Source organism: Engraulis encrasicolus, chromosome 5 (assembly GCF_034702125.1).
Source record: "Engraulis encrasicolus isolate BLACKSEA-1 chromosome 5, IST_EnEncr_1.0, whole genome shotgun sequence".
Classification (NCBI taxonomy): domain Eukaryota; kingdom Metazoa; phylum Chordata; class Actinopteri; order Clupeiformes; family Engraulidae; genus Engraulis; species Engraulis encrasicolus.
Window position 1 is genome coordinate 39,228,294 of NC_085861.1, and position 67,680 is coordinate 39,295,973.

Sequence of the window (67,680 nt, forward strand, 5' to 3'; positions counted from 1 at the left end):
ATGGACTGCATTTATATAGCGCCTTTCCAATTCTTCGAGCACTCAAAGCGCTTTACATTGTATGCCTCACATTCACCCATTCGCACTCACATTCACACACCGGAAGCAGTGGCTACCACGCAGGGTACAAGCCTGCCACCAGGAGCAATTTTGGGTTAAGTATCTTGCTCAAGGACACATCGATGGGGTCAGGCAGAGCGGGGCTCGAACCTGCAACCTTCTGGTTGCCGAACGGCTCCTCTACCACCTGAGCCACCACCGCCAGTATTCAGTGTTCAGTGTTAATTAATTTGCATTGTGTACATTTGAAGAGCACCTTACTTGTTAATTTGTGATGTAACCAATGCATTCTGTCAGTAACTCTGACTTATCGTCCCCCTTCTCCTCCTCTGATTGCTCCTGTAGCTATGAAGAGCCGGCCCACTGTGCCCAAAGACGTGGTCGTGGACTCCAAAGGTCCCGTCATGCTTCCTTGCCCTGTACGCTCCTACCACGCGACCTATCGCTGGGAGAAGGACGACAGCAACAAGCACTATCCCTGCACTCTCTCGGGCACCTCCTGTGTGCTGGCGCCCACGCCCGACACACCCATGAAGGAGGGCGTGTTCCGCTGCATGGCTGTGGAGGACGGCTTCAAACAGGAAGTGGTGTCCTATCGCCTGGTCTTCAACGCTAGTCCACTTCCTGCCTCCTTGGCTTCCTCGGTCGGTCTTTGCTCTGTTCTCTTGGCTGCAGCCAGCCTCTGGCTTTTGTAGATCTTGTTTTCTGCCTCTCTACTCTTCTCCTCTCCTTTCCTTTTTTTCTCTCCTCTCCCCCTCCTCCTCCTCCTGCCCACTTTGCTGAGTGATGGATGAGGCGATCTCGATGTTAGCTTCGCAGAGCAGAGCAGAGCAGAGCAGGTGGAGTAGGTTCTGGGTGAATGGAAATGGAGAATCACTGCTGTTGTCCCTCTCCTCTCCGTGTCCTCTTGTGTGTGGGGCTGTGACCTGCTTAAACGTTAGGGTTGTAGTACTTGAGAGTCTCGAATCTCGAGACAGCTAATTTATGGCCTTGGTCCTCACACTGTTCCCCAACCTGATTTTTTATTACATGTAAACTTTTCCTTCTGACATCGGTTAGGCACCTCAAGCTGATGCTCAAGCCCATTTTAACCCCCGTTATTTGCAAAGGAAACTCCCTATCCTACTCTGCATGCACCTCTCAGTCAACCGAAGCACAAAGTCAAGATTACAAATTAGTTAGCAATAATCTGTTTGATTTATTCAAAATGACATCTCTGCTATACAAAAAACAATAGGTATCTCTGAAAGGAAGCTAAACTGGCTACTATTTTGTGCATAAACAAAAAAGAAGAAATAGGCCTACTTGACAGCAGAGTCAGGTAATTTAATTTTGATATTCAGTAGATAACATCAGGTAGCTCTGTCAACAAGTTCCTTATTATGTTTGTAAGGATCCTATCTCCGAGGTGGATTAGAAGTTCGGAATATCATTTGAAAGATCGGAATACAATTTGTTTTGTTCTATCAAACGAAGGGCTTTTGCTCATCATGTCTTTGTATTGAAAAGTAAAGCGTGTGCCCCAGCTGAACAGGCATAGCCGAAAACGTATGACTCAGCCCTGCTTTCTGCAATGCACTCGCAGATGTTACTGGGAAATGATCTTGCTGCAAAATGTTACTCTGTTAGAGAATATTCTGCAAAAGGAGTTTCCCAAATGAGTGAAATTAAGCATTTAATAAGCAAGGAGCAGATGCTTATAGATTTATTTGATGTTACTTTTGTCAGTATTAGCTGTTTTCCTTTGATGAGATATGAAATTGGACACCTTGTATATGTATATTGGTATCATGAACATATGAAACCTGAGTTATTAAGTTGACTCTGGGCAGACTGTCATCATGCAAAGGCGTATTTATTTCACACAAGTGCATTCTGTGTTGAGGTGCGACACCTTTGCAAGTTAAATCATGCTCCTCAACGCTGCGAGAAGGCACTTTTGTCACATGACGAGGTTTGCAGCGTTTTCTTGCCATGTCTGTGAATTTCTGTTGCTGTGGCGAATTTCTGTTGCAAAATGTGAAGCTGATCTGCTGTGCCCTAACCAAAATCATGCCTAACCTGTCAGTAAAGCAACATTTCTTCAGCTTTACTTGTGCCAAGAACAGCAAAACAAGCAAGGAATGGTGAAATTGAGGCAAAATTGTGCCCTGACCCACAACCATGCCTAAACCTAACCTGTCACAGGGTGTTGTGGAGCACGAGTCAACATGCAAAGGCGTGATGCACACACGCAATAGACGGTTCAAGTCTGCGTGTCATCTTAATGCTCTGGTATGATGACATGTTGCTTTAGGGGTTGTGTCATGCAGCTCTTGTTCATTTGCTGGTCTATCTTACTTCTTTGTTTATTGGCGAAAAACCTTATTCTTTTTTAAATTCATAAAATGCTTGGTGCTGTAGAGGCTTGTTTCTATTGGCTGCAGAGGACATGATTTGAAAACGTTTGAGCTGCATTTGTACATTCAATTAACTTGTGTTCTTCCGATCCCTTTGCCCTGATTGTGCTTTCTGAAAGTCCTTCTTGACGAGTACCTGGGTCACCAAGGTCTGACTCTGTTCTCTTTCAAACTTTATCTCCCTTGTTGATCTCGTTGGTTTTATCTTGAACTTGGATATTATTTTTTTGACTCAAAACACATACGTAACTAGTAGAATGCTATACTTTTGGTTATTTCACCAACAAAGTCTAGAGTTTATCTGAGGTTAATACATTTACTTATGTTAGGTTACCTTTGTATTAAATTAAACAATAGTGTGCTGTACAACAGCTAAAGTTATCGCATCACAGTATGCATTTAAGAATACAAAACATGTATCACAAATAGATGATAGGACTTATTTTATACTTATACAATTTATGTCTTGTCTTGCCAAAACATAAAAGTTTTTGTATAATTTTCTAAAACTAATTGGAGTGCTTTGCGAACCTATCTTGGGATGACGCTACAGAAGGCTTGATTTCCCTTTGGCTTTGAATGGTTTGTATTTGGAGTGCAGACTTCTTTAATCAATTCTTAAACCTGGAAGACTTCCGTAATGAATGATGACACCTAACGGATCCTCAACTGAGTAATTGTGGAATCTAGAGGAGAGACTGGAACAAAAAGCCTTAACATACTGGGGTGCTCTCCCTAAGCACAATTCACAATAAGAGCAAGCTTGCCTCCTGATCCATTCGAGACATGGCTTTGTGCTTGCCTTAGGGCCTTTCTTTCATTTATGGTATTGCAAAGTACGGTGAAATCCAGAGGAGCTTATAGGTATCGTACCTATGTCTGTCACTGTGTCTAGGATATAGTCTGCCAACCTTGGCTTGGTAGACCGTGCCATTTGTCACATAGCTGTCATGCTTTGGCTTTTTTACCCAGTTGAGGTCATATTAAGTGAAGGTTGCGTTGGCTTGAGTAAATGTAGACTTGCATTTGTTTTTTGTTTTTGTTTTTTTGCTGTGAACGATGCTTGTGGTTATATAGACATCGATATATTACATACATATATATCATTACATTAAGTATTGTGTATTTTTCTGCTCTGCAAATGACTAATTTCCACCAGTGCTGCCTACAGTATGTGCATTTTCCCAAAAAGAGAACATACAAACAAACCCAACAGACATTAACTGTGTACTAAGGAGCCATGCATAAAATCACTAACATTTCTCTCCAAATGAATAATAACCACAATGGACCGAAAATGGGGTTATCTTCATAAGCGCTTAGCCACTGAAAGTACATTAGCCGTGAGGGGTTAAAATGGAGCATCGGAGAGCAGTGATGCCCAGTAGAGATGTTTTTTCATAAGTGTGCTAATGGGTTGTGCTGTAAAAATGGAGCAAGTCCTGTTATTTCTGTAACTATGTCTCCCATTACAGCTGACCCCAAATTACCAGTGTGGTTGTTTTTTAAATATATTTCATTTGATTCTCCATTCATTCCACCATGAGAGTATTATTAACCCGTCAGTAGTACTACGAATATCGGTGTGAAATAAACAAACAGATGTGTTTTTTGAATGTAACAATGACGATCGATGGACTTTTTTAAAACCTGTTTGTTCTTGTGGCTGTGTGAAGTGGAGCCAGCCCGCTTTCTCGTTTGTCAGTTTTGTTGTGCTATTAAATGCCAAAATGGTGATCATACTAAAGTGCCATAATGAAGTACAACTCTGTCTGGACGGCTGAGCTGTAGACTACTGGTCTTTGGGCCCAGACACTATAAAGCTCCATAGCAGAGCAGCTGCTTGTGCCTGCAGGAAGCTACTTAGCAGCCATAGGGACACTGTTAGCGGACCCAGGCTAATGGAGACAAAGTGCTAAGCACAGAAGAACATATGTGCTCTACTTGGCTAAGACATTTCAGAAACTGTGCCAAACTATTTACTTTTGCCTTCTTTTGTGCTTTGCCAGTTCAAGTATCCATTTATCAGTGTCCATTCACATTTGATTTAGTACCTGTCATACAAACATTTCCAGTAACAAACTTGGATATACACAATGCATTACACTAGATATATTGATCCTTCCTTCCAAATGTACATTTTCAGACCTCATTTGTCCATAAGATATTACACGAGGTTTATTGTTGCCCAGTGAAGAGAAATCAATGTAAGCAGTATGGAGTTAGTTCATTCAAGACAAGCTGTGTTTTATTAATATCATAAAATGCATACAATAGGTCCTACAAACTACACACGCAACACATTCATAACAATTTGGTCAAAGGTGCTTTTCTAATAGGGGAGTATGACTATGAGATGCTCCCTCACGTTACTGAACATGGAACAGTGCTAACTACAGCGGAAACTTGAACCATTCCGCAGTCAGTTCTGGGAATAGCAAAGAGAGAAATTTCACCATCAGACTGCTGTTATGTTTCTTCTTTTTGTAACGCCAAAAATTCTGATTCTGTTTTATTAGTTTTGATCTTTTAGTATGACAATTGCTTTCATTTTCATCTATATAATGATTGTAAAGGTCTGTGGTGATACTTTGTGGCCTCGTGATTTGTCATGCCATATGCCAAATAACATACCAGCATTTATTTATTTTTAACAGGACATATGTCTGTATTAAATGCAATACATCTACATATATTTGTAAACCATCAGCATTTGTTTCCCTAAACTGAAAATGTACAGTGGAAGAATAAAATGTGGAATAAAAAGGAATGGAATTCTCATTCATTTCCCTTATTTCCTAAGCTGTTTTGTACTTTTGATTGCATATTTTATGGTGTGTGTGTGCCTTACATTTAAAGCACGGTGTAATATTTTAGTAGTTAATTTCCAGAATTTGTGCTGCCCATTCACAGATGATACCTTTTTCATGGAAACTTATCACCACCATCAAATTTTAAGTATTCATTAAGACAGGGAAAATGGCGCTATTTATACTTGAAAAGGGGGATCTTCTTCATTGTTCACCACTTTATATATCCAGAAATAGACATTTGTAGCTACAAAAATGTACTGTACTTTGGTCATACTAGAAAGCAATAGGTCAGTATTTAGTAAATATTCATGAAAAGATCAAATTTGGCAGTAGGCATTTAAACAAAGAAGCTGCCAGAATACTCCTCAATCCTCACTGCTATTTGATCTGTTGCATTATGCATTGCACATCATGCAGGTGCAGTGTGCGTTTGGACTTGGCAGTTTGTAAAAGTCAGCCGGCAAACTAGAAAACTTCACAACAATGGATGATTCTCATCTAAGAGGCCTTGCTCATATACTGTACATACTAAGGAGTATGTTGGTCAGTCTATTGGAGACCCTGACTTGAGATTAAAAAAAAACAAAGGCTGGAAAGTACCTGAGAAAGTTTATAAGTTAGTTTTACTCCTGATATAACAGATACTGTAAGCAGCACCAGTAAAACTCACTATTCATCACAACTACACCAATGGTGTTTATCCAAAAACCTGTCCAAACAACATCCGCAGCCCCATAATGAACGCCGTTCCACCAGTGGAGTGCTGTAATAGTTATAGAAATGTTAACTACCATAGTACTGCACTACTATAACATAACACATGACTTTTAGTAATGCACTACGTCTTGGTCATTGCCATGCTGGTAATAGCAAATTCATATCGCTGTGTCCTAACGGGTTGAAAATGTGAATGTGAAGGCATATTTATTCAACTCATTTAAAACACTGAATTCTCATAGTCATCATCCCATAGTTGTTTTAATGACATATTCTACTGTAGTGTGTTGGAGACTGTTATACTGCATGAGGAAACACTTTCATCCACAGTGACTTATAAATGAGGGGTGATACTGTCTGCTCTACTACCACAGGAATAAGTGCTCGAGTACTTAAGTCATAAAACAGTCTCCAATAATCATAAAAGTTGTAACGGCCTGCTACAGTGTGTACTTACTAGGTCCCTTAATAGTGGTATGTCTTGGTGGCCTTATTTTAACATTACTGGGACAGCTGTGGCCTAATACATATACAGCAGGTAGAGAGTTGTTCTGATCATCGAAGAGTTCAAACCCCATGATCGTTAAGTGTGATGTGAAGAAGAAATCACTGTGGTTAGTGTGGTTGGTCTTGGTTGGATTCCAACAATCAGTAGGAAGATTAGTGCTGAGGGGGAATACAGTGTATAACCTGTGGTCTTCAGCATTCTCAGCCATGGTTGAAGTGTAATTGGGTCTAACCCTATCCTATGTACACTCGCTGCACCCAAAGAAGTCCACGTCACTTTGGATAAAAGCTAAGTTTAGCTCTGCTAAGTGTAATGTATTACGGTGGCTACAATAAATTGAATTAATAATAGGCACACAGCACTATGTATACTACACTGGGCTATCGGCCCAGAAATTTCAAATACAGGGTCTAAGGGAGTACAGATCCTGATGTGCATATAAACTGCATAGACCACCTATAGCCTTATGTTCAGGACCTCAGAAACCGGGTTATTGATGCAATAGCCTACTTATGTATGTGACCTTATCTGGCATTTACGCACAGTAGCAGGGACGGATCCAAGCACATCTCCTTATCCACACTGTCCATCAGCGCCAGTGGTCATCACGGATGCAGACAGTGACCTTGGCCGTCTGAAAAATTGTCACTTGCTCACTTGGTGGTGCCGGTGTCAGCTCAACTGCTAGGCCTACACACGTCACAGCTTGGCAGTCTCACAAGACCTTTATCTGGCCAGAAATTCTAATCCGAGAAGAGAAAGAAATCTGGCCGGATGCCAACAATCACTACACCACACTGTTCCCACTCATCTTGGCTCTGGACCACCAGCACCAGACTTTGCAGCTTTTACAACAAGAGGAGGGGGAAAAAGGAAGTAAATAACTCTGTATAGTCCTCCCTCCCATCACTGCCTGAAAATGAAGATTTTTATGGAATACAATTATGTGCGCACTGCAGTATTTGTGTGCATAACCCACCCCCCAACCAGTGACTGGACTGTTCTCATATAATTGGAGCAGGAGGGGGGATAGCAAAACGTACGGCACTATTGCACTACGTATGATTGTATTGCCTTCCCTTAGTTCAGATGACAACAATTGTGTTTCTAGTCTTTGGTTATGATTGCTTTTAGAAATGGTGTTGATGCGCAGGAACTGCATCCATTTGTCTGTTTACGAGTTTCGTCCTGATTTGTGCAGCAAATAACCAGAAATGGGTTTAGCATTTAACACACTGACATTCCATGTAGGATTTCTTGCATAACTCACACTCCAAGCTGTTTTCTTTAATGAGCACTGTTTATTTTCCATTTCATGGCTTTCTGCACTGAAAATCCCTCAAAGGCAAACTGGCCCGAGGAGACAGGCTTCTTCAATGCAGCCCTGCTTGCTTGCCCATTTCCATGAGTCAGCATCTACTGTATAACGTGGTTAATGTGTGGGAGTATCGCTGCCTAGTGGCTACTGACTGATACTTCCCTAAACACCACAGACAAATGCAGCCAGGGAAGCAGGACAGGGGTGTGGGGGACAAAAAAGGGGTCAGTTATCCCGGGCCCAGGGGGGTGCAGAATCAGGTCCCCCCATTGCATTGTACATATTGAATTAGGGAAGCAGCAGCACGCTAAGCCCACCACATTTGGGCTTTCATGCCCGCCCCATGGGGACCTCGGTTCGAGTCCGGAAGGGGTCATTTCCCAATCTTCCCCCACTCACTTCCTGTCAGCATCTCATACTATCCTCTCAATAAAGGCATAAAAAGCCACTTAAATGTATACAGTATATATAGGCCTATATATATATAAAAAAAAGAGTTAGGGGAGCCTTTCAGATGACTTTGTATCGGGCCTAGGCGAAGATGTCAGCAACCCTGGATGCAGCAGTGTACCGTGCGCTCTGCCTGCCTACAGTATGCAGAGATTAGTCATCTTGGCGCTAACCTGACGGATCTCATTATCCTTCTCTAAATATCATCTTTCAAGTTTTGACTCACAGGCCAGACCCCCTACACCCCCCCACCCCCTGCTCCTCGCTGGGAGATTATCGAAAAGTGAGACAAAGCGAGGATGATTCACAAAGGAAGGGATTTGTAAATAAAATAATGGCACCATTCAAATGTTGAAACACTGCCAGAACGAGCGGGATGGAAATCATAGAGTAGGCCTAACAAAAAAACCCCTCTGCAAACGGAGAAGTGGGTCCCATGGGAGTTATGCATTCAAAAATAAAAAAGAAACATCTGAAGTATGCTGGAGAGCTGCTACCAGTCACCCAGGGGTCCAAGGCTGCAGAAAAAAACACTGACCTCTTTGTTCCCCCATGTCGGCTTCCCTCAAGGAAACAATCAAGACAGTGACAGCAGGAGTGGAGAAAAGGATTAGAACATCACTGCGAACTGGCCACATTGGAAATGTAAAAGCCCAGGAGTTTTATTCTGATAATTCCCATTGAGCAGAAATGGTTCACAGTTCAAGGTCATTGTCGTTACAATGGCAAATAAAAAAGATATTCTATATTTGAATGCTACGTTATACTGTATGTCTGAGGTCTGAGTGCGGTCTAGACTAAGTTTCTGAGCCTGTGCTTCAGAAGTTGGAGAGTGGGCACAGTCAACTCTCATGGAGCATTTAAAAATCAATACGAAGCACACACACAGAGTTGCAGCGGCACAGCTGAAGCTGTGGAGCTGAACAGGGGCATAGACACTGACCCACTACAGGTGCTGTGGGTGGAGAGAGAGAGAGAGAGAGAGAGAGAGAGAGAGAGAGAGAGAGAGAGAGAGAGAGAGAGAGAGAGAGAGAGAGAGAGAGAGAGCAATTCACTAATGTGTCTTGCTTGAAGCAAACACAGAGGAAGCTCTTTTATAAAGCAGTCTTGCCTTCACACACGATTGCACAGAGGAATGATCTCTCCTTTGCATTCTCAAGCCGGTCTGACCCGATACCTACCCGATACCATACCTATTTTTGCCAGGTCACTGTTCATTCTAGAGCTCTAACAAAATAAATAAACATAACCTACTTTATTATTGACTTAATCATTGTCCTTTTTCATGTCATTTGCTTTTCCCATTCTGAGCTCTTGAGCAGCCCCTATTCTGTCGACTGGTCAGTTTGTGCAAATTTACTGTAACTGATTGGTCATAAAAGTAGTGCATTCCTTCATGCACAACACTGCCAGACAGATTGTAAAGCTATATTAGATTTCCTTCCACATGAAGTGGCAGCAGATTAAACATTGGGAGCAATATCATCCAGCACCATACATGCTGTATTACACATCTTCTGACTCTTTGAGGTATAGTGTTCAGAGCCCCTGTTTTGCACCCCATGTTCATGCCCCAAACAGATCAACTCTGCTCCCCTTTGCTACACAGGTGCAATATGTAAAATGCGAGGGTGTTTAAAGCACCATGGGCATCAGTATGTATAAGACAGACTGTGATATGGTGCATTGGACTTCAAAACCAGCAGCTTCAGGGAGCTGTGGCGGTGCCAGCTTCTGTACTGGCACCAGCACCCACCATTTTTCAATGTCAAGGACCATAAGTACCTTATATATTGGATTGAGAACAGCCACATTGCCCAACACTGCAGTGGCGGATTGATATTACTTGAATAATATAAAGTACAAACCCCAACTCCGATGAAGTTGGGACGTTTGGTAAACAGTGAATAAAATCAAAATGCTATCATTTTCAAAACATTCAATCTATTCATTAGATGGAGAATAGTGAAAAGACAACATATTAAGTGTTAAAACCAAGAAAAAATATTGTTTTGGGGGACATATGTACTCATTTCTAATTTGATAAATCCAACACGTCTCAAAAGAGTTGGGACGGGGACAATAAATGGCAGCAAATGTCGAGGAAGACTAAAAACAAAACAAAAGACAACACTTAACAGTTAAATACATTAACCGATGAGATGATTTTATATAAAAACAGTGTTAATTCCTATCTTGGACATGATTTCACCAGCTTAAATGGTGGGTGTATTCCTTGTCATGTTTTGCGATGTTTTCCTTTCTGTAGTGCTTACAGTGTGACAGGTCTTGACCAAAAAACACCATTTTATCACCTGCTGTTCCTTATGATGGAGCCAAACTGTTAAAACATAGTAGAGAATGCAATTTGACCTTACAATGTGGCAGTAATCGAAGATCTCCCTTCAAAATATCATGCATGAGTGGCTTTTCATGCTGTTTAAAACCCATTTATACCATTCAGCACTGTATTTAACTCTACAGATGAGTGAGAACATCTTAACCAATGCACTACTGCACCCGCATGCCATCATGGAGGCTGACTTTTGAAGTTAGCACTAACACAAGTTGGATGGTCCATTTTCACTGTAGCACAGGATGTGCAATGCTCTATTATTGTCAAAAAGAATGGACTTCTACAACTTCTGCTGACTTCTGTAAGCAAAGGACAGTTTCCCATGTATTCTGGGTCTATTTCAAGTGAGCTCAGGTGCTTAGGAGAATGTTACACCCCTGTATCATTTGCATGCATTAAGCATTCTTAATATGGTCAATTTTCAATAGCTCTAATTCCTGGAGTGCTTGAGTGAGACTACAGCCAATATATATTTCATGATGTCATGAACCTATACAATGATTTTATTAACAAAAATATGTCTTATATACACTCAATCGTGGTAAATCAAAGGGAATTCAAAAATGTATGTAATAACTATGGTAATTATTCCCTTTGCATCTTTAATTCTGAGTGACTCAGCCTCTCTGTGATGATCTTATACCTGGACACCTATATTGTCTGTCAGTACAATTCATTTTGAAATGTTCTTCTTTGTTGTTTTATCTTATTTGGATGTTTACTAAATTTCACTGATCCCCGTCCCAACTCTTTTGAGACGTGTTGGATTTATCAAATTAGAAATGAGTACATATGTCCCCCAAAACAATATTTTTTCTCGGTTTTAACACTTAATATGTTATCTTTTCACTATTCTCCATCTAATGAATAGATTGAATGTTTTGAAAATGACACCATTTTGATTTTATTCACTGTTTACCAAACGTCCCAACTTCATCGGAGTTGGGGTTTGTACATTTATATGTTAAGTCTATTCAATTGTTAAGTCTAGATGGTTGGTAGAATGACGTACTGCTGCAATATGGATATTTACCTTTGGGCACAGATTGCTTGATCAATCAACCTACCAATCGATGCTGTAGGCTGAGCTCCCTGTCCAAGTTGGGAAGTTATATTGAGGTAATGCTTGGAGAAAACGTGAGGGAAAGAGGTGGGTATTCAGACAATGCTTTTGTTAGTTGAGATAAGCGGTATCGAAAGATGTTCCACTCTCCAAGGTGTACTTTGTACTTTTGAACATTTTTTGCTGATCATTTACATTTAGAAACCGTCTATGCACCAAGGAAAAGGGGAAACAGAGCACACAGACTAGTACATCCTGTAAAACCACACTTTATGCAAAATGAATTTGAGATGTGATTTAAAACCTCAACTGCTATTGACATCATTCCTCAGTGCTGGATTTTACACAAGTATCTGTCATCGTGCTACCCCTTTGAGCTTTTTCTTTGATCTCAATGCATCGCTTCCTTATCTTGTGTAGAAACATCACCAAAGCAATCTAGAGAACCACCAATTCAACGGCTACTTTTTCTTTGAAAAGCATTTAGATATCTTATCAAATATTTGTTGTCCTATAAGATACCTCCGTTACAAAAGTAGAGCATGGTGCGTTGATGCCAGTGTGTTTTAAATAAACAACATTTCTGTCTTCCTGATGCAATCTCCTCTGCAGCAGGTCCTCTTGAGTCGTGCCTGGACTACTCATTCATCTTTTGGCAAATCCCTGTGTCCCTCTGCCCCTCCCCCTCAACCGCATCCCTGTGTCTTATCCATTTTGTCTTTCATCACTCTACCTTTTTCCAGGCCGATCTAACGCATTGCTTCCCTGTATTCCTTTTTTTGGTGCATCTCAAGTTAAAATATAGATGCTTCACTGTTCCTGTCACCAGGCCTCCGTACATTCCGTACAGTATGCCTTGAGAAGATGCCTTTTGTTAATATGGGTCATGTTTTTATGCATTATAAATAAAGGACTGCAATTTTTCAGCAGTACAGCACACACACACACACAGACACACACACACACACACACACACACACACACACACACACACACACACACACACACACACACACACACACACACACACACACACACACACACACACACACACACACACACACACAGACAAGACCCCTTTAAGCAAATACCAAAGTATCAGAAGGGCATGCAAGTTAGCATGTCTTAGATATGATTTACAGTAGGATTGATCAAGACAGACATTAAACTCTAGTGATTAACAAGAATACATCATCTAATCATAAGTGATTTTCAGCACCACCACCTGAGGAACTACATTCTGATTAGTTAGTGTCAGTTTTTTTTCTGTATTCAAATAGAGAAACTATTCCCAAATAAAAGATCACTACTAAAATGATGTCCAATTTTGTCTCATAACCAAAACCTCTCCCACGTCTTCTCTCCACACTCTCTCAGTCCAGTCAAACAAGGACACATTTCTGCTTGTTTGGAGCATATTGAAAATCACTAGAATGGAGGTTGAGTTCAGTTAAAATGTTAATTAATTGTTGTTGATATTGATTTAAGTGATAATTAAAGTCGAAATAATAAGGACAGGGATTTACAAGTCCATGGAATGTTCTTTGCAAATTTAGAACAAATAGGCCTATTACAACAAGAAGACCCATGTACAAGCTACAAAAATACAGAAGAATCCTTTTTAGGTCCAAGCATGATACCGATCTATGGTATGTCCCTTTAACCTGCTTTTGCTTAGGATGCAATGTCCACATGTTAGATAGTGGCATTTACTGTAACGGGCACGAGATAATATCGAACGTTTCTTCTGCTCAGCTACATGTGTTCTGCAAAAGGTCATTGAGTTTTTTATCACCGTTCTTTATCACTCGGCACTTTCGACAGAATTAATCCATCACACACACACACACACACACACACACACACACACACACACACACACACACACACACACACACACACACACACACACACACACACACCACGTTCATGTTCAAAAACATAATTAACAGTGTTAATTACTTCTACAGAGGGAAAAAAAAATCCTGCCTGGCTTTCAGATCAAATGACCCGTCCTGTCTAACTGCTTGTCAGAGGTTATAGCCACACTGGAGGGTGTCGTGCTCTTGTCTTCTCTACAGCAAGAGGTCCGGAGGAGTGTCTCCAAGCTGCCTCAGGCATTATCTACATCAGTCTCAGGCTCTGTCGGCTCAACTGGCCAGAGGTTGCCATATGCTGTACACTCAAACAAAGATGTCAAAATGAGTTATGGGCCAAACGGTGGGATTTGTCACAGAGTAAATGAATGGAGTGAGTGGAGTTGGCTCTGGCGGCGTTACACCCCTTCTCTCTCTCTCTCTCTCTCTCTCTCTTTTTTTTATTTTTATTTTTTTTTATTGTAAGAAAAAAATTAGATACAAACATTGAAAAAACGGGGTATCGTGCACATATTGATAAATAGAGGGGAAAAAAGCCATAAATAGCCATTAAGGCAATAGTTCTTTCAGCTTTTCTGCAGTTCAGTCCTTCAAGGGATTTAAAATAAAATTTCAGTTCTTTCTTGAAACAAACAAAAGATGGGTTTCTTCCTCCCCATTTGCATTTGTGAATATGGAATTTTCTCTCTCTCTCTCTCTCTCTCTCTCTCTCTCTCTCTCTCTCTCTCTCTCCTCAAGTCTGTGATAGCGACATCACTGAGGCTGTGTTATAATGTCAAAAATACGTTCATTGCGGCGGCTTGATGTTGAACTGTGCTAATATAATACACCATTTGGGCACATTGCCCGTTAGGACCGAGGTTCGAATCTGCCCTGGGTCATTTTACCACCCCTACCTGTCTCTCTCACCCGACCATTTTCTGTCTTCTCTATGCTCTCTTGTCCTGTCTAATAAAAGCACACACACACACACACACACACACACACACACACACACACACACACACACACACACACACACACACACACACACACACACACACACACACACACACACACACACACACCAATAAATAAATGGAAAAACAACATGCACTGTTCAACAATGTTCTCTCAATCATGACAGTGTTCAAGTATTAAAGCCACATCCACATTAAAATATTTGCTGGTATTACCAACTATTACAAATTGAACCTTTGCCATGCAATTTGAGAAGATGTCTCATGTGAGTTTATTTCCCTTTGCTGACAGTTATTGTGTTTTAAACAGGCTGTAGCATAATAGACAAATAGAAGCCAGTCAGCTTGGTCTGACCCATAATATTGGGTCATATACCTGTATAGGTCATCTCTGAAGGTGAGCTTTTACCTCATGCAGCTGCAAGAAGGGCATGTCTAGACATGATGATGGCTGTTTTGTTGTTGTTGTGGTTTTTGCTTTACCTATCAATCTGCTTGACATGAGCTATAGAGTACCTGAGGATATGTTTATAAACACCAGTTACATGTTTATAAACACCAGTTACATTGACCTCTCCCAAACATCAGCATATTCTTATTCACAAGATGACCCCTTCCTCCAGATAGGCCTACTAAAAATGACCATGTCCAAAATACTACAATGTTTACATTTTCATTTAAAGTTTTCCCCTACAATGAAGTTGCACTTTCTAGATGCTGCAGCCTACCTCTTCAATATTTATTCTCATGTTCAAAACTCACCTAGAACCAGTCTTCATCCATACTGCATGCATCACTCAATTGCAAAAGGGAAATCGGTTACACGTCATGCCTACTTGATGCCATGACAGAGTCATAGGGTGAACATTGGTAAAGTGGGACAGGTAACATTTTATCATCAATATCTTCATGTTGCTTTACTGTAGCCAATTAAATCTTTTGGACATATTTCCTCTAGCATGTAATGTTTAAAGTATAATATTAAGTGTGGTTGTGATGTCTTCCTGGGGTGTGTGATAACATGTCATTCAAAGGCTGAACCAAAAAAACAACGATTTTGAAAATGATAGCAATCTGAGGTCAATAATGTTAAGGGCCTAGCACTTTAAATATTGATGTTAGGCCTCAACAACTGTTTTCATATGAAAGGTGACTTCATTAAGTATCATCTAGTTAAAAATTAATTATTTTTTTAAATAAAATATTTTAATTAGGGACACATTTTCCACTGTCCCACACTGTAAAAAAAATTCTTGTCAAAATTACGGTGAAAAACTGGCAGCTGTGGTTGCCATTTTTTCACCGTATAAAACACAGACATCTTGTATATGGATTTACGGTAAGGTAAATTAAGACTTGTAGAATCAACATTTTCAAGATGTTACAATAAAGGGGAGTTACTGTTTAAATAACAGTGACACTCATGTAGGCTCATGGTATACAGCTGTATAATTAACAATGCAACCCTGTTGTTTAAGTGAAATACTAACCATTCCACAGCATTCATTTGCCTATTTTACAGTCAATTTCTGTTAAAACAACAGAAATTATTTATGCCTTGACGGTATGACTGTTCAATTTACAGTATAAAGCATTTGTTTTTAAGGTGAATCTCTATTCATTCCACAGAATTTATTGCTAAACCAGCAGCACAATTGTGTTGCTCAGGCGTAGGATTCAAAGTTTATACGTGTTGCATTTAAGTGGAATCCCCATAAATTTCACATGATAGGTGAGAAAGGCCTGAAAATAACCTTGAGTAAAATGAAGGCCACAGCTGGCGGGGCAAGCACGCTAACAAAAAAGCTAGTTAGCCAGCCATACAGCCACCCTTACAACGTGACCTGCTAGCCGGGCCGGCCAGGTCAGGCCAGGTGAGGGCAGGTCGGTCGGCCGGCCGGCCTTACAGCCAGTCAGCCAGCTAGCTAGCTAGCTACCAACCAGTGAGCAGTACAATGCAACAGTCCCGGTTTAAATACATGTTCAAGTGAACCATGTGACCCGAGTGATGAGGCATTTCGCAGGTGCAGGCAGTAAGTTAATCATTGCATGACAGCCCTTAGCACTCAGGTGAGGTCAGGAATTGATTGACAGATTGATTTGGATGAAGTAGAATGACAGTTTCAAATAGACTAGTATACTTCTAAGAGACTGAATCAAGGGATTACTGTCCCAGGTAGAGTTTTTCAAATGATGCTAGCCTATAGGTATATTTTACACATTAAATGAGGCTAAACTGTTGGCTGTTACCGGAGAAATATATAAGTTACTGTGAATTATTGCAAAAAGTCCTTAACTGTTGCACAGTTTATTCAGTTGCCAGCTTCACTGTTGTCAAATCTACAACGTGGAGGCACCTGGAGCCAAGCAGACAGGCAATCTGTTTTCTGTGGAGTAATTAATATTTAATTCATTATAACCTCCATTGCTTTCTGTTGGGTAGGAGGAATGTAAATAAGGATATTCTGAATTTTATAGAGCTTTACTTTGTGAATTTGCCTCTCAATCTAAAACTCTGATGGCAAAGCCTCAAAGTTCAATAAGGGAAATTTTGCGCAGGATGAACTAGAACACATGCAGAGGGTTGTAATCTAAGTTAATTGATGGCTACTAATCAAATAGCATGTTGACATCAAACTCTGCCTGTTACAACCAGCCTCTGCCTGTTACAACCAGCCTATCAGTGGTTTGACAAGTTGCACCTGGAACAAGTGCAATCACAAGAGATCTATTGGACAAAAAGAGGACTCAAAAAGCCTAACACGACCAGAGAGAGCACCTACTTTTTGTAGTATACACACAATGTGAAGAAAAGCAGAACAGAGTTCTTTGTCTGTTGGTTCACAATTTGGTTCACTTACAGAGGATTGAGTTTGGTTCACTTATAGGGGACTCAACAAAAATGGCTGCTCATGTTGCCAAAACATTTGACATTTGAGGAGGCATGGTTTTCATAACTCTCTGGGGAATTAAACATTAACTCTCTAGCTCTCTTAGCTCAACAACTCCGATCCAGAGGAGTCAAATAACACTGTGTAGTCTTGCTGCAACTCTTGGTGTTTAGATTTTGGCTGAACACCAGTCTAACCAGTCTGATCAATCTAACTCTGACAAATTTGCTGTGTACACGACACCAGTGAAAAATAAAGTCATGTACCGTTTCTTGACTACTTCATCTTCACTTAACAGTATTTTCAAATATTTCCTTTTCAGTGAAGTATTTTCTACATAAGACACCAGTGAAAAATAAAGTTATGTATCGTTTCTTGACGACTTTTCCAATATTTTCGTTTACAGAGAACAGTCCAGTATTTTCTACATATGACACCTGTCAAAAATAAAGTCATGTAGTGCTTTTTGACTTAATAGTAGCTTGCCGTATTTAGTACAGAGACAAACTGTTTTACATTTTATGGTCACTGACTGTTGCAATTCAACAGTTTTTTGCCGTAATTTCAACGGGCATTTCTTACAGTGCACTTTACCAATGGCTATTGGTAAAGTGGGACAGGGAACATTTTTTATGGTGAAACAGCAAATAGTGTATTATTTTTCAATAAAATGTTGCTTATAATTGCTTCTTATAAGAAAAATACTAATACAATCTTTTATTAGTCTCTTTTTCAGTAGTAATATGCTTGCTGTATCAGGTTTATGCGTGCGTTGTATGTAATGCACGTTCTGTTTATGATAAGAAAGTTCAAGAGAAGTGTAATGAAATTTGGAATGCCTAATTTACCACCTGCATTCTGTTCTCCACTCAACTGTCATTAACCTGAATTAGCGCGAAAAGATAGGCACGCCTATTTAACCAGCTGCTTCTCATTCTCGGCTCTGCTGTCATTCGCTGGAATTTCAGCAGAAAATCAAGTGCAGTGGTCCCTGCGGACCCCGTGAAGCGCTTAGATGATCTGTCCACCGCGTGGACAGCCACTCTTCTGCGAGAGCGGCACGATCACGAGAAGTCCATTCTCCAGCAAGAACGAAGATGCCGGTGTTTTTCCCTAGCTTTCCTCCAGTTCACCCCGCTCCATTGCTCTCCTATCATCATCCACCGGGGGGTGTCCGTTCAGAGTTCACACATATCTGCCAGTGCAGATACTGCCCGAGCTCTCAGTGGCGCTCCGTACTCCCGAGCTCGAGAGTGTTTGCTGCATAGACATTTCTCGGCCGTGGCAGTACTTCAGCACCACTGCCAGCGATCTTGCCCAATACGCCACGTAATCTCTCAGCTTCTTGAGTGCAGTGGTCCCTGCGGACCCCGTGAAGCACTTTGATGATCAGTCCACCGCGTGGACAGCACGATCACAAGAAGTCCGTTCTCCAGAACGAAGATGTATGCATACATGCTTAATCCAAATTTCAGAGAGTGAACTATTGAAAACAGTTTTTACATAAATGCACAAATAACAAACTTTAATATCCATTACAATTGTGTAATAAATAAAATAAAATTTAGGGCGGAATTCTCCCGTCTCCACTTAAGTCGGTTTTACGCGCACAGATTTTACGCGGTCTTATCTTGCGCGTATTCTCCCCTCTGGAACGTCGCCACACCCCTCGCGCTTAACTCAGAAAAACAGCGCGTAGCCCAACATAGGCGTGATATATGCTAAATGGGGGGATGAGTCTCCGCCAAGTCAGAAATTGTCTAAGCTATGAGATAGGCGTCTCTCATTGGCTCCCATTATAGCCCCGTTGGCGAACGCAGCCAAGTGAAAGATGAATGGGAGCCTATTGGGCTAAATGGCTCAGCAGGGATTTGTGACGGTTCTGTTCTCTGGTTTGTAAAGATGTGTGCACATTCTGTACCTTATCATGAACGTTGTATTAGAAGTGAAGTTAAAGGTTCCTGACATGGCTTTGTTCTCCCAAAGACGTGTTAGTTTTGTCCTGCAACACGCTAGCATTCGGCTAATACCTGCTGGCTGAGGAATCTTTGCGACTATTCACGACCAGAGCTGACGAGAGACGTACTCTGACTGATCCTAGCAGAGACATCTACGGTCACACACCTCAAAACCCCCCACCGCCGTCCAACATGTTAATTGAAGGTGCCCAAATTCTTAAGGATGAGCGCAGTCATTTCCTTTACCCCATGTACACATGCCGCTTTTCCACCACCTTAAATGCAATAAATAACAGGTGTCCGCAACAATCCTAAAACTTTAAACACATCGACATCTGAAGTCAGACTTAAAACTACAAAACAAATGGCGTAGTGCCGTAAAGTCGATTGTCACGTGTTATGTCATTGCTATAGTTGAAATAAGGGTCATTTTCACGAATGTAACACTTGACAAGATGCAAACGTGTCGGCAAATGCTTTCACTTACTCATATCTATCGAACGCGACTCCATTGTTTCCAGGGAAAAAATCACACGGGCAGATAGTTCTATGAGAAGGGTACAGCCCCATTGGCACCCATTCATTATTTACTTGGCTGTGATAACATAGCTGCAGTGCCACTCCTGGCCACACCAGCTAGTTGTGGTTCTTGTACAAGATTCCATTTTCTTTGGCCAAGTTCATCAGTTGTGGCTACAAAGAAACTATGGAGCATGGATTTTCAGATCAACCATGTGAAAACCTCGGCAGTCCATTGAGATCCAACACTGAACTTTAACTTTGAATTTAAAACCACGTGCCAAAAGTCCTCTTGCAAAAGCGTTTCAAAATCTAACCTCCGTTCCTTTTCACAAACACAAGGCCAAGTATTGGAGGTGAGATAATGAGATGGAAACGCGATGTGTCCCTTTGGCGGGAGCTCAGCTGAGCGTGTTGGTGCCCAACAGGTTGATTGAAATAATAAACATGATTAAACGTTTTGTTAAAAATGGAGTTTGGCGTGTTGCCTGGACAATTCCGGAAATCAAAAAATGATTTAAAATGCTGATCATTCCCACAGTTAAACAAGCACATAGTAGGCCTATTTGCTGACTTTTAAAAGTGTTTCTCCGCTTCTCTGTACAGCAACGTGACATTAAAATAATTGGAAATGTGTGGATCTCAGCTGTCCGTCAGCATATTACACTTAGGCTACATGCATGCTGAAGAATGAACAAGGAAATCGATCGTCATGAAAAAACGGAGACTTTATATTCAGTCGCAGACATGGGACTTAATTGGACATGGGCATGCAATGCCAAGCCAGGACTTAAACGCGCAGCTGATGGGGTGTAATAGAGACCTGAAGCGAAATGCCAAATACATGCTCTGATATGTAGGCCTACCTTTTACGTTTAGCTGTAATGACATTCAGGAAATATTTTCTGCCTTACAAAAACAGATAGGACAACCTGTAGCCTACCTCAGTATGTGGTGGTTTTGTATGTCGGGCATCAGTTCAGAAAGTTTAATAGGTTACATGCACATATGCACGAGTTCCAATAAATCACAAAAGTGGAGGAGTTTAAATAAAAACCCTTTACTTAACGTCGTGGCTACAACATAGTAAAAATGGTGAAGGTTGTTTTTGAATAGGCATACTTTGGGTGGCTGTGAGGACGACTGGAACAGCTGTCTTTAGTCTGACGTGCCTTGTCAATTTAGCCTACTTGTGCATGGTGCAACCTGCAAAGAGGTGTTTTTGGTTTTGGTTACCGTCCGTGGAGATAACATGATGATCCTCATACTGATTAATTAATTACCTGCTTTTGTTTGTAAGTTCACCGATATGAGAACATGCTCTGGACAGCTGGTCATATTTTGTCACAATTAATGTAGGATGTTTATGTGGAACTGTGAATGAATTTCGATTTGGACTCACACTGACGGTAAGGACCATCAACAAAGCATACCGTGTAACATGTTCAAAATGCGAGCCAAGCGAGCATCAAATGCAATATTACATTTTACCTCATAGTGGCGCTTGACCTTACTACAGCCCTTTGATGCGCGTAAAGGCAAACGCGCGTAAGTGCACGGGAGAATACGCTTAGGATTCATTTACATGCGAAACTCCCTGATTTTGGCCTGGCCCCACCCAAAGTGCGCAACTGGTAAAATTCCGCGTGAACCCCGCTTAATCACAGACTTGAATAACCGCGGAGGGGCTGTTGCGCGCTTTTTTTTACTTAAGCGGGTGGGAGAATTCCGCCCAAAATGCGATGCCATTGGATGCCATAGCCTATTGTTTATGACACGTCCATCACTGCGCTATGACACCTGATGCAGGCGTCAAATAAAGTGTTAAATCCGCACGCTTGTCAAAACACGCAGGATATGATGGGATTTTCGGCTCTTCTCTGAGATGCGGTTCTATTGGCTCTTCTTACTATGGAGAGCCGGCTCTTTCGGCTCCCAAACGGCTCCCTTATATATAGGGCCATAAATATTTGGACATCTGCACAATTTTCATCTTTTTGGAGCTGTACACCATCCCAATGGATTTGAAATGAAACAAATGAGATGTACATTAACAGCAGACTTTTAGCTTTAATATGGGGGTGTTTGCGTCCAAATCGAGTGAACTGTGAAGGAATTATGACATTTTCTATTAATGCCACCCCTTTTTTAAGGGACCAAAAGTAATTGGACAGTCTAGTATTTATACATCAAACTTTCATTTTTTTAATTATTTGGTTGCAAATCCAAGTCAGTTACAGCCTGTAATTTGCAATCCATAGACATCAATAGACACTGGGTTTTATCCCTGGTGATGCTATAGTGAGCTCTATCGCAACAGTCTTCAGTTCCTGCTTATTCTTAGGGTATTTTCCCTTCAGTTTTGCCAGCAGCAAGTGAAATGCTTGCTCAACCGTACTCAGGTGAGGTGATTGACTGGGCCATTGAATAATATTCCACTTTTTTGGGGTAGAAATGGCTTAGTGGCTTTCACATGAAGCTTTGGGTCATTGTACATCTGCACTGTGAAGTATTGTCCAATGAGTTCAGAACCATTAGGTTTAATATGACATGATAATATAGCCTGAAAATCTTCAGAATTCATCCTGTGGCTTTTGTCGGTAGTCCTCATCATCAATAAATACAAGGGGAAAATAGTATTGACAGATATGCATGCCCACACCAGGACACTACCACCACCATGATTCACTGATTGCAGTTCCTTCCCTTCTCTACACTCCTTTCTTCCCATCATCCTTGTACAAGATGATTTTTGTCTCCTCTGTCCATAGGATGTAGCTCAAGACCTATACAGTCTTTTTAAGACGTTGTTTGGCAAAGCCAAATCTGGTATTGCTATTTCTGATGCAATCAATAATTTACATCTTTTAGTGAACCCTCTGTATTTCCTATGGTGCAGTGTTCCTGAATGTTCTTGATCTTTTTCTTGATTGTTGCCTTGGACATGTATCCACCGTTCACCTGGACACTGTTCTACATATGGCAAACTGTTGGGAGATGGGTTTTTGTTCACCAGATACAGAATATTGTCTGTCATCTACGACATTTGTCTTCCATGTCTGCCAGGTAATTTGGTGCTGCTCTGTTATTTCTTTTTTCCAACATTCTGAACTCTTGAATGAATCATATTCAATGTTTCCCCATCTCTAAAATGGGTTTGTTTTGATTTTTTTCGACCTTATGATGGCTTACATCACTGATGGTGACAGGTGGACTTTGGATCTCATGGACATTCCGTAAAAATATATGGAAATGCAAATGGAACACTTCAAATGAACTCTAAGACCTTGTATTGACATCTTGGTGATGGTGTAGTAAGGGAATAACACACATCTGACTGGAAAATAGCTGAGAAGCCTACTGTCCAATTACTTTTGATCCCTTGAAAAGTGGGCAACACAGACAAAAAACGTTGCTATTTCATTCTTGTTAATGCGATATGGATGTTAACACCTTCACATTAACGCTAAGAGTCTACAGTGCGCGGCTTGTTTGTTTTATTTCAAATCCATTGTGGTGGGGTATAGGGTGGAAAAGGATGATAATTGTGTTGCTGTCCAAATATTTCTGGCCCTAACTGTAGGCCTATGTTTACATAATTAATAAATTAAAAGTTTTAAAATGTACAGTGTACAGTGTGTAAAAGCCTTTATGAACAACACTTTTATCATAATCAGTCGTTAATAATGACCCAACATACCCAAATACAAAGTAAATTAAAAAGGTATTAATAGGTAGGCCTACATAGGCCTACTATGCATTTCTGATTGCTGTGAGTGTGGCTGTAACACCTGCTCTATCCACTGGCACTTTTAGAGGATACACACAATGAGAGGGAGGGGGAGAGAAGGACAAAACAAACAAAAAAACAAAAACGGCTCCCAAAAAAAAAATCCCAAAACGGCTCCCATTGCCGAGCCGGTTCCTGTCGTTCACTTCAAAGAACCGGCTCTTTGAGCCGAACGGTTCGTGACCGACACATCACTGCGGAGGAAAAGAGGTCACTGGGTTAACGGTTAAGATGTTTGCTCTCAGCAAAACGTGACCAATTCCACCCTTATCGGAACGTGGGGGCGGGCCACAAGAAACGTCTCAAAAATAAAAACAGAAGCTAAATAGCAGTTTTCAGATGCAACAAAAGAAAGTCACCCTGCACATGTGTAGTCAACTAGGTGCTATTCAGGTAGGGTAATAAAACCACAGAGACCAGTGAGGTGAAGATAACACGCTCTAGTCTAGTCTGACAAACCTAGACCTCCTCCACATTCCTGTGATCCGTTTGTTGGCTGCTGACGTTAGTGACAGGAATTCTGCCTTCTGCCTTCTTGCCTGACTGGGGAGCAGTTTGTTTTCGGACGGAGGTATTGCGTCGGCATCATATGCAAAGGTAAGAAAGAGTTTGTTTTAAATCGACTTTTGAACATAAACAAATAAACAACAAAATGTGTCTGTATGATGTATAGTTTACATTTTAAGTTAGCTAGAACATTGCCTTGAAACTCTGATTTGATTTGGCATGTGGAGAAACAGTTTAGGTCAGGGATTGTGATTTCCTGTAGCCGTCATCCTCTCGAGACCCTCGAATACCGAGAGCGGATGCATAGTCTCATAATTTCAATAGTTTCTTATCGAGGTATCAATTCACTTTATATGGCCAAAATCAGTTAGGTAGCCTACTCACACGTGGGCAATGTAACAATGTCGCTACTAGTTTTGCTACAACTATCCTTTATAGTGACAGCTCTGACGTCTGAAGAAGCCCGAAATGTAACGCATCAAGGGATGTTCTAGACTGGCCAAAGTGGGCCAGGGCCCCTCTATATTTCCTCTTGGCCCCTGTGCTGAACAGTAAATGATTTAAAATCTTAATTTCTAACCGCGATATGATACACATTTTTTCATAACATTTAAGACTGATTTAGCCAATGTATTAGAGCTGAAAAAAACACTCGCCGCTTGGTAATTTACTGGGCATGTTGAACTACAGGCCTACAGTAGCCTATAGGTCACAGTGATAGGCTATTTAAGAACTGACTTTTTCAAGACAAGACCATTACCTGCCCACACACTGGGAAGCAAGGTCTCTCATACAATAGACTCCTACATTTTATCTTTAAAATGATCCCCTAAATCTCAGACCCCATGTTTCTTTGATCAATGAATAGGCCTAATGCAAAGCGATTATGAGTAAATGTGGTCTATTTTCAATATCAGTCATTTACAATGGCTACATTGCCAATGCCAGGGGATCCGAGAATTTCAGGCCACCATGAGTCCCAGTCCCCACGTCCAAGCCAGTCAGCAGGTCAAACAAACTAACACCCTTCAAAAGTTGTAAATAAGACCAGTGCCAGTGTCTTACCCCTCCTCATAACATTGTGTTTACAAACACTGCGAGCCCATGTATAGGCGAACCCAGTGGTTTTCAAAGTCGGGGGCGGGGACCCCTGGGTGCCGCAAGGTGGTGGGTGCTAGGGGGTCCGCGGCTGGTTGTCAGGAAAGTATAGCAAAACAAAATAAATATTTCAATGAATTTAATAACTAATGTACACCACCATAAACCAAAATAAGCTTGAAGAATATTCTCATTAGTTAAAAGAGCTTCATTATACTAAGCTATTGCATCTCTGATCATCTTTCTACCATTATCGTTATTATTCTATATATCCAAATGGTGTCCTCCTCCTGACACACATAGACTTTGATTGTGAAAGGAGGTGCACAGAGAAAAAAATAACGTGGCACGACCTGTGCAAGGGGGGCCTTGGCTCCAACGTAGGCCTACTGGTACATGAGGGACCTCGTTGTGGTCATGGTCATAGCGTATGATATAATCACGCAGCCGGTGCAGTTCAGTAAAGCACCTGGGGAGAAGTCAAGTTTGGCTCCGTGTTTATTAATAAAGAGAATCAGCATTCTCTATTTGTCCAGAGAATGATAATTGCTGAGTCAAGTGCTGCATAATCTAAGCTTATTCCTATCAGTGTACTGCTACACATGGGTTGCCTGTTTGGCTGGCACTCTTCAGCCTCCGATTGCAGGTAACTGCTGTCTCTGAAAAAAATGAGCTCACGTGGTTGGCTGCTTGGCATCTTGCCTTCCTCACAGCACACATGTTTGTAAACGTGAAACCTGTGTATTTCTGTGTTGACGTCACGTTTTTCAATGGCATGAAGTTGCTGTACTTCGATATGGCCTCAGCTCACGACTTTAACTGTTAAGAAAACCAATCAAATCAATTTGACAATAAACAATGATCTGGTCAGGGTACAATTGGCTTTCGTGAAAGGAAAGACAGATTGAGATGCCTTGAGAACTTGCTCTTTGGTTGCCTTGACTGTTTTTAATGAAGAGACACAGGAAAGGAAAATCACAGGGGCCACACTGGTCAGTGGAGAGAATAAAACCCTTATACTTCTTATCAGAGGCAGCCTTAAAGGATAACTTCAGCCAATTTAGACAGGCAGTTGTGATGCCCAAACTGCCCTGGACTTGCCAGTAGCTGAGATGTTTTTTTTTCTTCAGCCTTTTCCAAGATCCTGGTCATTGTAATGGGGGCAGAGTTTGTTTACATTTTTCAAAAAAACATCTTGATTTATTCCCAAAAACATCCAAAAGGTTATGCAATATCAACAGACAACTACCAAACAGTGATACCTTTTGGGAAAATATTTTGAGTAGGCCTATGTTAAGAAGGGTTTTAATAAACAAAATCTGCCCCATTACAATAGCCCAGATCTCGGAAAGGGCTGAGCAGAAAAATGCAGCATCACCGGGTGCTGACAAGTCAAGGGCAGCTTGAGCAATACAACAGGATATTGAAAGTGGCAGAAGTGCTCCTTTAACTATAAATCCTTCTAGTCACACAGTTCCCTGGTGAAAACTTCAAAAGGAGCAGATTGTAACAATGTATATAAAACAAATACGGTATAAGCAAATACCATGGATTATAATTATTTCTACAAGAACATTCGGCTGCAGTTCCACTGCATTTTAGCTAATGGGATTTCAGAAACTAGTCTGATAAGTGCTTATCATCGACTTTCAACTCTCTGTGTTCGAGATTTGTTGTTGGTGAAGGTGTTGCATCTCTAGGAGGGAATAGGCTGACTTGTCAGAAACATCTCCCATCGCTGTGCAATATAAGCATAGGCCTACAGCAGTGCTTGACACTAACTTTTTCGCTTACCAGCCATTTTGGCTAGTGGTTTTCCTGACTCACTAGCCATTGGGCCTTTTCACTAGCCATAATTTTCTTAACCATCATAGCAGCTTTTATGAATTATATAATAGGCTGTAGGCCCTAATAATGTAATGTAGGATAATATAATATAATATAATATAATATAATATAATATAATATAATATAATATAATATAATATAATATAATATAATGTGCTATAGGGCCTAATAATTAGAATTGTTAGGCCTATTAACTGATCCATGCATGCATGCTATGCAAAGAACAGATTTACTGATCTGAGGAATGGCATAGCCTGGCCCTATAGTATATTTACCATGCAGAAACACCAAGCACAGTGTTGTGGAAGGGCACAAATGTAAGCTACACGAGAGCAAAATATTTTCGTCTTTAATCTGGAGGGACTTCTTCATATCATATAGGCCTATCTGTGGAGGTCGCCGTCCAAATTGATGCACAAAGTAGATAGCGCAAAGTCATTGCCAAGTTCGCCTGTCCTCGGACATGGATGTGGAATAACACCTCTTCTGGAATATTTGCTTCTAAAAGTATCCACTAGAAAGCACAGATGTGGTAACTACAGAAGGGGCTACGACTTCCTTTCATTCCGTTTAATAGTGAGTTGTTTAAAATACAAACGGGCGCAAGGCGATACGGGCACCTGCGAAGGGACATGCAATGGGATGCTTTTGTGCAGTCTGGAAGGCTACTACTGCGCGGTTTTTAAGAACTTTTTGACAGTCGGGAACAACAAGAAACATGGAGGAATATTAAGGTATGAAGACATAGGCCTACAGGCAAATCAGAAAATAATTTAAAACAAACATTATTAATGCCGCATGTGTCCTTGTCTTATCACTGCGCTAATCAGTCTTGAGACTTTCACAAGAGTAAGACAGACTGACGTGTTTTCCTCTCGCTTTGGTCATTTTAATGTCCACTACTACTAAGTATTGTACTAGTGACGGATCGCAAAACAGGTCAGTTGAGATGAACTTCGCTACTTCATTTGCACGTGAAGGTTTTCCAGTGACATTTCCAAACGCACGCTGATGTCCCGGTAGCTCGCTGTCACTCCTCTTAGCAAGACTAGCTCTATCAGATTCCTGGCTTGCGTGAGACACAGGTGACACGTGACACAGGTGCTTCATGGGTATTGTAGGTTCGCGAAATCGCATTGTATTGCTTTTGCAGCAAAGACGGTCCGAAGAAAAAAACTACAAAATGCGGTGCCTCATCATTCAGAATAGTAACGGACCCGCCAGAATGGCTAGTGAACCTTCGGTATCTACTAGCCAACGCCGACTTTCACCCGCATTTGGCTACCTGCGGGTGTTAGTGTTAAGCCCTGGCCTACAGAGTGGGTTACATCGTTGTCAGTAGGTAGGTCACCACCAGCCTGTTTACAACTGCATCTTCGTCTGTCCCAGTAGCACCGCACACATGCAAAGTGTTACATCCTATGAACCTGTTCCATGGAGTGATCGAGCCTTGCAAAATGAGAATGAGTGAATGTTTCTGTGAAATTTCCTCAAACATGGCCTACCATTTTCTGAACAAGGTATATTAATCTCTGAATCTGAAAAAAAACACAACTGTCAGTGTCTCTACTAAACCTCTACAACTGCTACAGAGCTAAACTAATTACCTGTCCCGTTTAAAATAGCATTTCCTGAGCCCCGAGCAAATTCACAAAAGACTGATGACTGTGATAGATTGTGGCCATCTCCTAATAATGGATCTCCTATTAATTTAGACTAATGTGGAGGCTCTGAAAACTGCAAGGCTGGAGGATGGAGGTCAGACTCTGGTATGCAGACTTGCAGAGAATGAAATGAGACTTATTTTCCCTCCGAGCTCTCTTTTGCACATTTACCTTGTTTGCATTCAAAACTCGCTACCAATGTAGATCACAGCCATTTGCATTTGCTGAATGAGTAATAAGCATTTGGTCTGCAATTGCCTTTGCAAATTCCTCAGTGGTCGTTTTGTTTGTATTGGGGCTAGGGATGCACCGATACAAATTTTTTCACTTCCAATCCGATCCTGATATCTAAATTTGGATATCTGCCGATACTGATACTACTCTGATCCTATACTAAAACCACATATATGCATGGGTTTATACTTGAGGTAGGCCCAAGTAGACTATTTGGACAGAAAAGGGCCAGTAAACCAATTAATAAGTAAAAAGTAACAAGTAAAAAAGTAACAATCCCATCCTAAAAAACTAATATGCAAGTGTTATGATTTCAAATTAACATTACACCTGGCTCAATGTCAGTATCTAGAAAATTTCGACATTTTGGGGAAATTCCGATCCGATCTCTGAATTATGTTGATAACTGAACCAAATACCGATACACCGATACAGAAATCCCATCCCTAATTGGGGCAACTACTGTTTGAAAATTTAAGTGCTGGTTGTGTGACTATTTATAACATGAAGTGAAATGTACCCTAAGAGCAGACAAACATGTTGCATACGTATGTCCCAATGATGCAAGCAGACTCTGCAAGAACCTACACACAGAATGAAATGAGACTCATTTTCCCTCTGAACTCTCTTTTGCACATTTACCTTGTTTGCATCCATAAAATTTGCAACCTATGTAGATTACACCCATTTATACTTGCGGAATGAGTGATAAGCAATTGGTCTGCAATTGCCTTTGCAAATTCCTCAGTGGTCCTTTTGTTTGTATTGGGGCAACTACTGTGTTGATTGTGTGACATGAAGTGAAATGTTCCCTAAGAGCAGACAAGAATGTTGCATATGTTCCAATGACGCAAGCAGACTCTGCAAGAACTTACAAACAGTTAACTTAACACACCCCCTTCAATTCCAAGGGACCCTACATCTCATACATGTTTTATGTAATACATGCACATTCAGACATTTTGATGAATCTTAGTTTAGCTGAGGAAAATAACGTGGGTTTTTATGCAGAATTTGAGTGTTCAATCATTTGTTGCCTTATTTACATTATTGACATTATGCATTGTGCTACATTATGCAATAAATAAGTTAACCAACAAAGAAAAAAAAGAAAAAGCTGTCTGCGTGGCAAATTGCCATGCCACACTGCCATGCCACACCATGTTGACATTGCCAATAACCGAAATACATGGGGAAGTGAGTAGGGCTATTACACAACACTGAATGTGAAGAGTACAAATAGTTCTGTGCGATATTCATGCAGGGAAGTAAAAATCATCAGCAGTCCATCGGCTTATGATAAATCACTCTGTTTAAAACAAAAAAAATCTCACAGAACACCTGCAAGCCACTGCCATTAATCACGATTAGTGACCCATGGCATTTCTCAATAGCTAGATATACCTTTCAAGGATGATGAATAAGTACATGAAGAGTCAGTCTCTTGATGTGTGTCAGATATCCAGAAGACATATGCACCTAGGTCTCAGAGTTTTCCTAAGAGGGGAATAGCATGGGTTGTAAAAATAAGAAGTACAAGGTAAAAGAAGAAGTAAAAATTGTGTAGCTGTGAAATGAGATTCCCCATTCATCACGACATACCTGAAAATAAGTTTGATTTACATATTATGACAAACCAATTACTTTTCTGAAACAAAACTGTGTTTTTCTTTGCAGGCCATGTGGGTGTTGAAATTGGCTGTGGCTGCTCTGATCACGTCTGTACTGAATGTTCCTTTCTCCCAAGCCACAGCACTATCAGTCCAGCAGACTGAGGTGGCACACATCTGCTCAGTAAGTGATGACCAACGCAGCGCTGATTGCCGAGGGCAGCACCTGGATCATGTGCCCAAAGAAAGCCTACCCACTACACTTGAGAAGTTGGATCTCTCCCACAACAGGCTTCAGAGGATTCGCAACACAGACTTCTCCCACCTGACGCGATTAGCAGTGCTAATGCTCGAGTATAACAACATTTCTGTCATCGAGGATAAGGCCTTCGATTTTAATCCCCTTCTGGAGGACCTGAACATTTTCAACAACTCTTTAACTGTTGTGCCCAACAAAGCACTGGCAAAGCTAACTAGGCTATGTAAACTGGACATGTCAAATAATTTCTTCACTGAAGTGGCTCTGGGTAATGCATTTTCCACCTTCACCAGTCTACAGGACCTATCTGTTGGAGGACCGTTTGTTCAAGAACTGAGGCAGAGCAACCTCATTGCCCTACAAAATGTCTCGTTGAATAGGTTTGCCTTTAAAAGTGGTTCAAGTCTCCTCACGTATGAGCCAGGCTCTTTAAGGTTTGTAAAGACCAAGAACATGTGGTTTGATATCGCAGTGGACAATAAACCACATGAGCTAAATACCATGCTTAGTGATTTGGCCAATAAGTCTTTCTATTCCCTTCGTTTCCGGAACCTGTTTGAGTTTGTCTACTACATAGGACAAGAGGATATTTTTCAAGGTTTGAAGCACATCCGAGCACAGCAGCTAATTTTTCACCGTGGCAAATTTAATGAGAACCTGCTGAGGATGGCCTTGATGAACATTCAGCAGAGCAACATTAAGGCCCTCGGGCTACTGTATATCGACTTTGCCCGCTCTCCAACCTTTGTGGATAGTGGAGCAGGGTCCAGCGTGACAGACCTAGCTCTAGACCTGCTTGTTCTTTCGTAAGTGTATATGCGCATACAACAACTGTCATGATTTGAGATACAATAGATTGTATTGATGATCTTGATTGATACTGTCTTTTTTCCTACACAGGGATATAAGCAACCCTGATATTTTACGTTTCGACTGGCGCTTCACCTGGTTCAGCAAGGTACGCAGTCTGTCTATCAAGAATGTCAACTTCAACTTTGTGCCCTGTGATGCATGGCTGAGCATGGGTAGTATGGAGATACTTGATGCCGCCCAAAATCAACTGCAAGACCATGAACTTATCAACAGAAGGTGTGATTATGCAGGCACCATGCCACTGCTTCACACTTTCAATGTCAGCAATAACAACCTTAAAAGTCTCAGTGGCTTTGCGGCCTTCGCAGGAGAGTTCAAGAAACTCCAGGTACTTGATGTCAGCTACAATGAACTTCAAACTGTTGAAGACAGTGAGTGCAACTGGAAGCAGAACATCTCAAAACTAATCGCACACCACAATGCCTTGGTGGTCACAAGCCTGAAGTGTTTGCCCACAACAGTGCAGTATTTGGATCTTTCCTTCTGCAACCTGGATCAGCTTGATGTGAACTACTTCCGGCAAGCTGTCAACTTGCAAGAGCTCCATCTCAACGGAAACAGAATAAAGTTCATCCCTTCAGGTTGGAAAAATCCCAACCTGCAGTCCTTGTTCCTGGACGGGAACTCCTTTGGCCTTCTGAGCATGAACTCTTTCCGAGACATGCCCAGCTTATTGACGCTCAGGGCAGGAAACAACCCGTACCACTGCACCTGCGACCTGTACACTTTCATCCAGAAGACCACGTCCAAAAGCAGAGTGAACATCACCGATTGGCCGGAAAGTTACAAATGCTACTACCCAGAGCACCTCCTGAACACCATGGTTGCAGACTTCTTCCCAGGTCATGTCGCATGTGACATAAGGCTTGTGATTCTCATTAGCGTGGTCACCACAGCTGTTGTGGTGATTGGCATCATGGCAGTATGCTACCTGTTTGATGTGCCATGGTATACAAAGGCCACGTTCCAGATCATCAGAGCTAAGTACCGTGCCCACAAAGAAGGCTCCAGACCGGAGAAGGACTACAGTTACCATGCGTTTGTTTCCTACAGCCACTCGGACGCAGACTGGGTGAACAACCAGTTGCTGCCCTGCCTAGAGGGCACCAGACCCCCATACCGCGTTTGCATTCACGAAAGGGACTTCACGCCGGGGAAGTGGATCATCGACAACATCATTGAGAACATTGAAAACAGCCTGAAGGTAATGTATGAAGGCCCTAAGTAGAGTAATGGATACGTGGCATACAATACATACACATACGTACATAAAAACAAGCTAAAGGTAAAGCAAGGAGGACTAAACGATGTGTGTCACACAACAGAAAAAGTTAATATAGACAACAGTAGAGTACAGTACACAGTACCATTACCATCTATAGGATTTTTGATGCATCATGTAGCAAACTAACAGTGTCCTCCCAAATGAAAGTCTGCTATCATCGATATGATTTCATGTTTTCAATTCTTCATATTTATTGTTCTTCTTCTGCAAGGTCATTGTTGTGTTATCACAGCACTTTGTGGACAGTGAGTGGTGCAACTATGAGCTCTACTTTGCACAGCAACGAGCCATTGGTAAGACCTTCAGTGACGTCATCCTGGTTGTGAAGGAACCCATCGACCCCACGTCCTTGCCAAGCAAGTACTGTAAACTGAAGAAGATGCTGAACACCAAGACCTACCTGGAGTGGCCTCAGCAGCCAAAGCAACAGGTCTTCTTCTGGGCTCAGCTTAAAAGTGTGCTGGGAAAACCCAGCTTCCCCCAACAACGGACCGGAAGCACTCGTGATTCTACTACAAGTGTGCACTCTGTCAGCGAGCTTGCTCAGCTATAGTACACACATTCTCTGAACTACCCAACAGGAACACGAAATACTTTAAAACAAAAGAACTGTTGTTTCCCATGACATGTGAGATGTCCTTTCAGAAGTGTTTTTTATCTGGTGGAAATGAAACACCAGTCACTGTGGGCCATTGTGTCAGTGTGGCATGCGTAACATGTCTCACCCTTAAACAACAAAGTATTGCAGCTGGCTGGACCGGCTTGCATATGTCACATCACGAAAGCAACAGGAAACTCTGCAATCATCCCCAGTCTCCTGGGCCCTCCGTCAACACAGCCTTTGAGGACCCACATGGCCTTCGTGTGGAAAGTCCAAGACTCTCAAACCGAACGCTTGAAAGTGATGAAAGGTCACAACTCAGCGGCTCAGGCGGGATATCTTGTGTCATACTTGAAATAACAAGTGAGCTGTGAGACAGACATCCCACTCTGATGAGGGCTTAAGGCCTGACACTCAGCTGACACTAAAGGGATGAATTCAATCCAGTGGCTCAGGCTAGAAAGACTCATGTGGTGTCAAAGGCAGTTATAAGATGTGTTACCTCATTGGCTCTCTACAGGAATTTAGATTGGTTAGCATGTTTGAGAAAGTATTAAAGTGGAGCAAGAAACTACCATAGATCATCCAATGAGTGTGGAAAATAATGCTTATCTTTGCAATAATGTAATGTTTCCATCTTGATATGCTGTAGGCTGTATTAGCTCTGATATGAACAAAATCACAATGTAGATGTTTTGTTGCATTATTTATGTAGCTTGCCCGTCCTTCTACACTCAAGGCAGAAATGGTGAAGTCTTTGAATGAGGCATAATGTACAAAACAAATAATAACTTTATATTCAATGCAGGTAACATTCTACAGTAATAATGCAACATGCCCCAAAACACAAATGACATCAAATAACACACTACTGTAGGCATGTGGGCTACACACATTATCATTGCACACGTATATTAGAAGTGGCATCTTTGGGAGTTTGTATGACTGCTGACTGGACTAGAATGTAAGAATTATAGGCCTATGTAGCTTGATCTGCAGAGCAGAGCAGTTTGTAAGGGCTATGTTAGTTATAAACAGAATGTTCTGCCTCAAGATGTGATGATGTTTTTCTCCTTATGGGAGAAAAGGTGAGGAGTGTCAATAGCCCTTCACATTTTCTGAATTAAAAGGGTAGATCATGTGCCTGTGACCTCATTTGCAAATGTTTAAAAGTACATATTTATCCATTTTGAACATCGGCACAGAGATTTGTAGATTATGATTACAGAGATAGGTTTGCTTGAAATGTATTAGGCCTACAGTATGATCACCATCTGATTTAGTAGGTACTGCATTCCGAGTGGCCAACTGACTGGAGGGAAAAAAGCTCAGTTGGCCCCCTGCTGGTGGTATGGTTAGGTTTGGATTGTGTGAATAATGTCATGTATGACAGCTGCAAAAATTATTTGTAGGCCTATAGGTTATGTAAACGCTATCAGAAAAGCACTGCATTTTCCAGAGTAGACCAATATTTCTTTCTCTGCTATCAGATTTTAAAATAAGGTTTAAAGTCCAGAAGAGGTCAAAAGAGGTGTCACAGGCAAAGACATTTTAATAATGTTTCATTAATGGGAAAGACCTTAATGACTTCTCGTTATGGGACAAAAGCCCTTGGCTATATTTCTGCAATTTGTTGGAGAAAAAAAGTTATAAAAAACGAAACGTTCATTTTGGAACGTGTTTTACCCACTTTGTGCCAGCGGTTATAGTTTGAATTGTAAAATTATTATTTGTTGGCCTATGACAGGGTTTGCTTTGAGAATAAAACCTTCATCTTAAAATGCTAGGCCTATATTTTCTTCTCAGAAGCCTACTGCCCATTTTGATAGCAAATTGTGAAGTTATCAAAGATTTTGATAAGATAGAAGCACGTTAACTTGGTTGGCTTGTAAGACCCTGGCTTGTCGTAATTAGAGATGACATCTTGTATTTCCAAAACAAGGTAAAGGTTGGTGCAGGCTTTCCAGGTCACTAGGGTCGACATGATGAAACCTGACATCCCCATGGGCAACGCGTGCGGGGGACGCTCTCGTGCACCTGAAGTGATCCTGGCAGGCCGAGTGAGTGATTTCCCAGTGAGTTTGTTTCCGCAACATCTGGTTGTTGTGGGGTTTTGAATGAGTTCGACAAATAAGGTCGTAAAATTGCCTAGGTTTAAAGTAATCTGCTAAATATTTGGCTTAAATTGCATCTTAGGCACTCTGGAATGTCCTTCTATTTATTCAGACCGCGAACAACGTAGGCCAACATTCAAATAGTTCAAATATAGTGCTCTGTAAATTGAGGTCTGGTCTGCATAAAATGAACCACCACCACGCACCTTTTCCTTTCCTCCCTACAAATGACGTAGCCCCGTCTGTTACCTGAAAAGCACCTGCGCACCTGCTGTAATTGTGCGGACGGTAGGCCTACGACACAGGGAGGTGGCGCTTTCATGAGTCAGTGAGCAGCCGCTTTATAGTCCTCTGTATTCAACGCGCAGTATTCATTCTCCTCATCTCTCGTCTACGCGGTGCAGAGGTAAGTTTTTAAATAGGTAACGGCAGGTAATTTAGTTCATTTCATGGCATATCTTTCGGTGCTGCTGTGCCAGGAGGCAATTGTTGAAATAGTCTGCGAACGAGTTTGTTACGAGCACCATTGTCTCAATTAACTTGCAAGGAAATAAATTGTTTCTCTTGATTTAGTAGGCTAAAAGTAACCCCCCCCCCCCCAGACTTCGCCACGTAATGCTACTTGTGTCAATGCTGAGCCGTGCACTGCAGGTGACTATAGCCTACAAACAAGATGGATACATTGTATAGCTTGGTGAAAACGGGCCTGTATTGTTGTAAGCCTTCTCTAATGCAAGCAAGTTTGTTAGAATGTGGAGCTTTGTTTGATGTGGCAGGCTTTGAAGTTGATTAATGTCCATTGCACCGAGTGGTGTAACGTTGATTGGTATGGTTCCTTTTGTTAGTTTTTGGCAAGACCTGATAACATAGTTGTGCTAATGGACGTTCACGTTCAAGTTCCAAAACACAAACAAAAGATGATGTGCATTATTGATGCAGTTCTGTCTGCTCTTCAAAGGTCTCGACGTAATTGATATTTCACAGGCAATGCTTGGCACACAAGTCGCTCCGAATGCGCAGCATCCTACTGGAGACAGCGTCGGTGTATGATGTGAACCTGTTACGCAGTGTTAATGATGTGGTTCAAAGTTAATCTCGTGGCCTATTCAGCAAAGTAGAATTACTCAAGAGTAGGCTATGGTGGTTGTTTAAGTTAACATTAACAATGCGATTGTTTTTCAACTAGACTACCCCAAGGCAACATGGCGTCCCAGTTGGAACAATCAATGGAGGGCCTAATTAAAGTGTTCCATAAATACTCCTCAAAAGAAGGGGACAAATACAAGTTGAGCAACTGCGAGCTGAAGAGTCTCCTGCATGGAGAGCTGTCAGACTTCCTGGCGGTGAGTTGGAAATGTGCTTACTGCCTACTAAAATAGTTTTCATGACTTGACCTCTGGCTTATGGAAAATCTTTTCCATGTGCATCCTTTAGGCCAGTAAAGACCCAATGGTTGTGGAAAAGATTTTGACAGACCTGGATGAAAACCGTGATGGGGAAGTTGACTTTCAGGAATTCGTGGTCCTTGTTGCAGCTCTCACTGTTGCCTGCAATGATTTCTTTGTGGAGAGCATGAAGAGCTAACATGTGGCCTTTTTACACTTTCCCCTTAAGATTTCTATACACAGCACATTTTTGTCACTGATATGAGAAAAAAAAACCGTTATGTACCATTAGAACATGTTTGGATTTGAAAATAATTATTGAAGTGTATTTAAAATAGCATGTAGTATGTTTGACCTCATCATCTTTGTAGCAAGTCCACAGTAAAGGTCATGTTTCCTCTCAACATTACATTTGTTGTCTTTTTTTTGTCATGGATGACAAAACGGTTCCTTTTAATCCCAGCTCACTAATTAAACCAGGGCTGTCAGGTTATAGTTGACTGACTGGGCAGAGCAGCAGGCCATTATTCCCCCTTGTCACTCATGGGACCGCAACCTTTTGTCATGCATACCTAGCCGTAATTGATAATGTCAAGCAAGGGATTGACAAAGAAAGGGTAGTGAAATGGATCCCCCATACATGGACCTGTTGGCAAGGTTTTAAAATATTACTGGGTGGATGTTTACACAGAAAGTCAAAGAGTCTGTTCTCTGTCTGAAATGCCACAGACATGTTTCATGTTTCATTTCATCAAGGCTATGAAGGAATATTAGCATGGACAAGGAAACATTTTCCGCAATCTCCCTAGAAACAACCTCCCCGGGGCTCTTTCCTTATTTTTATTTATAGGCGCACAACTTTGGGAGATCCCCAGGGAGCAGCACTTTCCATCAGGGGTGGAGCTATAGGGGGAGCGAGCAGGGCAATTGCCCCGGTGCCCATGGCCCTCCCGTATTGGTGGTAGGGGCCCCATTATGACCTTTGCAGGTCTTATGGGGGGCCCTATCAGTGTCTTGCCCTGGGGCCCTGTATGTAATTGTTCTGCCACTGCTTTCCATGCTTTCTACCTACTACTGGATGTGGCAGAGTAAAAACAATAGGGAGTTAACCCCCCCAGGCAATAGAATTTCAAGCACAATTTCACCTTCAATTCAACAGCAGCTCATGGAAAGTGAGAGATAGCTTGAGGATACACTACTGCAGTAAAAACATTTCAGTTAGAACTCAGAAGGGCAGCTGTCTGTTGTGTTCACTATGCCAAGTCAATGGTCTGTGTCAACATTTTGTACATCGTTTCATCCCAAAAAGTTGTGCACTGACAAAGGTATACTTAAGAGGAGGTCTAATATGTTTTTGACTCAAAACCTTCATATTCGTGATACACATTTAGATGTGGTACAATGTTGATATACCCTCGGTTCCTGTGACTAGAATTAATGTTTCATCAAGTTCTCTGCCATGGGAAGGCTAAATCCAGGTGTCGCATATTAGAAAGCTTCATGATTAGTCTGAAATATTCTCACAAATTTGGCATTCACCAAGAATGCTTTTATTATATTAAAGTACACCAACAAAAGTACAGGTGAAAAGTTGACATGTACAGAATGTAAACCTACATTGTCCACCAGTGAATGAAATTGTCAGGGCTTCTCTCTGGAAGCTGCCTTTTGACGTTAGTAACAATGATTACACTGTGGGTTTGTAGAGGATCTTTTAAAATAACAAAACATGTTGATGGTTAAAGCACTGACTGTAAAACCCACGATGTCCATCTTGAAAGTGTTCATCCTTTCCGAGTCTGTAACGCTAATTAAAATAAAATAAAATTCAAATATTCGTGGTCTGGTATTGGGTGTCCTTCGTCAACAGCCCTGTACCTCTTCATTCGGTGCCTCTTTTGTGGCCACTAGTACCAGGTTTCGGGGAGAGAATGCCGGATCGAAGAGCGGAACCAGCTGACTCTGTATACCTATGATTGCAACACACAGAAATTAGGATGCACCATTTATCCTTGTTGTTGCTATAAGACAATACAATACAGCTATAAACATGTAGACTAAAGAGTATTGAAAGAAAGCCCCACGGGGAAACTCCAACTCCCATTGTCATTGTGACTCAGCACTCCACAGCACACAAGTGAACACTACACACAATGAAATTGCATGTATGCCTACCCGTGCAAGTATGTTTACAGTACCAGCAATAAGGGAGAAGGATGTGTCCAATAGTTTGTATTCAGGCTCAGTGCCTGATTTCAAAAATATAGTTATTAGTTTTTTCTGATTTAAAATATTGTTGAAGATCCAGGCACAGGACTTCCTTATATCAGGCCTGTAGATAATTCCTTCAGAAATGCAGGTCTAAACTGTGTGGGATGTTCATATTTGTCTCCAGTTAGTTGACTGGGGAACGCCACGGCTACAAGCTGGCAGCCTATGCAGTAACGTCACGTGGGATGGGTCAATACAACCCTTGAAATTCCCAAGATTACAATTAGGCACCTCCCCCTCCTTCCTAGTTTACTCTCAACGCAATTTTTTTACAGGGAGTGCAAAAATACAGACCCTGGTGAAGGCACAAATGTTCCCAAGAGGATGAGGGGTAATGCATCTTAGTCGTCTCATATAGTGTAAGTCACATGGACTGGGAACTGACATGCAGGTCCGGGAAAACTGATGGTATAGATGGTACAGAGTGCGTATCATCATACAGGCACACAAGCATGAACTCTGATATTCCCAAAACCAAGGAGGGAGAATGCACATTGTGGTCATTCTGCATTTGTTCAGTTGCACTGAGGCTGACAAGATGAGACTGCAGAGGGTGAGCAGCAACACAGCACAAAAGATCATTGGCTGCCCCCTGCCTCCCAAAACCTCCATATGCAACTCTTGCTGCTTAAAACAACCATTTAAGATGACTTGCACCCTGACTTCCTTCTGTTCAAACTGCAGGCACTACAGGTCATTACCAGCCAGAACAAATAAACTGAAGAAGAGCTTCTTTCCCAAAGCTGTCACAATTCTCAGCTCATACTTGCGCTAGGGGTTGTCTTCACGACGGACTGTGTGGGTAGCTCTATTAGTACAATAATCTATACATTTATAATGTTCGTATAGTGTATGTAATACTGTGCACGTTGTAGGCAGGCTTAAAACGTCATTGTATAGAGTGTAATGATGACAAAGGGGCTTTTATTTCTACTTCTATTTGTGCTAAATGGGTAGTGTATCAATGTAAATCAATGGTATTGAAATTATAAAATGTAGTGAAAAGGTAAAATGACAAAAGATCACTGGCATTCTAAAGAGCAGGGATGGGTACTGTAATGCATGTCTTTGATCATCTTCTGCATGTTCAAAACAGACTACAGTACTGCACAGGCCCAAGGACACTGGTATAGAGCTGTGGCATTCTAAAGTGCAAGAGGAAAATGAAGTGGAACCATAGGAGGGATTGTGCATGGGCAGAACAGATAACAGACGACAGACAGTGTGTAGTCATACTGGTCCACTTAAAGTGATAATGAACTTTGACAATCCCTAAACCAGACTAAGAGGGAGAAAAATTGAAATAGAAGATCTTAATGGTTATTATGCTCGTCACAGTGAAATTTGAAGTGCACACAATAGGGACAATGCACATTCTCAAAGTCAAACTTAATTAACCCAGGAGGGAAATTAAAGTGGCCATGGTGCATAGGTAGACAAAACTTTCGGACTAAGTCCTCTCAATGGCTACGTTTACATGAGGTTTTTCATTGCAAATGAATAATTCAGAATTGAATAGTTCCGTCGAGTTTACCTTGATCTTTCACGTAATTCTGAATTAAGGAGTGTTTACATGACGATTTCAAAGTGGAATTAAGCTTCAGTGGAATTATGGAATGGAAGTGGAATTATTCCGAATTAAAGGGAGTTAATTCGGAATTAAAAGAATTAAATGTGTCATGTAAACATAGCAAATGAGGTAGACATGACTTAAAAATGGACCAGAAAGGCGTCCTCCTCCTCCTCACCTCTCTCCTGCAGGAAGAGCATGCGGTCGAGCAGGACCAGCGTCTCCACCACGGGGGCCAGCAGCAGCACCAGGCTGAAGTAGGCTACCACGCGGCCCTGCTCCTCCAGCATGGCCTCCACACGCCCAGCATCCAGCGGCAGGTCAGCTGGCAGGCCCACGCGGGGGAGGCCCAGACGAGCATACCTGCAGGGCCACATGATGTTTAGTGTTAGTTATGGATGCACGATGTCAAAAATTTCGGCCGATGCCGATATCCGATTATGATATTGCGGTTTTGGCCGATGACCGATATTAACCGATACCGATGATTTTCTTTCTTTAAAAAAAAAAAAAGAGATGACAATGATGCAAACAAACCTAATTTTTGAATGTCGTCTTATTTCCAAAAACACATTTTAACTCCCTGTGATAATTAGATTAAAAAATAGAGACAAAATAGAAGACAAACAGTGAAAGTCATCGTCAAGTCCATTCTTTTAGAACCGTAACATATAAAAAAAAACATCTGCCCAGTTTTACCCATCAGACCGATGTCCGATGTGTTGAATATTGGCCGATATCGGCCGATACCGATACATCTGGCCGATACATCGTGCATCCCTAGTGTTAGTATAAGTAATTTCTTATGCTTATTATATTTATCATTAGACTACAAACACAAGGGAGTATTGTACTTTGCAATTTCATACAATTATTAGTGGCAGTATTGTCTCACAAAAGTGAAGTGGAGTAGCTCCACTAGGAAAAATGTGATTGATGTCATACTGCCCCATTGAAACATTTGCTGCTCATACAAAATTGCAAGGAACATGGCTGTGAGATTTATTCCGAGACAAAATATGTACTGTAGTATGCATGTGAAGAATATGCAAAATCATAATGATGCACTGGATGTCACTTCACTACTCTGAAGGGTAAGCCACTTTGTGCTCTCTGGTGAAGCAGGATGGAAAAAAATGTGATGGTGCTGTTTCAATCAGTTGTTATTTCTCCAATCTCATAGAGTGGAACAGGGCAAAGTTAAACGCCACAATGTTGGGATTTTTCCAATAAAAAAGTAACATGGGACAAAATGTGTTTTAGAACAGAACAAATCTTTAAGGGTGTTAAGTGTTTCTCAACCTTTTTTGAACAAACACCCCCTTGGCCTCATCACAAGCCTGCCAAGGCCCCTTGACCTCATAAGCCTGACAACGCTCCCTCCCAGCTGTATCCTTCTAAATGCCCCCCCTGAAAGCTCCCCAACGTCCCCTGGGGGGCTGTACCGCCCTGTTGAGAAACTACTTTAAGGTATTGTTTTTGGTTCAATACTAACTCTGCGAAGGGCAGCATGTGTGCTTTCTTGATGGTCTGGATGCCAGCCCTGCGCAGGTCGGGCCTCTCCTCCCGGATCACCGTCTCCAGGATCGCCCGGTAACAGTGAGTCTTGAGCAGCTCGCTCTCTTCGCGAAGCCTGTGGACGTAATCCTCGATGGCGTGGCACGCCCCCTCCCGCGCCTTATAGGACAGCTGGTGACCCGGCAAGCCCTTCACCCACTCGCTCATCGGGTAGCCAAAGTCAGCTCGTGGTGGTGGTGGTTGGGGTTGCAGTTGCGAGTCACTAGGGGGCACTGGCCGGGCGAGGGAGGAGGAGGGAGGGCTGAAGACCCCAGGTGGAGAGGGGCTCTCTTTGGTGGTGATCTTCATGTAGCAGCAGGCCACGGAGGTGATGCCCAGCACGCTGGGGCAGCTGGCAAAGTGGCGCAGGAGGGTGGCGCTGAGGTCTCCGCAGGCGTGGAGGCCTGTTAAGACGAAACCAGAGTCTACCGCGTTCTCGCTTTCCCCTGGGGTAACTGTGAGGTCAGACGGCGGAGATATTCTACGAGGCAGAGTGCTGTTTGCAGAGTCCGTATAGCAAACTTCTTGATTACACCTGCAGGCCTGCTTCACCTGTAGTGTCTCTGTGTGTGTGTGAACGTCTGTGGTGGTGGTGTTGGTGGTGGTAAGCGCAGCGGCATCGGACAAACTGTCCCACACCTGGAGGGCCTCCAGAGGAGAACGGTGACCTGTCACCTGGGGCACTGATGCCCCCCCACCCCCACCCCCACCCTCTGGACTGCCACACTCTGCTGGGTGAAGACAGCAGGCCTCGGAGGCGGGTCGATGATCCGATGCAGACATGGATATCCACGGTCTCTTTTTACACAGCCCTCCCACGGGGGCCGGCCTCTCACTTTCATCATCACCACCACCACCACCACCACCACCACCGCCGTCGTCATCCCTCCTATTCAGCTGACCCATGAAGTCTTCCCATGAGTCTTTGGGATTGACCCAGCCAACCACATGATGAGGCGATGGCCCTGGCACCGCTTGGGGGAGCTTGCCGACGTTTGTCTAGACAAAGAGAAAAACATGATGGCATTTTGTTGTAAGTTAGACGGATGAGCGTTCGAGAAAACCAATTATGGCCAGCTGAGCTGAAAACTGTGCCTAGATTTTTCCCTGATGACTACTCCATCTAGTGGTGAAGCTGTGCATCACAGTGGCAGCTGATGCACAGTACTTGGTGTTTTCTTGGTGCATTCTGTATAGTCTCAAAAGGATGCTGCAACATCACAGCACCCATTGAACTTACAAACTGTGCATGAATAGAAATTAGAAATTCAAACTTCACAACATCAAATCAGTTTCTCAATGAAGATAATTAATCATTACTCAATGAGTTCATACCCATGACATCTTGCAGATACAACACAACACAATTAAAATAAATAATTCAGTTTGACTTCAGTGAGGCTGGTATTGTTAAATCTAACAGAATGTGACCTTTCTGCGCCTCTCCTTTTCCAGTGTCCAGCAGAGGTCTCCATCAAACTTCTTGGCCATCGATACCAAATTAGCATCCGCCTCCACTGCAGTCACAGAAAGGCCAAGGCCAAAGGACAAGAAACGAGTCAGGTGTCCCTGAAATAAAAAAATAAACTTATACATATTTTTGCACAACATTGCATTTGGTATGTGTACAGTGTAAGCTATATAACTTGTATTAGTTGTTTTTATTTATTTGCAAATAGCAAGAGGACCACCAACCTGTCCTGATCCCACATCGACAACATCATCACAGCTGGTCAGTTGACATAGACTTTTCACCATCTATCAAGACATACCACACACACACACACACAGGTATTTTCTGTAAATAATGAATGTTTATTGTTTTTTTAAATATTTGTATAGGGGCTTGTTAGCCTATGTTCAGACAGGGCAGTGAAGATGGAGACAAGACACTAGTGGGACAGAGACATGGGGAAGGGCTGGGAGACGGCCCTGGCCGGACAAGAACCTGGGTCCCCATGGCCAATGTTGTCCGCATATCATGTGACGCGCTTCCGTGCTGCGCCACTGCACCCACATTTCTATTCTATTGTGAATTCTATTCCATTCAGAACATTCATGTGACCCAACACTAATACCAACATTATACAAAAGATAAGCATACCATCCCCAGCCTGCGAATCTCGTGCTGCTTCTTTGGTTTCACATGCTTCCGGAAGATGTGTCCGAGGAGGGAACTCTGACTCTGATTGCTGTGGAATTCCTCGGGCTTCCCGAGTGTCGAATGGAGCTCTGCCTGATCGGGAGGCACTCTGGGGAAGGCCAGCACATGTGCAGCAGTTCGAAAGGCCAGTAGAGAAAGGGGCCAGACGGATTCATATCTAGGATGCAAGGGAGAGAGGCGGAGGGCAAAAAGGCGTAGAGATAAACAGCTGAGTGCATGTAGAGCGGCCATGTATACAGTGCCTATAAAAAGTCTACATAGCCCTGTTTAAATGCCAGGCTTTTGTGATGTATAACAAATGATTTGACAACTACCGGTAATTTCACAACTTTTTTCCACTTGAATCTTGAGTATGATCATGTACAATGTCATTGAAAAAGAAACTCAAAGCTTTAAAGGGAAAAAAGAGACAACAAAAAACTTAAATTAACATGGTTGCATAAATATGCACACCCTTGAACTAATGTTGTTGCAGCATCTTTGGTTTTTATTACAGCACTCAGCCTTTTTATGGGTAAGAGTCTATCAGTGGGGCACATGTTGGTGTGGTAAAATGTGTTCACTCTTTGCAAAAGCACTCCAAATCTGACAGATTCGGAGTGCATCTCCTGTGCACAGTCCTCCTCAGATCACCCAACAGATGTTTGATGGGATGCAGGTCTGAACTCTGTCTGGGCCATACCAAAACCTCAATCTTATTCTGGTGAAGCTATTCTTTTGTTGATTTAGGCATGTTCTTAAGGTGTCGGTTTTAAAGATTAAGTTCCTCTGTCTCTTCACCTTTCTAACAGGGGGTTGAAGGTTTTTTGTCACTACCACTGTGGAACTAATCATAATTCCCTCCTCCCTGACTAAGCCCCAAGGTCATTAGTTTAGATTAAAGGTGGAAAATGTTGTGAAATTCTTTGTCTTATGGTCATTGTTTTACATCACTAAAATCTGTGCATCTCCAGACAGGCCTGGACTGAGACCTAAAAAAAAATGCTGCTCAATGTTGTGTGACCCGAGATTGTGGGAAAATCTCTAAATGAATGAGGGAAGCGAAGGACAGCACTATTCAGATTTTTCTTTGTTTATTTTGCGAAGAAACTGGACAGTGCCTTCCTTTACTTCCTTCATTTGTATGTTTCATGGGATTCAGTACCCACTACCCAGTTAAAAAATGTAAGAATCAATAGGCGATTGTGTGAGCACATCTCCACGTTTCAAGGCCAATCTCTAGAAAAAGGCTGCCTTGGCCTCTGAGGACTGTCTGCCCAACAGGAAAAACACAAGAGAAGTCCTTACTTTCTATCTTTGACAGTTTTGTCAAGCAGCAGGTCAGCAATGTGCGGTGGCTTCAGCTTGCTTAGAGTCTCCTGCCAGCTGACAGGTAAAGTCCCCCAGAGATCCTCACTGAAGAACTCCTAAAAGAAGTCAAAGTCCAAAACATTGGTTGCCATCTCACATAAAACCACAACAGCAAACACTATCTTCTGAAAAAACGATACACAGTAAGTTACATCACAGAAGTGAGTACAACCCTCAAATTTCTGCTGATTTATTTATTTATTTTTTTAAATCACTTTGACACAATAAACAGTAGCCAGTGTATAACTTATAGTCGTTTCAATATATTGTTCACTCAAATAATTGAGTGTCCAGTCAGTAACATCAAGCATGGTAGTGGGATTGACATGGTTTGGGGATGCTTGAATAACGTCAACATTGGAAAGCTGAATTTCACCAAAATAAACATGCATGTCAACATGAACTGTGTCTACCCAAAGCAGATTGTGATTCTTTCTATGGGATTTCAAGATAGGGTGTAGAGTAGTAGAGTAGAGCTTCATTGTCCCCCTGGAGGACATTTGCCTTGGGCTTCACCCACTGCATTACACACAGGTCTACTCACATACCCAGCATACAACATGGCATAAAAAGCATAAACATAGAAAACATGAAACTGTGCACTTCCTATGTATGGCATGTCTGTCTGTCATTACGCATTCGTATGGCAGATGGGACAAAGGAGTTCCTATAACTTATTTGTCCCATCGGCAGTCTACTGTCCTGAACCCTCAACCCAGTGAATTCATAATGCAGAATGTGTGTGGGGTCCTCTAGAACCTGTGTCTCCCAGTGTACTCACTTTTGTGAGATACATTTGCATTAATGGCTGTATTTCAAGTTATTTTGAGTGAACACTAAATTGAAGTGACTATAAAAGTTGAACCAACGCTGGCTACTGTTCATTGTGTCAAAGTAAAATTCCCCATGAAAAGATACATTCACAAATCCCCAGAGATGTGAGGGGTGTAGGCATAGCCTACTGACTTCTGTGATATGCAATACAGTAAACATTCATGGGATGACATCAGCTACTTACAATGATGAATGAATCAGAAATGTGCTTGTAACTTGACAGCGGGGACACGGCATTCTTAGCCAGGTGTTTTTGTTGTTCGTCGGTAAGGGTAGCTGGCAGCATTGTTTAATTATGATGACAAGGGTGAGGCGGCCCAGACGAACCACACTGACATTAATACGGTACCAGTGGGATAGTGCTGTAGATGGCGCGATTCATGTAAACAAGAATACACTGGTTGTATTTCTAATAGGAGGGTTGAATATTAATAAATAGGCCTACGTTACCTCGACAAATATGAACATACGAGAAGCCTACAGCCAAAATGTCAACAACTGTTCCTCATAATCATCAATAGAAGAAATGTGTTAGCCAGTCTTCTCACCACTGTTTTCACATGTCCTAAAAAGTTTACCTATGAACCCGGAAGTAGAATACGACGTCACAGGAAGCTGTAACAAATCAGCGTGGCCAGCAATGTAGCAGACTGGTGTGTACCTGTAGTTATTTCGGAATATTCGGTTGTTTTCACATCTCCAAAATGGACTATATGGGCACGAAAGACTAAAACCATGTTTGTGCAGCAGGTCTGCGATTTTAAATGAAGTTTAGGTGTGCGTGTGAAGTTCAGGGATTCACAATTAGCATAGGCTAATTTAGCTGGTTTGTGATGACAATGCTTGTCATTTAAATGCTGCTGTGTATATGTGTATTTATTTAGGTGTAGAATAGTGGCATTTCTTTGTAGTAATTAATGTACAATGTACTGTGGAATGCAAGCGGCATCAATGCAAAACTTCGGTTCCGTTGACAGTTCAGTAGTACAGTTCAGAGGTCAATATTGTTATTGTTTGATCGTACCCATCTTATAATTCTTTGGAGTGCTTGAAGAGGTTCATCTAGCTAGCACTAGGGCTTTTAGGTGAGCAAACGGTTGCTGTTCAAGATGTCAGGTCTTATGGTGAATTTTCATGATGCTGGCAGCAGTCAGAGTGGTGAGGGTTTTACAAAGCCGATGGGTAACAATAAACATAAACGCTTCAACAAGAGCAGGCGTTTTCTAGAAAGAAAAGGTTATCTAAACGATAAGCAAAACAAGCCTCATCAAAGACACGGGCATTGTCAAAATGGGAAACTAGGAAACCAACAGCACTCAACAGCAAAGCCTTTCCATAGAGTTGGTAAAGTGGACCTCAGCAAAACAGAACACCCAAAGTTTGCGCCCAAACCCAAAGATGGCGCAAGTTCCTCCGCAACTGCAGCCACTATCCAGACGAAGCTCACCTTCGGTTCCAGTCAAACAAAGCAACTGACAACACCGGCAGCCAGACCTAGCTCATCCCTGACGACAACTTCAGCGGATACCCAGCCGAAACCCTGCCTCAGTACAAGTCAAGCCCAGAAACAACCAGCAGCCACTGCAGGCAACCCAGCCGCTCTCTCGGGTCTTGGAAGAACTGTCTCCTATACCTCGGAGGGTATTGTCATCACCCAGTCTGCTTCCTTTGGTGGTATGCCCCACAGTGGCAATCCACAAAAGTATTTGGCCATTGACTGTGAGATGGTTGGCACCGGTCCAAAAGGCAAGAACAGCGAGTTGGCCCGCTGTAGTATCGTGTCTTACGATGGTGACATTATCTATGACAAGTTTATCAAGCCTATGAATCCTGTGACAGATCTGAGGACCCGATGGAGTGGCATCCAGTGGCACAACCTGCGGGATGCCACACCATTCATTGAAGCAAAAAAAGAGGCAAGCTAACAATGTTGATGCTTTTAACTTCGTGGAAATGGCCTCTGCAACATGTGATAAATGTCTTGCGAATTACTCATCTTTTGGTTTTATAGTGTGGTGCTTTAATATTGTTCAGGATAATACTGTACAATGAGAACAACAGGTGAAACTAAAACTCCTTGGTCATGGTCATGTTTGCAGATTTTAAAGATTCTCTCAGGCAAGGTGGTGGTTGGTCATGCTATCCACAATGACCTCAAGGCCCTGAAGTATAGTCACCCGACAGGACTGACACGAGACACCTCACGCATCCCTCTCCTGAACAAGAAAGCCGGCATACCAGAGACGGACGTGGCCTCCCTCAAGAGACTTACCAAGGCACTCTTCAACCGTGACATTCAGGTGAGTAGCCCAAGATGTGCCCATATCCTGTGAAAATGAAAAACACAAAAGTGAAAGTCACATTGCCATTGTCACACAGCATGACGCAGCACACCACAGCACAACAAAATTGCATTTATAAATGCAATAAATGCGTTAAGCTCCCTTCATGGGCAAACCTTGGGCCACAAGCCGGACTCCCTAGCCACTCACCCATGCCTGCCTGCACTGCTGCTGAAATGTTGATGAGCAGCTAAACTAAACCGTGAAATCAGTTTTAATTGCACATGATGCAAACAAACTGTTCAGGTTCACAGAAAATGCGGAAAGACACAATTTGGAAACTTAATAAATCCCTCTTCGTAATAATAATATCAGTGTGATGTGTTTTTGTGTGTACTTAGAATTCTGTCTGTCTGTGGAAGTAATTCAGGGTGTATGCAGGGTTTTAAAAAGTATTAAAAGGTGATAAATGAAAAAGCCAAAATTGAATGGCCTTAAAAGTAGAACATTCGCTCAAAAGGTATTATTTCTTGAAAAACGAGGTATTATTTTTTTTAGTTGTACCATTTTGACAAAAAAAAGAGGGTACGCGGTTAGGGCGTCAAGTTGCCAACGTGCCAGGTTGGTGGTGGGTGTAATTAACCAGTGCTCTCCCCCATCCTCCTCCATGACTGAGGTACTCGCATGGTACCGTCCCGCCGCACTGCTCCCTTTCGGTCGTCTTTTTGCAAAAAAACGAAAGTGTAATGTAATGTTAAGGAGGTAGAAATGACAAAAGATGTCTTGTTAATACCGCATCGGAGTGTCGTGATGATTGTAAAAAAAAAATCTAAAGGTAGTGAAAAAGGGTATTAAGTGACTTCAAGATTGGTGTATATACCCTGTAATTGTGTTTTTGTTTTCCATGTGTTGTAGGTTGGGAAAAAGGGCCATTCCTCTGTGGAAGACGCAAAAGCCACTATGGAGCTTTACAAAATGGTGGCTGTGGAGTGGGAGAGAACACTGGCTTCCAAGCCCTTTTCCAAGTGATGGACTGTGAACATGATAGCATATGTATTAATATTTAATTCAGAGACATTTTTCATTTTCTCTGAGTTCAGCATTTTTTCACGGGATGTGCTGATTTGTTCTGGGAGTTCTGATGCTGTTCTGACAAAATCTTAATGTGACAAAATGATGCCACAGGGGGGCGCTATTGATTAAATTGCAGGTTTTAAAGAGATGTCGGTTCAAAATGAACATATACACAATGACAATAATCTTTTGTCTTTTGGTGCTCAATATGCCGTATTTTCATTCAAAAATAAACATATTTTATACTTGCAACATGTGTGAGACGGTTTACTTTTAAAAAATTAATAGCATTTGTGTCTGCAAATTTGGCGGCTGAGTGACTGTGATTTAATTTAATAAGTGAAAATGTTCATACTAAACAGAGGCCTACATTTTATAGAAAATATCATGAGGGACTTTTTAACCAACTTCCATGGGCATGCCCTATTCATCACAATTTGATGCTCATCATCATCCAACCCAACATCATATCTTGCTGAAGAGTAGAATAACTATGCCTGCATTGAATATTGTTTCTAAAATGTTACCCATTTATCTCAAACTGGAAATAGATGATAATTGCCTTCCAGAGATAATATTTCAGGCAGTAATATGTGTTCTTTTAAGAAATGCAGATGTGTGTTTTGTAGTAGTTTTGACATGCATGAGGACCTCCTCAACCTTTGATACTGTAGTGCTGTAAAACACCCAAAGGTTCAAGGCTCCATGCAAACATTTTAGCCAAACAGCAGTAATATACTACAATACAAATCCTTGCAGTAAGAATGGCATGCCTAAATATTTCAGCACTAAAAGATGACTGAAGCGGCTTAAATATTTAAGCTGGTCTGTATCACACATTGGCTGTCCTGTCTTGCCTCTAGATTGTACTTGTTATTATGGATGAGTAAGAACAGGCTCACGCAGTCACTCCTCAGCCTGCTGAGTTATGTAGTCGGCAATCTACAATATATAGCCTATGGGGGAACTGGGTCATTTCACTTGAAATCAGACACTTTGGGACCCGACTGACACAGATTTCAATCATACTTCGTGTGCCTGTTTAGTAGCATGGTAGCACCCCAGAACTGCATTTGTGTGAATCTGACACCAATATTAAGGGAGAAACAGACTAGCAAAGGTTTACATATGAGGGTAGGACACTATGCATTCAGCATTGGCTATATCAGTCAGTGTAAGTCACAAAAAGATGTCTGTGGTGTTATTTGAAAGCTCTTTTCTGGCTCTACAAATTACACAACAGCAAGGAATACAACAACCCTCAGAATATGAATTATGATAAATTGAAAAATTAAAAATGGAATATCAAAAAAACGTATATTTTTAAATGGCCAGTTCCTTGTCTAAACGTAGCCTGCAATGTCATGAACAACACCTGAAATGCTGGTGTTTGGTTCTTTATTCATTTCAGAGATAATGGGACTCAAATATGGCATCGTACAGATCACCTAGTAATAATATGGTAATACCATAGTAATATCACATGACAGCATGTCTATCGGAATATGTGAAGGATGGAGATGGTCCATGAGGATGCAGGAAGTTCAGTTTCACCTCTCCAGTGCTCTGCATACATTCCGCAACACATGCTCGCCACTAGTTGCCATCATATACAGCTACAACATACCCTTTGATGCTTGAACATAAAAAAATCCTTTACTGAGCTTATTCTTTCAAACCTGCCTCTGAATGCTGAAAATGGTCTAGCTTCCACTGTGTCCATTGACAATGGGCAGAAGCTAGTTTTTGAGTACATGGAATCGGGACTAACGAGGGTGCAGGGCCCACCGGAAAAATGCCTGTTATGCCAGATGACCAGTCCAGTCCTGTCCCTGACACTACTCTACTACTACTTTATTACAACTCATTTCAACCTTTATGTCCCATTATCTCTGAAATGAATAAAGAACCAAACACCCCATTTTCAGGTGTTGTTTATGACCTTACAGGCTATGTATAGACAGGAAACCGGCCATTTAAAAATACAAGTTTTTTTGATATGCAATTTTTAATTTTTCAATGTATCATAATTCATATTCTGAAGGTTGTTGTATTCCATGCTGTTAAGGAATTTGTAGAGCCAGAAAAGAGCTTTCAAGCAACACTTCGGACATCTTTTTGTGACTTACACTGACTGATATAATCAAGGCTGAATGTATAGTGTCCTACCCTCATATGTAAACCTTTGCTAGTCTGTTTCTCCCTTAAAGGGGTATGCCACTATTTTGGGGCTTAATACAGTTAAAATCGTTGGCCAGGGTTTATAAAGGTGGTAAAGTGTCTTATTTTTCATGTTAAGCGTTGTCTTGCTATAAGACAGGTTAAAAGAGGGAATATGTCGCTAAGCTAGTGAAAGTCAATGTATCCGTGTAGCATGCTACAATGCTACACGGATACATTGACTTTCACTAGCTTAGCGACATATTCCCTCTTTTAACTTGTCTTAAAGCAAGACAACGGCTTACATGAAAAACAAGACACTTTACCACCTTTATAAACCCTGGCCAACGATTTTAACTGTATTAAGCCCCAAAATAGTGGCATACCCCTTTAATATTGGTGTCAGATTCACACAAATGCAGTTCTGGGGTGCTACCTTGCTACTAAACAGGCACAGCAAGTATGATTGAAATCTGTGTCGGTCGGGTCCCAAAGTGTCTGATTTCACGTGAAATGACCCAACTCTAAGAGGTCAGAAGGAGAAAAAAAATAAAATGACGTACAGAGCTACAGCAGCTCTCAGTCATGATGCGAGTAAAAAACTGATGATGTGTAGCACAAAACAGACATGAAAGATGTAATTTGTGTTAAGATGTCACCAAGGTCTGATGGGGGTTGATGTACACTCACTGGCCACTTCATTAGGCACACCTTTCGAACGGAAATTTCTGAGCATCCAATCACTTGACGGCAACTCAATGCATTTGGTCTCGTAGACATGGTCGAGATGATCTGATGCAGTTCAAACCGAGCATCAGAATGGGGAAAAAAGGTTGTTTAAATTACTTTGAACATGACATGACTATGGGTGCCATAAGGGCTTGGTTTAAGTATTTAAAAAACTACTGACAGTATCTAGTGGGATATTCACACACAGAAAATGGTCCAAAAAAGCAAAAATATACAGTAAGCAGCATTTATGTGGGGAAAAATGGCTTGTTGATGGCAGAGGTTAGAGGCGAATGGCCAGACTGGTTCAAGCTGATACAAAGGCCACATTAAAGGGATATGCCACTATTTTGGGGCTTAATACAGTTAAAATTGTTGGCTGGGGTTTATAAAGGTGGTAAAGTGTCTTATTTTTCATGTTAAGCGTTGTCTTGCTTTAAGACAAGTTAAAAGAGGGAATATGTCGCTAAGCTAGTGAAAGTCAATGGATCCATGTAGCATTGTAGCATGCTACACGGATCCATTGACTTTCACTAGCTTAGCAACATGCTCCCTCTTTTAACTTGTCTTAAAGCAAGACAACAGCTTACATGAAAAATGGCCAACGATTTTAACTGTATTAAGCCCCAAAATAGTGGCATACCCCCTTTAAGTAAAATAACCACTCGTTACAACCAAGGTATGCATAAGAGGATCTCTGAACGCACAGCACATCAAATCTAGAGGCAGATGGGCTACGGCAGCAGAAAGTCACATCAGGTGCCACTCTTGTCAGCTAAGAACAGGAAAAAGAGGCAACAATTTGCACAGGCCGACCATAATTCGACACTGGAAGATTGGAAAAAATGTTGCCTGCTCTGATGAGTCTTGATTTCTGCTGGAACGCTCAGGTGGAATGGTCAGAATTTTGCGTCAATGACATGAAAACATGGATCCACCCATGCCCTTTATCAAAGTTTCAGGCTAGTGTTGTAGGGAAGATGTAGGGATATTTTCTTGCCACAGTTTGGGCCCCTTAGTACCAATTGATCTTTGTTGGAATGCCACAGCCTACCCGGGTATTGTTGCAGGATGTTAAGGACGTTTTTAAGGCAAAAGGGGGTCCAACCCTGCACTAGAGAGGTGTTCCTAATAAAGTGGCCAGTGAGTGTATGTGTAACTGTAGACTAACACCTCATTCCCCTCCCAACCCTCCTCTCCGCCGTTAGGATGGGAGATCGCAGGTTGTCTGAGAGGGAGACGGGAACTAATCTCACCCCTCCTTTAAGTTGCGGACACTGTCGCCTTTGTTTAAGGGCTCTGTCACAGGCCTAAGCAAATGGCGGGAATCAGTGTTATTCCCCGCCTGTGAATTCAACCGCACATTAATTATGCCACTTCCTCTCTCTCTGCCTCAGTCCAATCTCCACCAAGAGAAGAGAGTCAGTCAACAGCTGCACTGGTGCTGCAGCTGATGATGAAAGAAGGCACACTCTCACCAACTGCCATGTCTCTCTCTCTCTCTCTCTCACACACACACACACACACACACACACACACACACACACACACACACACACACACACACACACACACACACACACACACACACACACACACACACACACACACACACACACACACACACACACACTTTCTCTTTCCCTCCCTCCCTTTTTCTCTAATACGTACACATTCACCCAATTCCTAGCTTGGCCTACCAGTCCACCCCTTTTTCTGTTGTGACTGTATCCATCCAACCTATTCATGGACCATTCCTCTTCAAGCTGTGTTTACTGGGCTGGACTGCTTATTTTTTGTTTAAATGCTGTGTGAGGAGAAAATACGATTTTCCAGCAGTAGTTTCTCAGATTCCAGGAATCAAGAGATACACAAAAGGAAGAATAACTTATTCCCTTAGACCTAAGCATATTCTGTTCCTTTTTTCCCCTTAGAAGGTGTTCTAAGTGGTGGAAAAGTTCGCTCTTCACGTCATCTTCTGACCATCTGACTGCAGGCAATCTGTTTCAGGTCATTAATAAGATTACTCAGGGTTTGGTTTGGATTACTCTCAGCTTCCATAAAAAAAACCCTGGAAGGTTTTGGTAATGTCTTATAAAGCCTCCAGTGGTTTTGGTGAAGCTATGATTCAGATGAAACTTAATATACACGCTACATGATGTGCCACGTTTTATGGCTTTACCATGTCAATGGAAAAAGACTGGAGCTCATTGGTTTGCTGTATTATTCAATACATTATGTGTGTAGGCCTATGTCAAACAATCTGGTCCATTTAAAAGACACCTGTGACCTGTGTCTCCGTCCTGCGATCCTCATCATAAGGGAAATCTTTCTGCCAGTTGGAATTAGTGTTGCACAGACCGTCACAATGGTGACGCTACCTCATTCATTCATAGCCTGATGTGTGCATGTTGCTTATACCCTCAAATACTTCTCCACATAGTCAGAGCATCTAGCTGCCCACTGAACACTCGACGTCAACTGAGTCCACACACAGGACCACTTTGTTCTTTGCTCTCTCTCTCTCTCTCTCTCTCTCTCTCTCTCTCTCTCTCTCTCTCTCTCTCTCTCTCTCTCTCTCTCTCTCTCTCTCTCTCTCTCTCTCTCAAGGTCAACAGCAACCGAAACGCAGACTGAGCAATCAGCACCTCTCGTGCCAGTTGGCTAATTCTTGAACTTTTGCACTCCCCTACAACTGGAGATGGGGCAGACCACAGACACTGTGTCCTGTGATGATGCACCTTCGCCACTCAGACAGTTGCAGAGAGGTGGCCGCTAGTCCTGGAACACTACGCCAACATGGCATATTTAATCAAGGATGGCTGAGTCTTTGATTAGAGATACAGAGGTTCTACTGACATTACTTAATGTAACAACGTTTTGTCACTTTTAAAGTCTCAGTCATCTCCCTGATTTATATTGAATGTTGTTTTGAAGTGTAGCCAAATGAATGTGTTGATTTGATTGAAATGTGACTTGTTCCTGAATATTGCACTCCCTTGCAACTGGAAATGGGCAGATCAGAGACACGGTGGCCTGTGAATGTGATGATGCACCATCACCTCTGAGGCAGTGGCAGAGAAGTAGGTGGTTGCTAGTGAATCATCTGGCATTGGTTGATTCAATGTCAATAAGGCTTGTATCTTTGTTTTGCTGAGCTATATTAGAGAAACGGAGAGTTCAGATGCAAAACCCCCTAAGTGCCTTTTCAGAAAATAATCTTAATTCATTTTTATTTAATACAAAGCTATCAAAAATTGCGCATTTTTTAATTTTATTTTTGTAATATACTAGTACATGAATGTAAACCAAACCAACAACGGGGTTCTCTAAAAATATAGAAGTCTAGGTCTTCAGAAATGGAGTTAGGGGGTTTTGCATCTGAACCTAACAGTGATTGTACTGTCAGTTCTACTTACAGTAAATCTAACATCAAGTTCCGACACTTTCATAGTCAGTACCACCCACCTGATTTATGTTTGGAAGATGTTTGAATTGTGTTCTGACGTGTGGGCAAATTAATATGTTTTTTTTTATTGAAATATGACTAATTCCAGAATCTCACAACTGGACATCAGCAGAGCGAAACGGTGGCTCTGGTGATGATGGACTATCTCTTCTCTTGCAAAAAGGTGGTCATAATAAATCTTGTTGGGAAATTGTTTGGAAACAAGACAGAGGATATACTCGATGTCAATATGGTATTTGTAATCAAGGCTTGCCTCTTTGATATTTTTCCCCCCAGAAATAGACATCACAGTATACTGATATTATTAAATGTAGGCTACATGTGATGTCTTCATTTTCAAAGTCTGAACCCCATACTACAGTTTAAATACTACTTTGAGGTACAGCCAAATTATTGTGTGTTTTTTGTTGTTGAAATATGTCTAAATTGCACTCCTTTACAAATGGACATCAGCAGACCAGAGGAACTGTGGCCAATGATCATGCACCATCTTAGCTCTGCGCTTGGAAACAATACCTCAGGTTGGGTTAATTTGGTAATTTTTTAATCCAAAATGTCTATCTGTATCTTTGATGTGTATTTATATTAGCTAAGGAAATAATAGAAACAGAACATTTATCAATATGAAATGTGAATTATTTTTATTGCTCTGTGGCAAGTCTTACTTCTCTGAATTGATGTAAAACTGTTCATTAAAACATTGCATTTTAGGGATGGCAAATGAATATCATCACTAATGATCATGTCATCAACCATAAACCAATCTTAAAGCACATTGAACTTCGGAATGCAATCGATCATGCCACTGTCCAACCACTTCCTTGCAAATTTGTCTCCGGCTTTCCCCACGCTGCTTCCTCCCTCAAGACTCCGGTGCTCAGTCGACTGCTGAGCTCTAGTGTTGACAAACCCGCCTGTGCCTATATGTTAAATTCCACCATGGTCTAACAGCCAGCCAGGGCTGTCAGCAAGGACAGGACACACACAAAGCCGTATTCATCCTTCCCTCCTATCCTCCCCATGCTGCACTCTGCAGGAGTCTGCTCACGCACACTGTGGACCGCTCTCTATCTTTCTCTTTCTGTTTTTCTTTCCCTCTCTTTTCCTCTTTCTCACTACATATTCTTGACTGACTGTATTTTTGATGTTCACTGTGCCATCTCTCCTAATTCTCTCTCTCTCTCTCTCTCTCTGACTCTATCTCTCTCTCTCTCTCTCTCTCTCTCTCTCTCTCTTTCTCTCTGACTCTATCTCTCTGTCTGCATGTCACTGTTTTTCGATGTTTGCTGTGTGATGATCGCCTCATGTCCACCCCATCAGGGAGATCAGAGTCACCTGTGCTGCTCCCCATGTCACAGGTCACCTGTTGGGGCTTTCAACTGTCTTCAAGTCCCTCACTTCACACTTCTGCTGCAGGTGGATGAGTCAACACACACACAGAGGCTGTCAGGGCGCTAAACCCAAACATGTTGGGTGCTTTTGCTCTGCAAGTCAGCATAAAAAGGCTTGACATAGATGGTGGTGTTGCGAATTTTCAGTGTAGCAAATTTATATGTAATATAGACAATAAATGAATTACTTGGATAAATTACCCAAAAGCAGAAGTACTGTAATTAAGCCAAAGAGACACGCCAAGCAGCATGTAGCCTACCTGCACCTTGACAATTTTATATCAGAGGTCGTAGTAAAAAAAAAACAATTATCAGCTACATTATTGATCTTCTCTGCCTTTTTTCGTCTTTACGACCTTGAAAAAAATGTTGTATCTTGACTTTTAAAAACAGAGCTGTTTCTGACCTCCTTGGCTTGTCTATCATGTTTTGATATGGAATGCCTAGACAGGCTGTCAGGATGATGTATGTGGGTTGTGGGCACTGCATGTTCTTGCCGTATAGCTGTGATGGCAAGAGGTCACGGACTGTACTGTACAGTGCTGTACTTGCCCATTTGCTGGCTGTTTACATGGTGGGAGGAATCTTTTCAGACTCAGAGTGCAGACCACGCTACTACTGCCCTGCCATCTGACTCCCAGAAATCTTTACAAGGGCAGCTATATTTGGTAAAACAAACATGTACTGTATATACAGTCACCAACCAAGGTGGGCCAAAATATTTGAGACCATTATTTTATTTTTTCTTTTGTAATGGTTGTTGTGTTGTTCTTTTGGTATGAGTGTTTGGTATGAGGTTCCCACTATAAAAACACTGCCAGATATTGCACTCAACCAATTTGTGAACCGAATCCTAATACTGATGAGCATGTACGTAAGTAATACGACAGGTACGTCAGGACACCATTGCCTGTATCATGGACAGGGCCGCTGACAGCTTTGGCTGGGCCTAGGACAAAGTCTTCTGAAAGGGCCCAATACATTCAATGTAATGAGGACCCAATCATGGGCCCCCCATATCCCTGTGCCTGGGACAACTGACCCCCTTTCCCCCCCTTGTCAGCTTCCCTCATGGACACATGCAGAGGGAATACAAGGCACAGTGTTTACTGTCTCAATATCTAATCTCCTCATCCTCTGCCTCACACTGTTATGCAACTAGGAAGAAATACAGGGGAAGATACTCTGATGGATTTCAAAGTCAAAGTCAATCAGCTTTATTGTCAATTTCTTCACATGAACTAGACATACAAAGGAATGCAAATTGTGTTTCACTGTCCCATGATGTGTAGACAAGACAAGACAAGACAACCTGTATGTGCACAGGAAGCAAGTACAGTAATATAGGTATACTGAAAAACAGTAAATGAGCAGGCAGAACAAATAACATCACACGACCACAAGTAACCATGATTGAATAAATAAATTGAACACTAGTGTGCAGTATACATGGGTTCTAATTGTTTGTTTTCCCCTGGCTGCGCGATCCTGGCTGCACACAACTCACAACCTCTGATTGTTGGAAACCGCTGTCAGTCAAAAATTTAGCCCACGTGGTTGGCTGTCAGTGTCTTGCCCCGCCTCACAACACAAAAAAGCCCAATAGTAATATCAAGTCAAATCAGGTGTAAGTGATATAACATCAGATGGTAGTGCAGCACACAGGGTATAGTTTCCTATGCGCTGGTCTAGAGTAAAGGGCACATCCTGAAAACACAAGGCAGTCTTTATAGGGGTACACTCAGTCTGTTCAAATAAAACAAGTGCACAACTCTTATCAACAGTTCAGGACTAAGTCTGATTGAAGTCCACATGCTTGAAATTCTACGATTGCATGCAGGGGAGTAGCAACAAATTGCTGGACCCTTTATGTACAATAAACTCCAATGACCCCAAAAAATGGATCCCTACATGTTTGTTTGACCTACAGTAGCAATGTCATGTGCAACCAATTTAGCCATCAATCTTGAGAAGCTGCAAGAGATTGTTTACAGTGGCCAAGTAAACTAGACAAACCTGCCTAGCATCCAAAAATGTTTTTTATCAGGTGAGTTGGTCAAGGCCTGGTTCTTGTAAGATCACCACAACAGGCACCAGTCTGGGCCCGCTAATCAAAACACAAGGTGTTGTCCTCCCTCTGTTTGGATCTTTGGGGTGAGCAGCATTGGCAGGACGGTGGAGACCGTACGGTGGTGGAGCGTACCTATGTTCCCCAGGTCCTATGTTCCCTGGGTCCTATGTTCCCCTGTCTATGTATGGGAGTGGGGAACATAGGACCCTTTTTCTAAAAAAGGGTTCTATGTTCCCCGCATTGTATGTTTCCAAGTTTTCAAATTGTGCCCTTCCCAAAACCATCCCTAAACCTAACCTGACAGAAATGCAATGTTTCTGAGTTGTAAATTTGTGCCCTGACCAAAACTATTCCTAAACCTAACCTGTCAGAGGTGCAACAACAACCTGCGCTTTGCCATGCGGCAGCAGTCTACTTGGAAGCAGCGGGGAACATAGAACCCTTTTTTGAAAAAAGGGTCCTATGTTCCCCGGTAGAGGGGAACATAGGACCCAGGGAACATAGGGATGATGACCCATACGATGGCTATGGCTAACAAAAAGTGGATATTTTGATTGGTCATACTCAAAGCATTGGTCAAAGCAATGCAGAGGCCATTCTAACCACTGTTTGGGCTGATTCCACCCCACAGCGCTCAGCTGAACTGAGCAACTCCAGACTACTAGGCCTAATAGCATAATTTTCCCATAAGTCATTTCACTCCGTGGCCATCTTGCCGACACCTCAGGGCAACTTCTTTCAGATTAGTAAGACCAGGGGCACCTCAGAATGAATGGCAAAAAAAGGAATGGGACGACTGAGCGATGCACCCCCGTGTGAGTAGTTACCCGATGCGAGTCGCACATGTCACCTGCCACCGACCAGCAGCAAATATTCCGAAAGCATACTGATTAGGTTTGAGCTGTTGCAAAAGTTAATGCGTCAATGCGGCGCCATGATGGTATCAATGACAGCACAGCTCAACAAGCAAGTGGCTCTTGTTGTTTTTAAAAAATATATATATTTTAGGGCTTCTGTGCCTTTATTTTTTGACAGGAAAGTGATGAGAGACAGGAAACAAGTACAGAGAGAGACGGGGAAGGACTGGCAAATGGGCAGTCATGGGTGAGCGGTTAGGACGTCAGACTTGCATCCCAGAGGTTGCCGGTTCGACTCCCGACCCGCCAGGTTGGTGGGGGGAGTAATCAACCAGTGCTCTCCCCCATCCTCCTCCATGACTGAGATACCCTGAGCATGGTATCGGTCCCGCCGCACTGCTCCCATGGGGCGCCATTGAGGGCTGCCCCCTTGCATGGGTGAGGCATAAATGCAATTTAATTGCGTGCTGTGGAGTGCTGTGTCACAATGACAATGGGAGTTGGAGTTTCCCAATGGGCTTTCACTTCACTTCACTTCAAATGACCCAGGCCGGAGTCGAACCTGGGTCGCCGGATAGTAACCCAGTGCCTACCGTTAGGCCACGGCAGGGCATCTATGGATGCTTTTTTGAGCGTTCCGTCTCCTCATACAAACTGTCTCTGCTAAATAGACTATACTCATGCTTTAGTCTAGCTCGTCAAATGAACAGTAATTACATCACTTTCCGCTGAAAATAGAGAATTTAAAGCATCAATCCATTGGCATGTGAAGGTTGTTTCCAAGATAAGTCCAGTTCAATGGGCACATTTTTTTTCCTTTGTTTTATTTTTTTTCCAAACAGTTTTTATCAGTAGGAGCCAATGACTGAACCACCCACTACTGTGCCCACTGCACAGTAAGTAAAGACTCAGAGGATGATGAATTGACTGTCAGGCTGCCAGAACCTCAAAAGGGGGGATCTCTGTCTTCTGACCAGTGGGATTATAAACACAGAGTAGCCAAGGAAAGGGGAAAAAACTGACTCATAATTGCAAGGCCACTGTCTAGAAGCCAGACATCTTTTCAGCGAGCCGACTGTATTGGCATATGGAAGTTGTTCCACCTTGATCAAAGAGGCCAGTGTTTGTGGCGAGAATACGCCACACCACACTGTCACACCAGAACTGCCATGTGGTTGGTATGTTTACATGTGGCATGACGCAATGACTGTTTCCCCCAGCCGTCCCCACATCCCATGACGTACCCCATGGTGAATCATGAGGTAGGGGGAAACAAAGGAAAGGAGAGTGTTAGAAGTCGCTACAATGTCTAACAGAGCAGATAGACAGTCTATAGGCCTACTGTCCATTTATTGGGGGCCCACCGTTTTTAATTGGGATATTCATTGCCATGCTTTTCGGTGACAGGATAAAGAAAAACTGCGCACTCCATCCAAACATCACTCACTATACTTGAACCACAATAAAATAACAAATAAAGTATCTGACTGCTCCAGTCATGCCTGGCCTAGTCTTTCTGAAGTGGACCAGTTTGCTTTCCATTGTCTACCGTACTGGACTGGGAGCACCAAAAAGAGAGAATAAGTGACTTCCCTTTTCCAAGAATAATGACAAGTGTTTGTTTTTATATTGTTGTTTATTGTTCATGACATTTGACCATAACCAGTTCTGCTATTTTAAAAACGCCCTCTCTCTGCCATTTCATATGGGATGGATACAAATTCATACAAAACAAACACAATAATGTATAGCCTACAATAGCTTATTGAACCATAAATCATGAAGGCTATCTGAATATCACTTTACAGTGGCACGCATTTTTATTAACACCTAGTTGAGTTTGGCATTCGGGACTTTTACGCAGGAGGACGCCTTTGCCTTTGCTTTTTAATGAGGGACCATTAGTGTACACAACACAAAAGGAAACCAGGAGTAGGTGGGTTCCTGGGTGTTTAAGATGAATAGCTGCAATTCGACGTGGTCAGCGAGGCTTCTCTCTCTCTTTCTCGACCGTAGATGAATCGGGATGCGTATCTGAAACCAACGGTCGCAGGTGCAGGTGCAAGGGAGCATAGGAAGCATCAGCAGCCTGGATGCCAGTCCAATCCGCAGCGCTGCGGTATAGGCTCTCACGAATCACCAAGTTCTATTGCTCCATCGCAAACGCAGCTTGGGACAACTTCTCAGAACCCAAGAAGTGTTGTCCCCCTAACTAGTGAACCCGACCCACCTCGTTACCGCAGTGAATCAGAGCACCTTTTAAAGATGATGCGTGTTTGAGAACGGGAATCAGCGCGTCTTGTAAACATTTTCCTCTTCATCCGTCCCACTTCCCTCCCGCATCATTCAAGGGACAAATAAGAATGCTTTTGTCGTAACCAGAAAGTGGGCTGTTCAGGCGTTTTTTCCTACTTAATTTCGGACGTCTCCTTCTCAACCTCTTTCTCTTACCTCCTTCGCTGCCGAACGGAGCATACAAGGGTAGACTACCCACCTTTCTGCTCTGATGTGTTCGGTTAAATGATCCGTGACATCATTGCTCCACGTTAAGACACAGGGTTAATACAGAAGACCTACCTGGGAAAGCGTCTCCAAAGGAATTACGTGCAAGGGAAGAGCCAGACTTCAAAAAACAAGGTATGTAAAATGCACAATATAATTTTTACGCACAGCAAGAAACACGACTGACTTTCGGGAAAATCCATGACGACATCAACAAAGCTCATTAAGACACTCGGTGGTGTAATGACTGTGTAATTAGCATTAGTGTTGTGGTATTTGCACCACCAAATCTGTTACACGTTTTGTACACGTTCTCACAGTTCTGAATTGTTGGTTAGCTATGTGGCAGGATTCGATCAAACCACCCTACATTTTCTTCCACGCAGTATTTTATTATTTATTCAATATTCTACCTTTCTAGATTGGCTATATAGGCTATATTGGCCTAATAGTTTATTTTACATAGTCAACATTATATTTTATCCAGGTCTCACGTAGATCCAAATATTTGACTTGTCCTTATTTCTGTCCGCTTCACATTTTCATTTGCACCTATCAGAGGACTTCATTTATGTCCTTAGTGCAAACCACACTGGTTTGTTATTTGGCCATTAGACCCTGTCCACAGCCTATTTCATCTGTTTTTTTTAATTCTATAAAACTAGTTAAGCATGGCCTACTTTTCTGAAATTCAAAGGGTTGCATCTCACATTAAAATACACAACTACCAAAAGAAAAGGAGCTTATGATCCCCTAAACTTTGAAACCCTTCAGTAGTCATGGGACTTGTAAAAAAAAGAAAAGAAAAATGTAAACAACTTACAAAATACCAGGCAAATTGGGAATGTATTCTATTAGGCTACATATTGAGTAGCAGTATCCCTTGTATTATTCTCCATGCCAGTCTGGCCAGCAGCCACATGTCCAATGCTTTGGTAGTGGCTTTGTTACCGGCACTGTAACAAAAGACCTCCATGGGCTGCTTTTCAACCTCAAAGTAGACGTCATCACAGCCATTGTAACTTTAACTCTCAATATCACAGCTTCTGTGCCCTATTGTCAATATTAATATAGATTAATAGTCAATATTAGCCATCAAAACACTAATTTTCTTTTTATGTTGTTATTTGTGAGAAAAGAGAAGGTGGGCACACCACATGACTTCATCAACTGGCTGTGCCAGAGCAAGACAATGGCGGACAACATCAGCCTATGAGAACTGCATGCTATCCATGTAAAGATCATTCCAAATAAGAATAATAATGACGACAACCTAGTTATGTTCTCCTGATGAGCAGTACACCATTTTCAATGTTAGTGGGCACAGTACACACAGATGCTCACAGAACACACACGAGTACACAGGAAGTCTGCGGGTCTGACCTAATTTCAGACAGACCTTGACAAGCCCCCCCTTAATCATGTTAGCGTGTGCCATACCCAGGAGTTTGTATCTGTCACACCCCACGGAGAACATTACTGTCAACAGGATGATTCCTGGTGGTTCAATTAAAAAAAACTACTTTGACTTTGGTTTGTTGTACATGGGTTTATATCCACTCCAGCACCAATTCAAAAGTGGGGGAAAAGAGGAACATTTTGGGTCACATGGAATGTAGAGCCGGTAGTGGGAATGGACAGTCTAGTGGGAGCACCGTCTGTCATATATGTTTGACGAAGAAATCCAGGGCAAACATCACACAGTATTGCGTCTTAAGTACTCCTCCTCCGGTCACGAGGAAAATAAGAGAGTGTATGTGGGGAGGGCGAGCGCAAATATAGAAACCTCTTCACCACTGGACTCAAAAGATGCCACAAAAATATTAGGTGCACAACCACCGGTGCAAGGAAAGGGGCTTTGAATTGAATGGAGTTTCAACCACACCTCCCTCTCTGTAGTCCTCCACTCTGCTCGGCACGTGTTAGGCAGTGTGACCTTCCTGGTGGTGTTGTTACTAGTGCCGTGGAGCAAACAAACGCGACATGCAAGTGTGTGGTGGTGGTTCCCCCATTTGTAACAAGTGTGTTTACATGCAAGGCTTTAGAGGCCAAGGTCCACCTGCACCACATGGCCAAGGGGGTTCCATTTGCTGCAGAAACAGAGCGGCCAAGCTAAGCTCTCTAAGAAGCTCAGCGGCACCAGTGGCGGCATCAGCAGTTAGCCGGAATACTAGCAGCCAGACCTGGACTGCTACTCTGGCATACACGTCAGGTGGAACGGGAAACAATGTGGCAGAAGGATCAGAGGGGGAAGAGGGGAAGATCCCGCACACTCTTGTCCATCATGCTGAATTGTATTAAACAAACAATGTTTCAGCCAGTGTGGCATTTCTCAAGTTTTCTCAAGGAGGAGATGCACCACCACAAGAGATGACCGTGGGCTTCAGTGGATCACCAAAGAGAGAAAGTTCAAGAATGTGGCAGAGATCCAGAAAGAATGGAATGAATCAGGAGTCACAGCTTCAAAGACCAAGACCTAGACATGCATCCTGGAGATGGGCTTACAACTCTCTGGTTCCTCGGGTCAATTTATTAGCAAACCTGGGTCAGCGTAGGAAGCATCTAACCCCGTGGTTCTCAACCTTTTTTGAACAAACTTCCAACTTGACCCTATCATAAGCCTGCCAACGCCCTCCCCTTAGTATTGGAAAATAAAATCGACTAATGCCCTCCAATGGGAACTACAGTAAGCTCCGCCCCTGTCAGCTGTATTCTTCTCAACGCCCACGTAGATCTTGCCAACGACCCCAGGGGGCTGTAACACCCCCGTTGAGAAACACTAGTCAAACCTGTATGCCAGGTTAGCTTTTCAGAGGAGCCGACAGTACTCAGGGACTCACGGTATTGGGTTTTCAGTATGGTTCACAATTTAGAGCAAGCCGCCCCCCAAAAAATGCCCAGGCCTTTTTTTGTTCTCAGTACAGTCCTGAGAGCAGCAGCAGCAGTAGCAGCAGCAGCAGTAGCAGCAGCAGCAGAACAATTTTTGCTCTTGTGTGAGTGTTTTTTTTGTGCTTAATCAGCGCTGTGAGCAAGCCAGCCTGGAAACAAGCAAGCTCCCAACAACCACAACCACCCTCCTCCCTACTAATCACCTCCACATCCACCTCCACCTCTGCCCTTACCCACACCGACCATCCCCCACCATACCATCATCATCATCATCACCCCTGGAGCGAGTCTGGTCTGCCTCTCTTTTTTTAAAAACCACAGAGGCCAGGGAGAGAGGGCTCACGTCATCGTCCAGCGTGTCCAAGGCTCTGGCCTGCAGGCACGTGGGAGTGCTGATTCATTTCATCTCAGCCGGTGTCCCCTCAGCTCAGCGCCACCCTGCTCTGCCCAGCTCTGGAGTGTGTTTCTCGAAAATGTAGTTGTTAACCAGTTAGCAACTTCGGTAGTTGGCAATGGGAAAGTTCATTGCAAAGAGAATAGTAGCTAATGTGGTTAGCAGCTATGGTTTCGAGAAATGCATCCCTGCGCAGCTCTGTTCTGTTCTACTCAGCTCCAGGCTGGTCAGTTGCCTGCGCTCACTGCTTGTGCTTCCTCCCTCCCGAGACAACCCCCGTCGTGCACACACGCACGCAGGCACTGGAACACACGTACAAACACACACACATGCGCACACAAAACATATGCACAGCCCTCTCCTCTCTTTCCTTCCTACACACACACACGCACACACGCACACACACACACACACGCACACACATATACATGAGTACACACATACACCCTTCCACACACAACTAGATTTCCTGTCTAGTTGTGCTTGTAAAGGGCTACCGGTTGCCCTTGGCAATGGGCAGGCTGAGTCCTTTGAGGTTAAAAGAGGCAAAACTTGAGGGGGCATGAGGCGAGAGAGAGAGAGAGAGAGAGAGAGAGAGAGAGAGAGAGAGAGATAGAGAGAGAGATGTTGCTTTAACTTTGAGGACTATTTTCCTTGAAAGGTTCCGTCAGGACTGTGGTGAGAGAAAAGAATGATTTTGAAAAGGGATGGGAAATTATCCCAATGGCATCTGTAAAGTGTGTGAAAGACAGCAAGAAAGATAGAAAGAGAGACAGACATAGCATGGCAAAGCATGAGCAAATCTGTGTGCGTGTGCGTGTGTGTGCACTTCTGTGTTTGTATGTTTGTGCGCGTGTGTGTTTGTGTGCGCGCGCGCGTGTGTGTGTGTGTGTGTGCGTGCGCGTGTGTGTGCGCGCCTTTTCTTGTAATCTTCTCCCCTAAGCAGGCTCGATGAAAAGA

General features: G+C 42.4%; 6 protein-coding genes across 7 annotated transcripts in view; 5 read left to right on the plus strand and 1 right to left on the minus strand.

Moving 5' to 3' along the window:
* si:ch211-113g11.6 (uncharacterized protein LOC559008 homolog) overlaps positions 1-755 on the plus strand; it is a 17,359-nt gene extending 16,604 nt beyond the window's left edge. The window contains exon 14 of the mRNA XM_063198211.1: positions 406-755. Coding sequence (XP_063054281.1) covers positions 406-755 — 350 coding nt within the window. The remainder of the gene's footprint in view (positions 1-405) is intronic.
* Positions 756-24,180: 23,425 nt separating this feature from the next.
* On the plus strand, positions 24,181-34,798 carry tlr18 (toll-like receptor 18). The gene is made up of 4 exons (XM_063199306.1): positions 24,181-24,275; positions 30,707-31,704; positions 31,799-32,975; positions 33,268-34,798. The coding sequence occupies exons 2-4, from the start codon at positions 30,710-30,712 to the stop codon at positions 33,607-33,609; spliced, it is 2,514 nt and encodes an 837-aa protein (XP_063055376.1). The 5' UTR covers positions 24,181-24,275; positions 30,707-30,709; the 3' UTR covers positions 33,610-34,798.
* A 1,229-nt stretch (positions 34,799-36,027) lies between these two features.
* s100a1 (S100 calcium binding protein A1) lies at positions 36,028-37,565 on the plus strand. The gene is made up of 3 exons (XM_063199308.1): positions 36,028-36,177; positions 36,958-37,114; positions 37,206-37,565. Exons 2-3 carry the CDS (start codon positions 36,974-36,976, stop codon positions 37,353-37,355), a joined length of 291 nt encoding a protein of 96 aa, XP_063055378.1. The 5' UTR covers positions 36,028-36,177; positions 36,958-36,973; the 3' UTR covers positions 37,356-37,565.
* A 1,114-nt stretch (positions 37,566-38,679) lies between these two features.
* mettl25b (methyltransferase like 25B) lies at positions 38,680-47,456 on the minus strand. Its single transcript, XM_063199309.1, has 8 exons — positions 47,087-47,456; positions 46,006-46,124; positions 44,659-44,875; positions 44,250-44,312; positions 43,986-44,123; positions 42,493-43,553; positions 41,176-41,360; positions 38,680-39,126 (listed from the first exon to the last, which is right to left on the minus strand). The coding sequence occupies exons 1-8, from the start codon at positions 47,186-47,188 to the stop codon at positions 39,020-39,022; spliced, it is 1,992 nt and encodes a 663-aa protein (XP_063055379.1). The 5' UTR covers positions 47,189-47,456; the 3' UTR covers positions 38,680-39,019.
* A 45-nt stretch (positions 47,457-47,501) lies between these two features.
* On the plus strand, positions 47,502-50,510 carry isg20l2 (interferon stimulated exonuclease gene 20-like 2). Its single transcript, XM_063199307.1, has 3 exons — positions 47,502-48,818; positions 49,002-49,202; positions 50,100-50,510. Exons 1-3 carry the CDS (start codon positions 48,012-48,014, stop codon positions 50,211-50,213), a joined length of 1,122 nt encoding a protein of 373 aa, XP_063055377.1. The 5' UTR covers positions 47,502-48,011; the 3' UTR covers positions 50,214-50,510.
* A 12,619-nt stretch (positions 50,511-63,129) lies between these two features.
* Positions 63,130-67,680, plus strand: part of bcan (brevican) — a 32,331-nt gene continuing 27,780 nt past the window's right edge. For both annotated transcript variants that reach the window (XM_063199310.1, XM_063199311.1), the window contains exon 1: positions 63,130-63,572. The gene's annotated coding sequence lies outside the window, so the exon portion shown is untranslated. The remainder of the gene's footprint in view (positions 63,573-67,680) is intronic.

Bases quoted from the DNA above. Each gene is read 5' to 3' on its own strand.
- isg20l2 (XM_063199307.1), top strand. From the start codon at position 48,012: ATGTCAGGTCTTATGGTGAATTTTCATGATGCTGGCAGCAGTCAGAGT. The intron at 48,819-49,001 runs GCAAGCTAACAA...TCATGTTTGCAG, and splicing joins TCATTGAAGCAAAAAAAGAG to ATTTTAAAGATTCTCTCAGG. The intron at 49,203-50,099 runs GTGAGTAGCCCA...CATGTGTTGTAG, and splicing joins TCTTCAACCGTGACATTCAG to GTTGGGAAAAAGGGCCATTC.
- mettl25b (XM_063199309.1), bottom strand. From the start codon at position 47,188: ATGCTGCCAGCTACCCTTACCGACGAACAACAAAAACACCTGGCTAAG. The intron at 44,313-44,658 runs GTATGCTTATCT...ATGTCTTGATAG, and splicing joins AGATTCGCAGGCTGGGGATG to ATGGTGAAAAGTCTATGTCA. The intron at 39,127-41,175 runs GTGAGGAGGAGG...TTGCAATCATAG, and splicing joins GCTCTTCCTGCAGGAGAGAG to GTATACAGAGTCAGCTGGTT.
- s100a1 (XM_063199308.1), top strand. From the start codon at position 36,974: ATGGCGTCCCAGTTGGAACAATCAATGGAGGGCCTAATTAAAGTGTTC. The intron at 37,115-37,205 runs GTGAGTTGGAAA...TGCATCCTTTAG, and splicing joins AGCTGTCAGACTTCCTGGCG to GCCAGTAAAGACCCAATGGT.
- tlr18 (XM_063199306.1), top strand. From the start codon at position 30,710: ATGTGGGTGTTGAAATTGGCTGTGGCTGCTCTGATCACGTCTGTACTG. The intron at 31,705-31,798 runs GTAAGTGTATAT...TTTCCTACACAG, and splicing joins CTAGACCTGCTTGTTCTTTC to GGATATAAGCAACCCTGATA. The intron at 32,976-33,267 runs GTAATGTATGAA...TTCTTCTGCAAG, and splicing joins ACATTGAAAACAGCCTGAAG to GTCATTGTTGTGTTATCACA.